The sequence below is a fragment of the Seriola lalandi genome, unplaced genomic scaffold, assembly GCF_002814215.2.
Source record: "Seriola lalandi dorsalis isolate HSWRI2012SDOR001 ecotype SW California unplaced genomic scaffold, Sedor1 jcf7180002054313, whole genome shotgun sequence".
NCBI classification, from domain to species: domain Eukaryota; kingdom Metazoa; phylum Chordata; class Actinopteri; order Carangiformes; family Carangidae; genus Seriola; species Seriola lalandi.
Window position 1 is genome coordinate 347429 of NW_019524866.1, and position 53470 is coordinate 400898.

The 53470-nt window shown below is 41.8% G+C and overlaps 2 protein-coding genes across 3 annotated transcripts in view; one reads left to right on the forward strand and one right to left on the reverse strand.

Annotated features, from left to right (window-relative positions):
• Positions 1-7231, reverse strand: part of stard10 (StAR related lipid transfer domain containing 10) — a 16830-nt gene extending 9599 nt beyond the window's left edge. The window contains exon 1 of one of the 2 annotated variants that reach the window (XM_023406610.2): positions 6390-7231. In XM_023406610.2, the coding sequence (XP_023262378.1) occupies positions 6390-6548 (159 nt within the window). In that variant the 5' untranslated portion in view covers positions 6549-7231. The remainder of the gene's footprint in view (positions 1-6389) is intronic. The other variant, XM_023406609.2, reaches the window with a different exon arrangement.
• A 5895-nt stretch (positions 7232-13126) lies between these two features.
• clpb (ClpB family mitochondrial disaggregase) lies at positions 13127-45794 on the forward strand. Its single transcript, XM_023406640.2, has 16 exons — positions 13127-13776; positions 13989-14040; positions 18035-18121; positions 23928-24031; positions 25555-25683; positions 30232-30329; positions 32814-32928; positions 37650-37727; positions 39942-39997; positions 40320-40364; positions 40835-40996; positions 41138-41294; positions 41700-41773; positions 41921-42040; positions 43147-43251; positions 44120-45794. Exons 1-16 carry the CDS (start codon positions 13320-13322, stop codon positions 44315-44317), a joined length of 2037 nt encoding a protein of 678 aa, XP_023262408.1. The 5' UTR covers positions 13127-13319; the 3' UTR covers positions 44318-45794.
• The last annotated feature ends 7676 nt before the right edge of the window (positions 45795-53470 follow it).

A 53470-nucleotide genomic window follows, 5' to 3' on the forward strand; every position in this document is an offset into this window, starting at 1 on the left:
GTTATCGGCCTCCTTGACTACTAATAATCGGTATCGGTATCGGCCCTGAAAAAACCATATCGGTCGATCTCTAATATGGATTAGCAAAATTGATCACTGTACCCTCCGTAGACAGTTTCCCTTTGTTCATTCAATGCTTCTTCTGATTCATATGCATCTTTATCAAATACTCATTTTGGGCAAAAGGATCATGAAGAGCATTTCCATTATCTCTTTGGAGTTGGAAGTTCCAGCAAAGAGGAAATGACAGATGATGCTGGGGAATAATGACATGCAAAAAGGAAGGAAAGTGGGAGGGTAAAAGTGAGGATTGAGAGCTCACAGAAAATAAAAAAAAATAAAAAAAATATCACAATTTCAGAAAACTTTTCTAGGCAACGACCCAAATTAAGCAGTTAATTGTCTTGGGACCAGATATCATTATATCTCTGAATTGTCCCATTTTGATGCCTCGATCCACTTGTTCAAGAAATGTTATTTTACTACTTCTGAATCCAAAGTGAACATGTATAACAATGTCACGTTGTGCACTATAGCTATGCTCACTTGTTGCTGAGCCACTGCTGTTTAAATCAACTTTATTTATAGAGCCCTTAGACACAGGCACAGGCTCACACGGCATCAAAACAGCCACGCTGTGAAACAAGAAGAAGTTGAAAACATTCAATTGAAATGACATACCCAAACACAGTAAACAAGTTAATGCAGGAAAAATTTTTACATGAAACAGACAGAATAAGAACATGTACAGTAAATGACTGACTGTGGCGCAGGGCATCATTATTATGTGGTCTGACCTCATCATTTATCCTAAAATAGGACATCACTGAGGCTAATTTATGGTTCTGTTCAAGAGGTAGAGTGAGTCATGATTTTGGGGTCAGACGCTGACACATAATACTGAGAGAAATGTGAAAATGTCTGTTTGACTCCAGTTATTATACTCAAAGCTCAGATGGCTAAATAACTTGAGCAGCAGTCAGGCAGAGTGCAAGTAAAGTTCAAAAGATTTGAGGACAGGCAGACAGTAGGTTCATGTTGGCCAAACAAAGCCCTCCTTAACTGGTTGCAACACCGTCACAGAGCTAAAACATATACACAAACACTTTCATGCCCACCGTCACAGCGATGGACAATTTAGAGATTTTCAATTAACCTAGTCTTTGGCCTGTAGAAGCATAGTCCTCAAATAAATCAAAGATGCATAACTGATATATAGCTAAAATTATATGTGATCAACTTAAATGCATTGTTATAGATTAAATGTATGCAACCATTGGCCACTTTATTAAGCACACCTGTACAGTCTAATGCAACCCAATACTACTGTTCTGTCATCAAGTCTGTATAATGTTAATTCAATTGCATGTTTTAGCATTCAGGTCGTAGTTAGTGCTGCTGTTGTGCTGGGCCGAATGACATTCAGAGGTGTTTCTAATATTCTTTCCCATTACGTATTAAAAGCGATCTTATGACCTTAGTAATTAACATATAATTGAATTCACACATTTCTGACAATGTCAACAAAATCTGAACATTATCTTTATAAGTGTAATTATTGTAGTGGGCAGTTGTACTGGATTGCATAACGTTGTACAGGTGTATCCATTAAAGTGGCCACTGTTGTATAAAGTCATTAAAACTAGCTGAATCTTGACCAGCCACAACATGAAAATGCTACTTAGACTTTATTTTACACTATTTATGAACTATTTAATACTATTTACTATTTAATCATTCCTAATGAAATAAAGAATACAAGTAAAGTTTCAAGCACTGTGAGTAAGCAAGGGGAGTCCAAAATCAGTCTGTTAGATTACAGAGACAAGCTCATTAACTGTTGAAAATTGATTAGTGATTATAGAGTTATCTGATAAAGTGCCGCCTAAACTAATGTGATAACACTCTATTAAAGACAATAGTTTAAACCTTAGCCAGAAATTATTTTGTGAGTGCAAGGAGAAATTTTGCAAGGTACAGAACTGGGGTATTGCTGCAGATTGACATTGCAGGAAAATAAAAATGCCTACTGACAGAGAATGCATGAGGATGCCTGCTGGTAGTAGTGAAGGAGACACTGTTGTTACAATGAATTTACAGGCTTGTTTCTGACTGTTCAATATGAACCCCCCCCTATTGGAATCACAAAAACACATACAGTATGATGGGATTTTGAAAATAAACTGTTACTATGTCCAAGTCATTTTTGTTGACCACTAAAGGCTCCCACAAGAGAATAATAACCCAGAACACAAGTGTCAGTAAGGTCTCACATTTGATATCTGTGTGTGTGTGTGTGTGTGTGTGTGTGTGTGTGTGTGTGTGGACAGATTCACAGAAGACTTGCAGTTCAGAAAAGACCATGGAGAATAAAGGATGTGTTGTATCCACAGGCAACTGAAACAGGAGTAGGAGGAAGAAGGAAAAGCAAATGAAAAGGTGAAAGAAGAGAACTGTAGGGAAGAAAAGACGTCCAGCACAGGATGAGGACATACAGGCAGCTAAGTACACGTGTGCATAATTCCATTATGTACTAATTCAGTAAACTCAACAGATGAAGCAAGGAGAGAGGCAGGTGAAAGAGAGTTCAGAAAGATAAAACAGAGACGGAGGGAGACAAACAGGCGGACAAGTAGGTACGCAAACAATAGGTGCGTGTGCTTTTTGTGAAGTCTTTTCTTCCAGCCTGTCCACACTGCGCCCACTGCCCACTCAGAATACCCAATGACCTGTGACCTCTGCACATCCAATCCACACCACCCCCCTTTCATTCTCTCCCTTATTCCATGTCTCAACCACTTTTGTTCTCTCCCTGCCACTCTCATTCCATCCCTACCTCCCTCCAACCTGTCAGCTCTCATCATTTGCTCCTCTGGGTGCTGATGTGTGATTGCTGAAGACAATTATGAAAAAAAAAAAAAAAATAGATGGGTGAGTGTGTGATTCAGAGCCAGGACTCCCTCTGTGTCAACATGGGAGAAGGCAGACCCCGGCAGTCTCCACTATGTGTGTGTGTGTGTGTGTGTGTGTGTGTGTGTGTGTGTGTGTGTGTGTGTGTGTGTGTGTGTGTGTGTATGTGGCAGAGAGGCAAAACGAGCTGGCAGCTATCTGACAGCTTGTCCCAACTATTAAAGTAAACAAACCCACCTACACACAAACACGCACATATACGCAAACACACACACATTGTGCATTGTGTGTGGAGTCGTGCTGACAAATGATATCATGATGATGATGATGGTTCATGTGAGTGATTACAGCTATGATTACACACCATTATTGGTGAATATGGCAGTGGCAATGATTACAATGATAATGAAGCTGATAATAATTACACGGCTAATGATAATGGAGATTGCCAGTCTGTTGTCTCCCTGGATACACACTATGTTTTCCCCTTTACTGCTGTTAATGCTACAGGGAAGCGAGAAAACTGATACAAGAGGAGAGTTTGGGAAAGCAAGTCTCAACTCACATCAATCATTTGACATGCATCAGCAAAGAAGAGCTGTATTTATGGCATCGCTGAATGCCCCAGCCCTTACCCACATATATACACAAACACACACACACACACGCACACAAACACATAAAATTGTGTCTACATTTGCAGAGCGGAGGATTGAGCGTCGAGACTGAAAGAAAACGAGAAATGCAAAATCTAGCTCCTGTAACTGTCATATTTGCATAAAGATAGAGTGCCAGTTACTGTATAGATAGAAGCCCCACCCCATCTCCGAACGTGTGCGTGTGTGTACTTTCTACTTCTCTGTTTGCGGAGCTGCCATGAGGAAAAACACCTGTCGTTTATAAAAAAACATGAATAAGGAGAACCTTACCCTCTGGACACACACACACACACACACACACACACACACACACACACACACACACACACACACACACACACACTACCCTGCTGATGCAGACATGATACACCTCTCCTTGTGCACACACAGGACATACCCTGAGGAATAACACAGCCCCCCCCACACACACACACACACACACACACACACACACACACAAACAAACACAGAAAGAACCTGCCTCACAGGTACAAAGACAGATAGCAGGGGGCTGAGAAAAGACCCTCTGCTGTTGTGCCCCCTGCACATGAAGATAACACCCCTATGCACACAGACACACACCCATGCACGAACGCACGCACACACAACTTTATTTAACAATGTAAACACCTGGTGGCTTGCTCACGCTCCTCAGACCCGGATACGCCAGCAGGACAGCACACACACATTTACAGAGAGGAGAAGGTGTTCAATTTCCATATCTCTATACGAGAGGGAAATGTTTCCCAGAGTAACTGACAGTAATCACATTTTTTCATCAGCTGTGGTCAGATCAGTAAGTAGTGTGAAGGTTGGAAGCGTGGAGGGAACCTTCCTTAAATTGTCCGCTGTGAAGCCAAATCAGTCTTCAAGTGAAATGGACAACACTGCAAGAGGTTTTGAGCCAGTTAAGCACTAAACTGTCAGTCAGACAGGTTCCCAGTCGACACCGGAGGCTAAGTGGAGACTGTAATGCGTACGGGCAAGGTGAACTGCAACTACAGCTGTGATATAACAATATCTTTTTTTTCTCAATTTTCAGAATTTCCCAGGGGCTGTGGGACCCAAGTGGTGCTAGATTTGTTCAAAACTGTAGCGAGATGTAGAGGTCTGGATGAAAATCTTTAACCATTTATTCAAGTACATATTTTTGACTTAAAGATGAGTGAATGTCCTCTATGCAGGCATTTATACATTTTGCATATTAACAGACAACTTCAGCCAGGCAAGGGTGACTAAGATCACCTGAGACAAGAAACTGCAACATGGCTTACAGCATTTAATCATCTTCAAATAATGGATAATCTTAATGACGCTATATAATTAAAAAAGGGAGCTGAAAGTTGTATTAAAGTTTCCCTTTGTATCTGAGCATGTGTGCAAATTCAAACCACTTGTATAATCATCTATTCCTATTAAAGAAATAATAGCATGCTTTCCCACTGGTGTGCTGTGACGAGAGCTTTTTCCTCTGGGCCTCTGTCTCAGAACACTAACAAAGCAATATTAATGACTGTGGTCAAATATAATGTGTTAGATGTTACGCAGCAGTTTTTCCACATCTTAAAGTGGGATCACTGTTCTGATGGAGCATCCACATCACCTCCCAAGACAAACATTCAAACTTACGGCCAACTGCCATGACAGCTATTAACAAAATTTGCTCATCAAGTAGTTTCACTTGGCTGTCACATTATTATCTTACCTAAACTACGATCAGGAACTACTGCATTCCCCCCCACCCCACCCAGCGCACCTATTGTTCTTGAAGTGAACGACTTTCTAATCTAGTACAACTAGATTAGAATCCTTGGCTTGGAGATCATTTTGTCAGTGTTCACAAGCAAACACAAATGGCCAGCACTATAAAAACGGGCCCTAAAAGGTCTTTAAACTGCATATTCAGTCATTAAAGCCAAAGATAGTCAATTTAGAATAAGTTGAAACCAAGTATAGCAGAGCATCCTCCCTGTAATCACTGAATAAAAGACAAATTCATAACTCAATCCATCAATTATTTTTATGGACTTCTGAGCCCTGATCAGTTCTATTGTATATTGTAGTAGCTCCTGTCTCAGGCTGTGCTTTTGAACACCTCTGTGTTAAATGGATGACAAACTGTATGCACATCTAATTCCACAGAAGTTGACATATTTAGCTAAAAACTAGCTAAGGTAAATATGCTTATGGGTGGAGACTTAAATAGTTTCACTGGCAGAGGATGATGTGTCTGTAGATAATTAAACCTGCCTCCTGAGGCTGATTCTTGCTCTCACTTCTCTTTAGCGTGGGGGGGATTTCTTATTGTGTGTATCAGGCCTAAATTCACAACCCTACCACTACACACATTTATAAATAGTTGCGTTAATCTAACACAGGATGTGTGCACTAAACAGGGAATAAAAATAGAAAGTTTCCTCCTGCACTGTTACCATCATATTTACATTTTTTTTCAACCCATTTGTTTATATGCTTACTCAGTGACAACATACAGTATGCTTTGTCATTTGAAATCTGCTGTTAGTGGTTTGGAGAAGCCTCTGCAGCGACAATGGGACCATGCAGCAAAAAGCAGCATGTCAGCAGTTTGAATCATATGGGAATTTAGAAAGAGCACTTAGAGCAGGGTTTTTATTTCTCTCCATTCCCTTTGTGTTTGTGCTGCCCTCACTACTTTCTATTATTCTTATAAATGTTTGTTATAAAACTCCATAGAAATGAATGGAATTTCTGTCTCTCTTGTAATTTAATATATTCTAAGAACTCCCACTATATTTTTGCCTTGACATATTTCATACCTGTAGTGTTAAGAAGTCTCACCTTAATTTTGTGGACGGACTTCCCTTCCTCCAGACCTTGGGTCCACACCGTGATGCCTGCCTTGGTGTGGGTCAGACTCCAGCTGTCCTCGCTCAGGCACTCGGCCTTGAAGCTGGCGAACGCCTGGTCGTCCGGGACGGTCACAGTCTGTCCAGACATAGCTCGTTATCGGGAGAAGGTAGGAGGAGAGAGGGGAGGGTTTAGGAGACTCCTGGTGGGCCCGAAGTAGACACGGTGAGCCGGGAAAGCAAAGGAAAGCCGAGAGCCAGCCCCTCTTGTGCTCCTCTTCAGTAGGAATAACTTCTAACGTCTAATTCAATTTCCTCCTTGCAAGAAGCTTTTGTGGGCTGCACCGCGTCTTGTGATGATCTGTGTGCGTGTGTGTGCGCGCGCGCGTTCAGGGAGGTACAACAACCGCAATCCACCCTGCACAAACTAATCAAACAGATGTGTAAGCACAGCCCCACACAGGTGTGAGCACGCGAAAATAAGGCAGAGAAGTGTCGGAAAAAATGAAAAGAACGAGTGAAATGAGCCTTGTAGTTGATCTCGGTTGGTTGAATAAGTTTCAGCAGGTTCAGCAGTCCTCAGAAACAGCCGCTCACCACACACACCATATGTTTCTGTTTTCGCTTGTCACTCTCTCTCTCTTTCTCCCTCGTTCTTTCTCTCTGTCTGTCTGTCTCTCTCTCTCTTTCTTTCCTACCTATCTTTTCCTCTGTGTCTTTGCCTTTCTCCCTCGGTGGTGGTCTTCTGTGAGATTACAATAATTTGCAGCAGCTCTCCATCGCTGCGTCGCAGCTGTGGCAGGTGGCAGAGGAGATGCGGTGAGAAATAAAAGGAAGAGGAGGAGGAGGAGGAGGTGGAGGGGGAGAGGAGGACAAATCAGGCTGAACAGGCAGGAGACGCAGCGATGGAAACGCCTCCCTTTGCTGCCTTTAGGTGCTCCTCGTAAAGCTCAGAGGTCTGCCTCGGGCACATTTTGTTCGTTTAACTTCCTTTGATTGGAAATCAGATAAGGAGACTTTTAAGGAGTGTTTTTTTTTTTTTTTTTGTTTGTTTTTTTGCTGCTTCTGCTCTATTGTAGAAATCCCACTCAGCTCTAGCTAAATGAAAACTTAAATAAACAGTATCAACACTACTATCCATTCCTATTATAACCTATTTGATATTTCCAAATTAATCTTAGTCAATAAAAAACACTAGAGCTTAATTATATAATTAGAGCATACTATAGCACCTATTACTAGAGCTTTAATATATCATTATTGCAACCTGCACATTAAACCCAAGATACCAGATACAGATAGTAGCTTTAGCATAGTCTATTACAGACTCTTAATATTTTATTTATCAAGTTAATTTGTGTGTGTAAATGTAAATCAAACTTAAAGCTAACTGGCTAACTATAGCCTACTGTATATCACTTAGCCTACTAAAACCAAAATATATGGTTGGTAATTTATGCAGGTTTTTTTTTTTTTTGGATAGTAAATTCTGTTTAGACAAAGAGGTTTCCCCCCCTTCAGAACACTCACTTACTTGCTTTTGACTACATTTTGGGACCCTTAGCTCATGATAAAGAATATAAACCAAGCCTATTTTCAGCCATTGAAGCACAACTTTGGAATTAAAAATCCAGCAACATGCTTATGCCCACATTTGGAACATTTTTGAATATCAAAAATGGCCCACCAGCAATCCAGGAATTGCAGATGAGCTGTAACAGGAAAAGGGGCCAACATTTTCCTTAAGAGTCATTCGTGTAAAACTACTAGTAGTGTGAACATCACAGCAGTGGTGACTTCTATAGTCTCCATGGCCACTTTACACCTTTATGAATGATGGCAAGGTTGTATTCTACAGCTTATGCGGGCTCCTGTATGGATATTACACCGTTTCATTTACCATTTACATTTCCTACACTACTTGAATGCAACCCACACCACCACACCATACAGGAAAACCTTTTAGTTAAGTAGTTAGTTCATGCAGCAGCGGGAGCGCGCCTGGCTCCGTTTGGCTGACGTGTGTAAAGTACTTGGGAGTGTTCTCCTGTCTTTCTGTTATGCTTCCTCATGAACTCTTCACTGCTGAAAAAGTCAGCTAAAACAAGGTATAAGCTCATTACTACTGAGAACAATGAACATTTACATTTCCTATAATGCAATACGTGGCGCTGTGCATCTAATATTCTCTGGCACTGGCTGCCTGTCTCCATATTTTTCACTCAGTCTGTCGTGTCATTTTTTCTTTCATCAGTCTCTTCCTTCATCTTGGAGTGTGTAAGCCCATTACCACCATCTTTCACTTAATTTGATCTGTGGGTGTTCTCACGACATCCAGAGGCCCAAATCATCTTACATTTTCTTCTTAGAATCACGTATGTACACATATTTCTGTAAAGATATAAAACAAGGATAGGCCATTCAAAGTTTTTTCTGTGCTGCAATCTTTCATTTTGTGGTGGCTGACAGGTACAAAGAGCTGACAGGTACAAAAAGCTGTGAACTACCACCTTTATCATCCACTTACTGGTGTAATCTATACCTGGTCTGTGGTTGTTAGCATACACACAACAACCACTACATCACTGTGCATCCATTAAAGAATAACTGTCATTTGGGTATACATCTTTTCTGCAAGCACAGGCTTTAGTCACTTGCTTTGCACAGGACAAATTCAGCCTTTTGGTCATTGAAACTGTCTTTTCAACCATCACTCTAGCCACTGTGGTGCAATGCAACAACTTTGCTTAACAACAACCCCTACAGCAACAGGTTTTCTATTACGGATCTTGACCTTTGACCTTTGGCAAGTGAGAGCAGGAATTTCTTCACTAGAATGAACTTAGCATCACTTTGTCATACTGAAAACATAAAATACCCTCAACGACAGCTGCTCAGTATAGAGCAGTGGTTCTGCGGGGCCACTGCAGGACAGTCACACATGACCAGGAAGAAAGTGAAACTTATGTTGAATGTGACCTCTCTTGCAGCAGACATAGTTGGGTTTTTTTTGTTCTTTTTTTCAAACTGTATGGTGATCATGTCAAACATGAACTTCAAATTCATATCAATTCATAATTATTTTTACACAATTTTACACAACACAGTAGATTATGGGCAAAAAAGGTCCGACATGACATTGCCTGCAGACCACTTCCTGTTGAAATGTGCAGGGGCCTACAGAAAAAAGGGCCGTGTGATGAAAACAGATATAGGTAAATGGAAAGGTTTACTATCACCTAGGCTAAAATCAAAGCAAAAGCAACACTATTTAACCTCGACTTTATGTTAGGCAGACATAAAATCTGGGCTTTGTTTGGCAAAGTGGGAAACTGGGAGGCTCACTGTGTCTCTGTTGGTTTGTAACCCCAATTTAACCCTAATTTCTGTTCAGGAATATATTCCCCAAAAGCAACTGCAAAGCTAATGACTTTAAGGTGAGACCTACCTTAAATCCAACTTCTAAGACACTTAGTCTGTTAAGAGATAACTGATTTAATTTCTTTACTTTTGAGTTTATTGTAATCATTCAGTCAATTTGCTGTTTACAGCATATTGGTATTTTCTGCGTGTCGGCTATAATCAGTTGGCCATTATCTTCATTAGTCCTGTACAGTCACTGCAACAGCCAATTGGTGGTAATAGTAAGAACTGTGTCATAATGCACAATATATACTAAATAAGTGAAAGTTTACAAGGTTCATTTATTTATCATTTGACACAGGGCTGTATAACAAGATTCATTAGTCAGGCTACTGAAGTTATAAAGCTGAAATGACTTTGAGCCACTTGGGGAAAAGGGTTACCTGACTGACCCCATAATCTACAGTAGCTGTGTAGTATACCCCCCAACAGGTTTCATCCATCATGTAAACCTGAAAATGAAAATGTAATTCCGTGACAGCAATGCAATTTTTCACGCATGTATGTGTGCTAGGATTATACTGGACTTTGAATATGAGCAAAGCAGGAGAAGCAGTCAGCAGGTTCCATTTGAAAGTAATCTTTTGCTCGCAGTTAGTCGCAGTAGGTGTGGGTGGTTACAGCCGAGTGCTTATACTTCTACACATGAAAAACAGCATACACACAGGTCAAATTCTATCATATTATCTTGAATAAAGCAAAAACAAAAACAATTCTAAATAAAAAAATCAGTACATCAATACATTCTCACTCTAAATATATAATCATGTGAGAAGAAACCAAGGAGATTATATGTACTACTTAACAACAAATTAAATATGAATTGAGGAAATATAATGAAATGAACTCACTCAACGCAATCAGGAACAAAAGTGAAATGACAGAGGGAAGCAGCTGAACTGAAGTACAAACAGAGAATGAGCTCAGGACACAGAACAAAGAACACTCAAGGCACCTGTGTGAGCTGCCCAGTTAGCACACCTGTTCTCTTGCTGCTCTTCATCCCAGCAAAGTAAAGACAATTAAAATGCAACATATGCAACATAACTAAAAATCATGAGCAGACCCTTTTCATTGTAGATATATTGTCTGGCATGGCAGGAGAAACAGGTGTAATTAATAACATTAACTGCCTCTGCAGTCTGTTTAAGTGAGCCGGTTGCAGGGCTCTGCTGCTGTGCATACTGTATCACCGGAACAGCATACAGGGAGACTTACTAGAACTCAGCCATCGTTAGAGAGAAATTAGTTTCAGCTATGTTTGCCAGTCCATTTTGGTCTCTGAATTGTGCAGCTGACTGTCTCAGGACACAAATACCAGCTGTCATTTAATCGCATTGTTGTTGTGATCAATTGTAATAGTGTGTTTTAAAAATGCTTTGGAAACAGATATGGACCTAAACATATATTGACATGTTTGTGTGGGTACCTTTAGCTGAATGAATGTATTGTCAGGTGTCTGCAATATTAAACCCACTCCAACACCCCATGAGATGGCTGGTAAAGGTGCCACTGGATTTATGATGGCAGAGCATGTTCGTCCTCTATGATTCATGTCTGGTGAGGCACAGTAAACCTGCTGCCAGCACACAACACACCCACTTAATAAATTACAGCTCTATTCCACTGTGGGAGGCCCACTCTTCTATATGTTCTGCTTAGATTGTATTTCAGTCACAACAAAATTACATTTTCAACAGCACTGTGTTTCCTTTATTACACTGTGTCTTTAGTAACCTCATCATATGCAAGTAGGAAGTGTATATGAAAATACCAACCAGTAAAACCATCAGAGAGACTTCTGAACAATCCATCCCCACCATTTATCCCACTAAATGATAGGACATTTCTCTCCCTAACTGATATACCATTGCTTTGAAATATGAATGATTTCTTTCTCCATAATTGTCTGCTGCAGCATAACATTTCAACAGTAAAAGGACCAGCTGATATATTATCATTAGACATATCAAGCTATGTTTCTTGTGCAGGAAGTAATACATTCATGCAACTTTTCCCCACCCACTTTGAGCTACAGTCACAACCCTGCTTTTGTAGGTATGCGTGTGTTTGTGGACAAGTTTTGGTCCTCCTGATACTAAAACTGTAAATCATTTCTAGTTCAATGGGCTTTCCACTGTGACTAATCTTTCTATCCTGCTTTTTCCTTCCTCATGTAGTCACAATAAAGCAGTTCAAGCACAAACAAAAACCACATTAATGGATAAGTGCTCACATTGGGGAGTAGGCAACAAGTGAATGTGAAGGGTGCACAGCTGAGAAGTGGGGCAAAGGTACATGGCTTGTATGGATACAGATGTATGGTTATATATTTTGCATGTGTTATTTTTTCTGGTGAGAAAAAAAAACAACCAATATTGTATTTTACTATTTTGTGTCCCAGTGAGAAACAGAATCTGGGAATGTGAGACAGTCTATTCCAGTTTGATTACAGTATACTGTCTTTATTTACAGCTGTTCCGTCCGTTTCCTGATTAAAAATAAATAAACTCTCTTCAGCTGTTCTCTAAATTATCTCTACAACAGATGACTGGAACTAGTGTCCTCAAATGATGACATTTGCCTGCAATGTCCCTGTCTGATGCAGCCGAGACAGCACCATGCTTTGACGCCATCTGGCGGCCATGGTGGCGCTACCCAAGGCCAAGTGCTTTGACAAAACAACAGCTTGTCTCATCACATTTTTGTCACAGAGATTGCCTTTTAGAGAATAACAGCACTTGTACAAAAGGAGATGTAAACGAAAGCACCAGAAAACTAAAACAACTGTGTCCCGTTATTCAGACACGTTAAATGACGGTTGAGACGGGAAACCAAAGGCCACAGATTAAGTGTAAAGAGACACCCCTTGTTATTTCCCCTAGGGGATAAATAAAGTATCTCATATTTCAACAGCCCAGTAATTGTTTGAATGGGACAGTAACAATACAAATGTTTTATATTAATCAAATTAGAAAATGACACCGCTATCCTGTTCTCGACAAAACTGCTATTTTAGGCAAGAAACTTAAACATTAGCACTTGACAAAAGTAAGCATGCGCAAACAAGGACTAACTTCAAAATGATTTTAACCTCTGTCTTGAAGCCCTTTCAGTAGCTAACTGTACCACTATAAGTGTCAAAAACATGAAAAATTTACTGCCTCGTGAGACAAATTAAACTGCAGTTTACTTGGTTAACCGAACACGGAAGTATGTGAAGGATATATATCTTGTCTAAGAGGCTGACGCAGAAATTTCTAGTAAAACAACATTTCCCAAGATGCACCGCGGATTCTGGTGATATCCACGCTACGATGATGTGAAGCGCTTGTTTTCGTCCCGGAGGTTGTGATCAGCTACCTGTAAACTGAAGCGTAACGGCTGTTATATCGAAATTAACGCAACATCCCCGGACTGTAGAGTAGCTGTTGCCCTCTGGATTCACTGTCAGACTGAGGGTTTCACCCACCGCTTCTTTTTCGGTGAGTTTATCGCCATGTTATCATCTGTTCCCACCAGGCTAATTGCGCGAAGGTCGCGCAGCCTGTCACCGTGCAGTCGTGTGCTCCAGACTAGTGCTAGCGGTGCGGCCTGTCAGGGCATCCGTGAAATACCGACGGAGGCCAACCGCAACCCCATTGTATCCACCTCCCGCGTCTCGAGGAGGGGGATTTTGGCTGAAGAGACCTCTGGTTCCAGTGTCAATCTGTCAGTGCAGTACCACCACCTCGCCCCTAGATGGCTGTCCAACCTGGAGAACCGTCGCAGCTCCTGGGCGGCCCTGGCCAACAGGGGGCGTAACAATAACAAATATTGGGAGGAGAGCGGGCAGAGCGGCGGAGGTGAAGGCCGGGGAACAGGTGGAGGAGCCAGCCGGGCAGGAGTGGCCTCTGCCGGTGTGCTGTCTGCTGCAGCCGTGGCCTTCTGCCTGAAGAGAGACTCTGATTCCAAAGGTAGGCTTAATCAGCTGTCATTGTGTACTGACTTAGAAGCCTGTAGTTCCTTAGTCTGGGGCCAGACACTTTTACACCTTTTCACAAGAAGCATACAAGTTTTGTAGTGGTCAACAGTATATAGTGGGATAAAACAATTTGCTAATGTGTACTTGTACTATGTTTTCCATATTATTCTTGTGTAATGGTTTCTGTATCTCTTTTGTGACAAGGTGATGCTCTTCTGGAGGCAGCAAGGACTAATAACGCTCAAGATGTGACCAGGTACTCGACAGTCATTATGATTAAAAGGTTTCACACTCACCCCACAGAATGTTTTATACTACGTACACATGCTTCAACTACATTTCACAGACATGTATACAACATTTTAGTCCGTGCAGTTTACCAGAAATTAGTATCTTCTACCCCTATCTGTAATGATGGCAGTGGATTATATGAAGAACAAACTTGAATATAAAGACCACTACATGACAAACAAACTACATTCCCAATGGGACAGTGGTCTGATATACATTACATCTGGAAAGTATTCACACCCCTTCACTTTCCCCAAATCCTTATGTTACAGCCTTATTCCAAAATGGATTAAATTCCCCCCCACCTTCTCATCAATCTATACAAAATACCCCATAATGACAAAGCGAAAGGTTTTTTAGAAATTTGCTAATTTATTAATAAAAAACAAATCACATGTACATAAGTATTCACACCCTTTACTCAGTACTTTGTTGAAGCACCCTTGGCAGTAATTACAGCCTCAGGTCTTCTTGGTATGAAGCTACAAGCTTGGCACACCTGTACTTGGGGTATTTCTCCCAGTCGTCTCTGCAGATCCTCTCAAGCTCTGTCAGGTTAGCTTGGGAGCGTCGCTGCACAGCTATTTTCAGGTCTTTCCAGAGATGTTCAAGTCTGGGCTCTGGCCGGGCCACTCAAGGACATTCACAGACTTGTCCCGAAGCCACTCCTTTGTTGTCTTGGCTATGTGCTTAGGGTTGTTGTCCTGTTGGAAGGTAAACCTTCGCCCCAGTCTGAGGTCCTGAGCGCTCTGGAGCAGGTTTTCACCAAGGCCCTCCTCCCCTGATTGCTCAGTTTGTCTGGGCGGCCAGCTCTAGGAAGAGTCCTGGTGGTTCCAAACTTCTTCCATTTACGAACGATGGAGACCACTGTGCTCTTCGGGACCTTCAATGCTGCAGAAATGTTTTTGTACCCTTCTCCAGATCTGTGCCTCGATACAATCCTGTCTCAGCGGTCTCCAGACAATTCCTTTGACTTCATGGCTTGGTTTCTGCTCTGAGATGCACTGTCAACAGTGGGACCTTATATAGACAGGTGTGTGCCTTTCCAAATCATGTCCAATCAATTGAATTTACTACAGGTGGACTCCAATCAAGTTGTAAAAACATCTCAAGGATGATCAGTGGAAACAGAATGCACCTGAGAACACTTTAGAGTGTCATAGCAATGGGAGTGAATACTTCAGTTTTTTATTTTTAATAAATTTGCAAGAATTTCTAAAAAATCTTTTTTGCTTTGTCATTATGGATTATTGTGTGTAGATTGATGAGAAAAAAAGGAATTTAATCCATTTTGGAATAAGGCTGTAACATAACAAGATGTGGGGAAAGTGAAGGGGTGTGAATACTTTCCAGATACATTGTATATATGTATAAATAGTGTCAAGATATTAAGGCAGAATTTGTGTAATAACCTCAAGCTGGACTCCATTTCACTGGATAGTAGAAAGTAGAAGTCACAGCTCATCTGCTGAGGCCATTCAAAACAGTAGGGAACATCTGCAGTTATTTTAAAGCACAGTTATATCACTTGTAGTTGTATTCCCACCAATAACCACTAGGTGGAAGAAGAGGACTGTGTGTGTGTGTGTGTGTGTGTGTGTGTGTGTGTGTGTGTGTGTGTGTGTGTGTGTGTGTGTGTGTCTGAAGAGGAGGTGATTGCAGGATGTTACACTCAGCCTCTTAGAGCTCCATTTCAACACTGTGCCTTCAGATTTTTTTCTCTGACATTGCATCACTTTTATTTTTCTATTCTAATTCACAAATCTATTAATATAAACTCCGAGTACTCCGGCTTCCTCCCACAGTCCAAAGACATGCAAAATGGGGACTAGGCTAATTGGATACTCTAAATTGACCATAGGTGTGGCTGTGAGTGTGAATGGTTGTCTGTCTCTATGTGTTTGCCCTGCAATGGACTGGTGACCTGTCCAGGGTGTACCCCGCCTCTCGCCCGAAAAGATGCTGGGATAGGCTCCAGCCCCCCCGCGACCCTACTAGAGGATAAGCGGTAGAAAATTAATGAATGAATGAATAATATAAACACATGCTCTGAGCTTGATCTTAAACTTAAACATATCCCCTACAAATTTCTTGCACACTCACAGCCATTCAACCAAAACAGGTATGCCACATGAGTAGAGAGGTGTGTGTGTGTGTGTGAGCGCTTTACCAAGCTTGTAGTACTTCTTGGTTACATCTGTCTCATTGAGAATATTGCATTGCCAAACGCGAGGGCAGATTATGGAGACTGACACAGGTATACACACTCTGTCTCGGTCAGAGACATGAAACCAACTCCATAACCTGAACTTTGCTGTGGAAATCTCTTTGTGGTAGCAGAATACTCAAAAACCCATTATGTCCCAAGTAAGTACCTGTGAATACATTGGTACACACACATCACTCTTCATGGTGGCGTGTGGTGAGATTTCCTGTAAGACGTGCCGTTCACCCCCGGGAAGAAATCAGATTATTGTGTACATCTATTTTAATTGTATTAAATGGATGATTTTTATGTGCGCTCTCTGTGTTGTTGGACATTGGTATCCAAATCTATGTATTTGAGTGTGTGCATGCATGTGTTTATCCATGCGTGTCTCCATTTGCAGGCTTGGGTTACCTGTGCCCATGTGGCAGATGGTGCAGGTGAGAGTGCAGCGAGACAGCCAGTCAGCAGGTCACAGATGTGTTAAGTGCTTTGGTTGAGTTCATAGAAGTGGAGTGGAGTCTCAGGGTGTGTCTGCTGAGAGGCAGTCGAGAGATTAGAGGTTCCGTTTTCACACGGGCTTCAAAAAGAGATTATTCTTCAACTGTAACATCAGAACTTTTTTACAGTGTTGAGTCAGCATCACAAGGAGCATATGAGACTCATGTGTTGTCATAAAAGCAGGTTCTTCTCGTATGTGTCTTACTGTTCAGCTGCCAGAATGTCCGATATGCAATATTTTTAGATTTGAAAATGTTGGTTGGAAATAGTCAGTATTCCTCCTTATGTAATGTTGGTAAACCCCTTCTCAAGGCCTGCTTTCAGTTTACTCTGCTGTATTGGTGGTACACAGCATTGCCTCGACAGTATTCAAGTTTAATTTTATTCAAGGTCACATGTGACTGTTACATTGGTCAATCTTAAAAAACAGGGAGAAGCTCTTTCCCTCCTCATGGAGCACAGCCCATCTACAATTCTGTTCATTTCAGTTCAGAGTTCTGACTTCCCACAATGTCCCGTCTTTAACTTAACCGTCTCATAAAATTAAAGTAGTAAGAGTCGCTTAGTTTGACTGGACTGAAACAAGTACTGCGACCTGAAAAGTCTGGATGCAGCTGTTACAGCATGCAGACCCGGCTGTGAAAACAGAGCCAGAGAGCACCAGAGCTGAGTGCAGACCTGACAGAGGCCACTGTGTTGACTGTAAACACACACACTGTCTACCTTCTCAGCACAGGAGACGACAGACGGATCACTTACACTCTCTCTCTCTCTCACGCTAACACACACACACACACACACACACACACACACACACTCTTATAAAGACTGTGCTGCTCCAGTACCTGATGTCATACCCTCAGGGAAAGAACGTAACACACACCTGGCTTACACCACAGACACTAACTGGTCAAGGAGCAAGTGTGTGGCTTCAGATAAAGACATTGTGTGCAGGTTTCATGCTGGTGTGTCTAACAAGGCAGATCTTTGATACAAATACACAAGCAGCTGGCCAGTTATAAATGCATTTTCACGTGCATTCGTTCCCCTTTACGTACAAACAAACATTTATTCTCGTATCATTACACTGTATCTTGGTATGTGTTAAAATGCTAACAAAACACTACTAATACTAGTGTATTTTTACCACTACTATAGAGGCACTTGTTTCAGACCTCTTCTACTAAATGTTGGCATTAATAGTGATGCTAAAATCAAATTATAACCCCTTTCTGTTTCATTTCCCCATCAGACTGCTAAACGAAGGGGTGGACCCAAATCACCGCCACCGTCTCGGTTGGACCGCTCTCATGGTGGCTGCCATGAACCGACAGCACAGGTCTGTGTGTGTGTCTTCATCCAACTAAACCCACTGAACAAAATGTGTGTTTTACAGTTGCGAGACGCCCTCCCTGGTGAGCATATGTTAACAGTAATGTAGCGCTTTGGTATCATGCAGCTGTCTGCATGAGTTAGCTTGTGAGCATATGTCATCCATGTCCCTGCTCTACTTGTTACAGTAGGTCTTCAGAAGTGCAAAGTGCGACTTTCAGACTGGCAGACGGTCTTTACCCGTTCCCCCATCTCTCTGTCCCAGCAAATTAAATTAGCCTCCTGGCCCCCAGAACACACACAACACAGAGAGGGGCCGAGGTTAAGGCTGGGCCAAATCCAATTTACTGGGCTTTTTTTTTTTTTTTTTTTTTTTTTTTTTTTTTTTTTCTAATTTTCTATCAGGACTCTGGTCATTTTTTTTATTTAAGGGCCTCATGAGCCAGTGAGAAGTATAATGTGAAATTTGAATATGGAAATAGCTTAAAAGGAGCTTATTTTAATTAAAAGGTAACAGCTTCGGCTGCTTCAAGTTGGTAAGATAATGTGAATTAATGCCACTAAAATGGAAACAGTGTCTTCTAATGCTTAAATATTTATATAAAGTTGTTAGTGTTGAATCAAGTAATCAATGGTCCAATTAACAGAAACTCGGTCAATAGTTTCAGTCATCTATCAACAAAAACTGTCAGCTGGTTCCAGCTTCTCAAATGTGAGAATCTGCTGCTTTTACATGATTGTAAAATTGCATATCTTCTGTAGACATCACCTCGGGCTCTCGGACATTTTGTTGAACATTGCTCACAATTTTTCTTCCATTTCAGAGACAATGATCAATCATAAAAAGGATTGTAAGGTTGATCGTGAATGAAAATAATTGTCGGTTGCATTCTTTTTTTACTTTGATAATTTCACACAGTATGTCTTTGTATTTACATGACGTGTGCTGAGTGGTTGCTGGTGTTGAACATATTGATGTATGTTATGTCGTGTGTAATGATGTGATGTCTCTGTTTTTGGATACAAATTTGGTTGTATGGGTGTTTTGAATCTGTACGCACTGTGTACACGTGTCACTGCACTCTCTCTCTGTGTGTGTGTGTGTGTGTGTGTGTGTGTGTGTGTGTGTGTGTGTGTGTGTGTGTTATGAGTGCTATAACTCAGCGAGGCAGTGACACCCCTCTATGTTTAATCCCGTCTTCCAACCCCCCAGTGAGCCGTCACTGCTGCAGGGAAGACAGAACATCGGTTCACACACATCACTCACGCATCTCTCTCTCAGACACACACACACACACACACACACACACATACACACACACCCACACCCACACAGTGTGTGAGGATGCATGTGTGAATACACACATAAACACACACACACACAAACAGGGGGATTTTATACCAAATATCTTACAGGCCAACTGTCTATTACTCAGCCACACACAACTTTATTTGCAGCCGTTAAGTGAAAACACAAGGAGCATTAGTCACGAACAAGGTCTACCCTGTAGCTACAATGTCCGTGTAGACCCTATTGTTGAATTATTTCACCCCTCCCTCACTGTGCATATATATATATATATATATATTTTCCTGGACCAGAAGTGATAACTGTGTTTTGCCATTTCAGTGGAAGATGTAGCTGTCCTCTGACTGTTTGTAGGTGTTGTGTCCAACAGGCAGCCTCTCTTGTGTTCAGGGGTCGAGGTGCGGGTGTATGAGAGAATCAGGGGTGGAGTAGAGGGGTAAGAGTTAAGGGTGAGACATCAGGGGGCGTGTGATTGCTTAACTTTGATGTGGAGCTAAATCGGGGAGGCGCAGGGCCTGGCCCACTGTTTGCACTCTTTAACACACAATACCCATCTCCATCTCTCTTTCTCTCCCTCCATCCCTCCATCGCTGCATTCACGTGCACAATGGGCGCTCAGCCGAGTGAAACGCCTGTTGACCGTTCCGACCTGTCGGGCCGAGTGACTCGATGGGAGGGAGGGGGACACAAACGAGGGAAAGCGGAGGGATGGTGGAACGAGAGGACGAGTGGCCCATTGGGAAAGAGAGGGGGAGAAAGAAGTTTAGCAGTGGAGAGAGTGATGTGGAGTGGGATTATGGGTTTGGGATCGGGATTAGCTGGACTACATTTCACATTTGGAGTTTTAGAAAGAAAGAAATGCACTTAATGACCATAAACCCATGATGAACACCTTTTTATATACAGTATATTATGACTTTCAACAGCAACAGTTCAAGTCATGACGTCATGGTTTAAATGGTTTTCCTCAGGACAGCATGGAAAGGTGTAGTAAGACTGCAGTAAGAGCCTGTTACCTGCAGCGCTTCATTGAAACATCACAGTATTCGACTAAAGTGTTTTTCCTTTTGATTTTTTTTTACATATTATACGTATTACTTTCAAGTTCTTTGTTTAAGAAGTAAATCATTGCAGCACATATTTTCTGTATAAGATGAGGATGTGTCTAAAGTAATCACCATCTCATGTAGGACTTCTAAAAGAAAATACTTGGAAGAAGACACAGTTAGATAAAATTACATTTTGACCAATCAGGTTATTTGTCTGAAATAAACAAGTAAGTGCAGTGAGCCTCTCCTCCTGGCACCTACCTGACCCCAGGTGCGCACCAGGTGAGATGAGGTGAAGTGAGGTCCAGCGTCTGGGCCAGGTGGTCAGAGACATGGATGGTCAGTTCAGCTCAGGTGTCTATTATAGCACTGGAGAGACGGAAGTGTCTGTTTCCTGTCTTCCCTCCAGGGCAGGATGGGAAACTAACACCAGTGTCCAGCAGTAACACCAGTCACCTGCTGGCAAACCTTTCGGCCCGAGCTGGAAGGTCAAATCTACCAGCCTTCGCATCACCGCGTTGAATAATGAGCGGCCATTACTACAACATTTTTGGTACAAAAGGAGAGGGAGGCAGCGAGGAGATCATCCTTTTAACTGGAGGTACACGTTCCAAGCATCTCCTCATCTGAAGTGTCCTTGAGCGAGACGCCGACCCCAGCTCAGCGCCGGGAATGGTGGATCCCTGATGAAATAGATAAATAAATAAGGATTTTGTCACAAAGAATTTCACACTAACGTCATTTTAATACAAGTGTAACTGTTTGGTGCTTTGATGAGTGGTGTGTGACTCTGCACCAGAGGAAAAAATGCACATTAATAAAACAAAAATGTAAACAAAGATTGCAAAGCTCTCGGAAATGCAATCAGATTAATTAAGGTTAAGGTTAGGATGTTTCAGTTCAATAAAATGCTGCCTGTATTTCCTGTTACATCTTGTGACGGAGGCACAAGGTTGAGACACTGGACCCAAGACAAAGCCAAAGTAGTTGGAGATGAGGGCATTAAGTCGGCAGCTAGATAATTCCCTCCTTATTTATCTCACGTGAATTTTGAAAGTAAAGTAATAATGATATTGTTTTGGTCATTGTGAGATCGTTTTAGGAAGTCAGTAATTTAAACTTTTGGCTCAGTACTTTTAAAATCACAGTTTAACCTAATTAACCTCTGCATGCCTTCAGTTTGGCCTCAAATTAGTGCTGCAACTCTCCTAAATGTCCCAAATAAAGTTAGCCACTTGATCAGCAGTTGATTAGTAAAACTATAAAGTGTTTTGAAAAGCTCATTAGTTTTAACACTATCCTGTGTAATTAAATCTCCCTCTCTTTCATCTTTTTAGCTGCACTTCCCTCCTTTCATCCACTCCTCCTCCTCTTCCTCTCTGCCGTTTTCCTCTCTTTATCCTTTCTTGTTTACCTTTCTGATGCCATTAACCCTTTTCAGACCATCTCATTTCTTCACACAGTCCTGCCCAGCCTCGTGTGACCAACCATAGTTTGAGTTTGTGTGTGTCTGTATGTGTCTAGGAGGATGCATCGATGTGTTTGTAGAAGTGCTTGCAAGGGTGAGAGGAGAGCCCCCTGTGGGTCACCCCCCCCTGCCGCCTCCAGCCACAGTGATACAGTAACAAAGGGGGACCTCCCGATAGTCCTTTTATTCCCCCTCAGCAAGGTCAGACACAAAGACCTGGTCAGGCTGTTCTCAGCCTCGCTCTCCCACAGGAAAATGCACGTTCTGTAGTAATGACACAAACTCAATCTGGTCAGTTCTTAATAATGTGAAAGGAGCTGAAGGGAAGCATTGTCTCATTTTTTTCATTTTTTCACATTGTTTGAATACTGTGTTGTGATATTTCATCCTCTACTATCATCGCAGACACTGATACCAGAGTCTGTTTTGATTATCTAATGATAGTCACTTTTTAAGCAAAAATGCCAAACATTTGCAGATTCCAGCTTCTGAAATGTGAAGACGATAAAACAGATAAAACAGATAAAACAGCAATTTGAATATGTCACCTTGGGCTCTGGGAAATTACGGTTGGCATTTTCTTCTGATGCACAGTCTAGAGAGAAAGTAATCATAAAAAATAAAAAAAAATGCAGATTAATTTCTAGTGGAAAGAAAAAGGTTGTTTAAATATTCTCTGATTCCCTTTTTAAAAAAGTATTTTTTTCTGTTGCTGTAACAGGTGTTTAATTTCACCCCTCACCTTTAAACTGGCTCAGTGGTGTAATATCTGAGTTGACTTACGAAGCTGCTCCATCATTGAGGTCATATCTCCTGTCATGTCTCATTTTTAAGAGCACAGCCTCTCCAAAAGGGACGCTGCAGCTTGTTACGTGGTCAAGTGTGGTAAAAAAAAAAAAAAAAAAAGGAGTCCACCTCATCCTCTTATGAGTAATCATTTTTGCTCCATTTAAGCCTTTTCAGGCCCCTTCTATAACCATTTAGCTGAAAATGATCCATCACTCCCTCCCAGGCTGCATTACATAGTCACAGGTTTAATGACAGCCAGCAGCGAACTGGCAGGGTTCATGTTTCGGCCATCGCCCCCGTTCTCTCTCCCTGTCGGCAAAGATGAGCTAACTAGCTTTTGTGCGTTTGTGTGCATTCATGTGCATGTCTGCGTCTCAATGTCAAAGCCATTGCTCATGTTCATGGTGGTAAATGTAAAGTGTGTGTGTGTGAGAGTGTGTTCTGTAGACGGAGAGACGGTACCTGGAATGTCCGTTGGGTCACAGTGAGTGGTGTTGCCGAGGTACTTGTGTTTGTTCTATAAGGCAGTACGCTCCAATGAAGGACCTCATTACAAAGACACACTGCAACACACAGACCCCCCCCCCCCCGAACAGCGCCGGAAACAGGCCCGACCCTTGCCCCTTCAGTGTACACATATGTACATGTTACGGAGCAGACGAGTGTGTGGTGAAGGAGAGAAGCAGCCATTGGAGTGTATTCACCATAACGGGACAGACTAGAAACGGAAGTGAATCAGGCCAAAGAGTTGTGGTTGTTTGAGGAATTGGATATTTGCACCTACGTCTGCGTGCGTCGTGTTTGTTTGTTTTTTTAATCACAACCCTTCACCAAAGGGTCTGCGTTACAGTATGTTTGGTGAAAGCAAGTCTCACCCCAGTTCCAATAAAGAACAGATTTGCTTTTATTCTGTCTTTATTGATAGGCATGTATACGCTACAAAATGATGATGAATAACTGAAGAGGAACTTAGTTTAAATTCAGAAACAGGTTTTGGTTGACAGCTTCTGTATTAAAGTTCCACATTCATTTATCCACTGAAACACCTTTATTTGAACGATGACAACAGTGATTAAAGTGTCTCATTCATTGGCTACTAATATATCCCTATAACATATGGGGATGTACCAATGTACCAAATTCTATGTGGGATTATTATATGTAAATAAAAATTGTGTGTGTCTTTTCTGATTTCCAGTGTGGTGAAGGTTCTGGTGGAAGCCGGTGCCGACCCAAACGCCGGAGATCACTTCAACAATGTTTACGACACCTCACGGGAGAAAGGCATCCACTCCCTGGAAGGTAGAAAAAACACACCCAGCAACTGTGTGTGTGTGTGTGTGTGTGTGTGTGTGTGTGTGTGTTTGTGTGTGCGTTCGGTTGCTATATTACACATATGAATCCTAAGTGTTGAACCAGATATTATGAGACATTATCATTTGCATAAAGATTTGCATATATGTACACGATTCATTTCTTCTGTATTATTTGTTTTATATGTTCTGTGACAAGTAGTGTGTGTTTTATTTCTTTTTCTCCTGAGCTGCACACACAGTCACACACAAACACACTGACAGGATGGCACAGGCGCGCACACACACACACACACACACACACACACACACCCCCCGTCTGTGTTGGGTTTCTGCAGACATATTTATATGGGATATGTATATTGCAGACATTTATATGGCTGTCAGGTTTGGGTCCACGTGGGGCTGGCGCAGCGTGGGGAAGCGTTTCCCAGACGCACACTGATGGATGGGCTAGGGGGGCCTGTGCGACGCTTTATTGGGTTAGCTATGATTATCCCGCCCTGTCTCACACACACACACACACACACACACACACACACACAGAGACACCGCAGAGAGAGACTGTCAGAGCGATAGAGAAAAGGAGTGGGATGGATAGAGGGAGGAAGGGAAAGACTGATGAAGCGAGGAAGAACGAAAAGAGAGAAGCAGTGAAAGAAAAAAGGGGATGGGAAGAAGAACTGGAGTGTCGATGCGCAGCGAGAGGTTAAAGATGGAGGAGAAGGAAGAAGATGTGGATGTTTGGAGGGGTGTTAGAGGGAGGGAGCGATTGAAGGAAATGGGTTGGATGATGAGGGAGGGAGAGGAGAGGAAGTCAGGAAATGGATGAGACAAAGTTATTGGGATAGAGAGAGCAGGGAGTGAGGGGGGGGGAGGGTGCGAGTGATGAAAGGAATTGATGGATGCCGAGGAGGAGAGGAAGGAGGCGGAAAAAATAAAATGGGATGATGGAGGAGTGGCACGAGATGAGTGCTCTTATGAAAAAGAGAAGTAAGGAGAGAATGATAGACTATCTCTATTATTAGTAAGGAGCAGCAAAGGAGGCCTTAAAACACAACTTGCATTACTCCGATCGTGTTGGACAGTTGGGCTTAAATCTGTGAAAATGAACAAAGCTGGAAACAGGAAAGACAATTTTGCAGTCTGCAGTGTTATCATTGTCACACTTTGTGGAGCCTCGCTGTTGAGTGAGAATAGATTAAATAAAGTTCTTCTGGAATCAAAGGCTGAAACGTTTCCTTTTAAATTTGTTTGTTACTTTATAATGATCATTTTCTTCAGCTCCAGGGAATATACTGTTTGCCTCTCATTGGACTCGTATTTTTCTTCTTTCCATCTTTGAGAAAGTTGTAATTTTTTTGAAATCCTTTTTGATTCAAAACTTATTAAAAGTAGAAGATTTTTTTTTTTTGTTCATTATTTGTAAAAAAAAAGCCCATGTGCATGTGTTTTTTTCACATCTCTCATCTCTTTCTTGTCTCTCATGTTTTTTTCCCTCCCTCCCTGCAGTCCTGGTGTCCAGAGAGGATGAATTCAGCAGCAGACTCAGCAGCAGGGCTGGTTTCCGCGGCTGCACAGCGCTTCACTACGCCACACTGGCAGATGACCCACACACTGTCCGCATGCTGCTGGAGGCGGGTACGTCACAGCCCACCCACCCTAACACCACAGAGGAGTCCACATCGTTCATACTTTTTGATATCTACACACAGACTGTTAAAAGAAGTTGTACCTGTGCACTTTCTGCATAACAACTCTACAGTTTTACATCATAGTGGCCTGACTTGATTCTCTTAGGTGAAAATCTAAATAGTGAAAATCTGAAGGTAGGATCAGTTTCTTAGCCAGTAAGTATTTTAGACTTTACTGTGGCCCATTTTCATGTTGCTCATTTTGTTTTATTCGGAATTCTGTCAGTCGCTGCTAAACCAGTCTGACACGCCTCCGTTATATTGCCCTTTGGAAGCGAAAAGTCCCAGTGGTTCAACATAATATCTTTAGCTGTTGTTAGTATGAAGTTCAAGCAGTCTGGATTGTTGTCATTCCACAGTTAGTTTACTCATTTATTACCTCTGCCAAGGAGGTATGTTGTCAGTCCCAAACAGTTTGTTTGTTTGTTTCTGGACATGGGTCAATGATCTTGATAGAAAGTTATTCCAAAGAAATAACTTGCCATTTAGTGAGCCCTTTTCATTTTCATTCAAATATTTTAACTGTCGTGTGTAGAAATAAAATTTAAGCCTGAACTGATTTTCTGGCATTTTGAATTTCCGGCGAAACATTTTTTGCTTTTCTTTCAGGATATTTGATCTGGTCCTCTGACTCTAGATCAGAATTTTCTTATTTATTTATTTATTTAGAGTGTTTTCTTCCCCTGAGATAGAAGGATATACACATCCTTATCCTTATCTTTCACATCCTCCTTTTATTGGATAATAATGTTTCTGTTAATTAATGAGAAATTAATTCAAGAATATCATTTATTTATTTTAGGAAGCAAATAATTAATTCAAGGGTAAGAGTTTTACCGCGACACATGCAGGGCTCTTACTTTTACTCTTTGATGTCCCAACTAAATGTTTTTCATTGCTCTCCATAAGCTTTAAGAAGCTTTCCATGTGTCATCATCTTAACGTAATATAAACAGTATTACAAAGCTCATTTGAAATTGATCACTTGTTCATACCCCCTCTCTGTTCACCCCCATTACAGTCGCACCTGTCATTGACTCAGCTCCACACACACACGCACACACATTCATAGACCCAGAGGGCAGAATATCCCCCTCAGTTTCCAGGCGAGCAGCTCTTAAACAAGCTAGGCCTAGTTGAACTGTGACCCCTGCACAGAACATGCCCTTGGGGTAACTCCACAGTCACAGGATGTGTGTGTCTTTGTGAGTGTGTTTGTGTGTGAAAGCATGTGTGTGTTTGTGCACTCAAGCCTCCATTTCATTAAAATATTCATATATTCATGTATGCTTTTATCCTTTTTATATGCGTCTGTTTGTACACGCCTCTTTGAACCTTAACTCGGGTGACATTTGGAGTTGTTGCTTTTTAGGCTGATGGGTTTTTAATCTAAAAACACTCCGTCTTTTGGCTCAAACACCCCAACCACTACCACCATCACTACACAAACACACACAAGCTAGTATTAATGTCTTGTTTATGTTTATGATGGATGGTGCATCCAAAGCTGTGTCTGCCTGTCTCTCCGTCTCACCCCTGCGCCTGTAAGCACTCTGTACGCTTAAACAAATCACCTCGTCTAACTCGATCAAATGTTCTGCAGACGCATTTTTGAATTAAAAAGGTAAGAAATTTCACAAAGCAGAGACATTTGTTTTAGGACAATCAGATTAAAGACGGGGTTGGTCGTTGCTCGCCCGACTGTGCCGTTTCTGGGTTGGCGCCACCATCTCGGCCAATAACAATCATGACATCACGCACTCTCAATCAAAAACACATTGCTGTTCGTGTGTGTGCGTGATTCAGTGTAAATCGGTGCATAATTAAGTCTTTGATTGTAGAGTTTTTAAGGCCTGTTTGATTATTCTTGACAAAGCATGTGTCATTTATACTGTGTTTGTCTTTCATCCATTTCCCCTTTGTAGCCTCCTAGCCATCTTTTTTTCTTTACATCATCACCAAAAATCTTATAACTGCCACAGCTTCAGGACATCTATGTGGATTTGGGTGTGTGCGTCATCTTCCCCTCATGTATGTGCACATCGTGTGTATCCTATACCTTGTTATTTCCCCTGTGTTTGTGTGCGTCCATGTTACTCTGCTAGCCGTGGGTTTGCTCTTTTGGCCTTAGCTGGCCCTCGACTCACATCTCCATCCATCACAGTCTCCAGGCCCACCCTCAGGCTTCTCCTGGCCCCTCAGTCCCTCACCCTACCTGCGGAGGCTCTCTAGCTTCTCTCCGAGCTCCGCATCAGGCCTGTGGCCAGGGGCACTCAGTAATGGACCGCTCCGTAGGTGGTAGGAGGCTAGAGGAGACACACATGCTCAAAGTCGCACACAATACTGATACAAACACACACACACACACAAAGACCAGCAGGGTCTCTCTCCTACCAGCTGCAGTGAAAGAGAGGGAGGAGGAAATAGGAAAGAGGAGGGGACTCCTAATAGGCATAACTAAAGCGCTCCTAATGAAGGGGTCCTATGTATGCGAGAGGGGGGGTGTGTGTGTGTGTGTGTGTGTGTGTGTGTGTGTGTGTGTGTGTGTGTGTGTGTGTGTGTGTGTGCGAGTGTCGTTAGTGTTGATCCTGTTATAAAGTGCTATGGCCCAGAGGGTTGGCCTGATATTAAAGCCCTAAATGATGCTATTTATTATGTCCAGTGTGTGTGTGAGTGTGTGGGTACTTTATTGCTTTCCTCCCTCATGTTTTTGGTGGGCTGGGGGGGGCGGTTAGTGGTGTATTGCTGTTGGGATCGATAGCTTTGTGAGCAGGTCACAAAATTTAGGGGTTTATCAATAATCACCACAGTGATTATTAGTCTCTGTGGTCAATGCACAGAGCAAAAGGAGCAACCGGCACCTGTATTGATTACATACAGTTTTATCTGTAGCTGTGTGTAGCTTACTCACAAAAACTTCAGAGGGACGTGCTGGCTCTTAATGCACAATTCAACAGTTTGTACACATTGTATAGATGTTGCTAATTTACTTTAATGCACCTTTTTCAAGTTTGGTAAAAATATCTACGCCCATCAGGTGAAAGGGTACAGTTGATAGACATGGAGGAGAGTATTGTCATTGATTCATTTTAATCTTCTTGTAACTAAGAGATTTCTGTGGATTTTCCTGTCAACTTACAATTAAAGTGACACATTTGGTGTCGCTCCTGTGCGTTTGCACTGTTGCATTTCCTAAGTGTCAGTAATGTCTTAAATTGCATTAAGGCCTCAGACTAAATGGCCAAAGATTGTTGCACAGTGATTCGTCACAAAACTCTTTTGAACCTCCAGTGGCAGCAGTAAGGTCTGAGGAAATTAGTAACAGAAGTGTTGCAGTGAGTGCATCGCTGGGATGAAGCTCTAAAACAGTTTATGAATTCAGAACATAACGCTCAAGCTTTTGTTTCTTGTATTTCAAATAGAATAGGAGTGGGTATTATTTGAAAATCTCAATACTAGTGCTGAAACAATATTTTTTTCCATATCATACCTTAAGGAATAAAAAACCTGTTTCATTTATTTTAATTTAACCTCTCAAATGTTAAATGTGGTTCAACTGTGTTTATGACTTGTATCAGACACTGTTGCATCACATAATAAGTTAATTTTTAATAATTGAGTACAAATCTAATGGTGCATTCAGTACCAACTTTTACACTTACAAATATTTTAAGATGATACACGTTTGTGCCTTAAAGGCTTTTTGAGCTTTTTCCTTCCTGTTCACATTTGTTAAGGTGCTGGACTCCAAATACCAAATTTGTGAGTGTGACTTTCTTTTTTTTTTTACTTTTAACTGATGTGATGGAAACATCCACTTGTTCATGTGGAGGCATGAGTGCGTTGGTGACTCTGGGTGGAGAACGGTGGCACAGGTCAGGGCAGAAGGCACTGCTAACCATCCTCACTGACAAGCCCACCACTGTCCAGTGCCCTGGCACACTTCACACGTGCTGTGACATTATGTTTCTTCTACATATATACCCCAGCCTTTTTAAAGATAGTCCCTTTAACAAAATCTTTCCTCCATTTGACCCCTCCTGCTGTGTGGAAGTGTGTGTGCTTTTGCGCCTCAGTGGCCCCCAACCTGCAACAACCTGCAGTGTGTATATATTGTATAATAGTCCAGGGTGTTGGTGTGCGGGTGTAGGGGTCAGAGTTTGTGTTATTGGCACGCGTTGCAGATATGAAACCCCCTACAGGGTCATTGCGTGGCCCTCCTGCTTCACTGCAGTTAGCTTCAGTGACCCCTGAACCCATGTGACCTCTCACCCCTAACCTCACCCGCTTGATCGACGTTTTGGCCCTCCTGCTGAGGGAGTTTGTGCATGTTCTTGCAATTCTCAAAACAAAAACCACAAAGAGTTTTTTCTAAGAAAAGAAAAAGAAAAAGATGTTGATGTATTATGAGTTTCAGCTATTTTACATCGCTCCAAACGATTACAGCTTTATGTATTTTTTGAATCTTTATTTGTTTGCGTTCACTTGCATACAGGTGCCAACCCCCTGCAGACCAATGGTTTGGGACACACAGCACGGGCCTATGCTAAGGAGGGAGAAGTGAGCACAGCACTGCAGGAGTGGGAGGGCAAGGTATGACACACTCATCACATTCACGCAGACATCAACACTAACTTTGTTTTTGCTTCCACACAAACTCTGCAGATTGTCCCAGCAATTAAAACCGCATTAGTTTCCATGCGTACAAATATGTTGACTGTGTAGTTGTTTCCTGCTCTAAATGACTCAGCACAGTTCACTCAGCAGACATCTGTGTCATTTACTTGCCCTCATGCGCACAGACACACACTCATCAGGAGGTCTGTGTCAGTCTGGTGACTGAGTGACAGGTGCTATTGAGTATTACAGATGTGAAAGCTGGTAGAGGTTAACTGGGGTTAAAAACCTGCTGAAGAACAAAGCTGGGTTATAGATCAGTATGATATAAAGAACATAAGACTTGATAGAATCTGGAGTTTTTGCTATAATATTGTGACATACAGTAGCTTAAATGTTGTTTTTCTCTGCTCTTAAAGGCTCCTTTAGCGTGAAAATGTCATCATGCACACTTTAATGATAATAAATCTATGGACTTATTAATATGTACAGACAAGTGATAAATTCTCCAAAAAATCTCTCAAAATAAGTGTTTTTTTTAAATTCATGTTTGAAAGTACAAAAAATAATCTCAGAAATATTCTCACATTATTAATATTGATGTGTTGTGCATTATTATGCATTACCATAATGCGTATATATGTAACATGTATATGTTTACCATTGTAGCCCTTTAAAATACACATCAGTTTGGTCAGATAAACTGAACGTCTTCTTCAAATGCACAAAATCCTTGTTTGAACGGGCAAGAGGATATAATTCAGCACTATTTTTACATCTAAGGACGGTAACACCTTCACAAAAACTTTGATATTACAGTCTATGAAGTGTGAAATACTTTCCAGGATGGTTCTGATAAAAATGTGTTGAAATTGGGAAAGTTTGGGTGAGGGCGGTCGTAAGATTTTATTAGTTTTGACTGAACAAACCTGCAGAAACAGCTGACTGAGAGGAGTTACTCCTCATTGCTCAGCTCTTGGTATTTCACAGGTGTGTAGTAGTAGAAGTGGGGTCTGCTGTTTTGTTAAATAAAACTTGAGTTATCCGTAGTTATCTAGCAGCTTGACAGCAGGCTGGAGCTAAGCAAGATGGAGAGAGAGAATAAACAGCCAGCCTCCACTGCAGGGTGAAAACCTGGAGTCTGAGGAGACAAATAGGTGAGGATGAATGAGTCATGGGGTGGCGGCAACAAAGAAAGAGGGAGAGAAACTCAGGGGGAAGGAGGTGAGAGAGAAAGGGGAAAGAAAAGAGAGGTGGAAAGAGATCAAATCAGCAGAAGAGAGGAAATGGGTCTCAGAGAGAGGAAGGCAGAGGATGTGTTAAAGAGGACGACGACAGGAAGCAGATAGCTGCTGGGAAATGGAAAGGAAATTTCAAAACTGATAGGAAGCGAAGGGAGAAATAAAGAGATTTTTAGAGGAAGAAAGATTCAAGTTTCATCCCACAGTTTCATAAAATGTGATGCCTGATATAACAAAACCATTGTTGACAAAATAACCTGGCTTTGCTTACAAAATAATGTCTATCATTCAACAGTGAGTCCACGCAACAAAAATCTGCCTTTGTAAACTGTAAAAACAGCTACACTTTGCAAAATACCTGATGAAAGTCACTTATCTGAAACAGTTAATTCTCATAACATCTGTCTGAATACAGGTTTGCAAAGATCACATTTCCTGTTTGACAGCATTTAGCAATAACAGCATTTACTGCTGAGATAAAGAGTCAAGTAAGTGTTATTTAAGAACCCCAAAATTTCTAATGGGCCTTTAAAGTCTGCACAACATGCAGAAATAACATTAACAGGGAAAAAGAATGAGGGAGTCACAATCCCACAGATGAGAGCTTTGCACAATTGGCTCCACAGCAACAACATATCATCAGTATGGTGAAACTGAACTGACTCAAAACTGGGACTGCACAATTAATTTAAATTATAATCCAAATCGCAATATGGCCAAGTGCAATATCCAAATCGCAGGAGCTGCAATTGTTTTGTTGATAAAGGTCAAATGTGTCACAACATTGTTGCGCATTGTTAGCACCACAAGCGCTGCAAAGATGCCGTGGCCTACAAATCATATTCTCCAGATGTAAGGGAACATGCTTGTTTGGTACAAGCCCCAACAAAAATCACATCATCATCATTTTCATTTTTTTTTTTTTTCAGTGAAAATGAAATGCAAAAATTATCATTCCAACTGAAATCATGACGCGTCGTGATTAATCGCAATATGATTTTTTTTTTGCATGTCGTGCAGCCCTACTCAATACTATTCTAAGAGAGTTGTGAAGGTGGAAAGTGTGGTAAAGAGGAAAAGGTGATGATAAAGAGATAAAGGAATAAGAAGAGACACACCTGCAGACTCTTTGTTCAGACTGCTCTTGATTCATTGACTGTCTCATCTATTTTCTGTATATTGGTCTTCTTTTTTTTTTTTTCGTTTTACCTTTATCTAGTTCCAGGAGGCGCAGGCTCGGCGGGAGGCAGAGGAGAGGAGGAGGTTCCCCCTGGAGAGGAGGCTGAAGGAGCACATCATCGGGCAGGAGGGGGCCATCAATACCGTAGCCTCAGGTAAACACATACGCACAGGTAAACAGGTAGACACACACAAGAGACATACAGTATGTGCAGCTAAACAACCACTCACCACATACAGTATATAATAAGTGTGTACAGTAGTCTTGTCCTCCTCCACACCGCACTGCCTCTCTTTTCCTTTATTCTTATTGCCCCTCTCTTTTTTCAGCATGTTTCTGTTTTGCACTGCCCTCCTCTTCCTCTCTTCTGCTCTCCTCCCTTCCCTCCAGCAGTAGGCGGGTTCAGACAGACCGGCGGAGGCTGTAATTGGTTAATTGTGATGAATGAGCTGTCTGTCAGGCATACACAGGTGCTGTGTGCATATGTGTGTGTTTGTGTGTGACAGCTGAAGAGGCCAGGCTTGGAGCCGCCAGTTAACACGATTACAGAGAGAGGAGACATACTACAGACCCCCCCCACACACTCCTCCCCTCCTCCTCTTTTCTCTCCCTCTTTCTGCCTTGCCCCCTCTGCCTCTTCTCTCTTTTCACTCCTGTTTCTCCTTCCATCTCTATCTCTTTACCCCCTCGATCTCCATCACACCCACTCTTTCTCCTTCACCTTTCTGTCCTTTCCTATCGCACTTTGTGGCCTTCACACACCTCCTGGATCTTTCCATCATCGTTCCTCCACGCTGTGCCCTCCATCTCCTTCCCAGAGTCAAGGATGGACAGCAGAAAGGCAAAGTGATGGAGACAGGAAGAGAAAAACAGATAAGACAGGGGAAAAACAAACAAAAGCGATAGAAGACAAAAAAAGAGACAAGAACACTGATGGGAGGAGATAGCAGAGAAGTGGCTGAGAACCAGAAAGCTGGGAGCATTGACAGAAAGACAAAGAGAGCGAGTGTAATGCATGGAGAAGAGGAGGGAGGATGAGTTAGAGCACAATAACACAGCAGACAGTAAAGAGCTGATATTACACCAGGCATCCATGGAGGCCATGTATTGATCCGTGTGTGTGTGTGTGTGTGTGTGTGTGTGTGTGTGTGTAGCAGTGAAGAAAGAGGATGTGTGTTATTTTTATGATCTTGGACATTTTCTATTTAGATTTGTATAAATAATCAACACACTCCCAAAGCTAGAAGCAGATATTATAATCTGTAATGTGTATTTGTAATGTGCAAATACTGCAGTGTTTATAACCAACAGGAGAACAACTTGGATTTTTTTTTTTTTTTTTTGCTGAAGACCTTTGTAAAATGCTTAATCAAAAAAAATACACCGAACTACAAATGTAAACATAAAAACCACAAAGTTCTCCATAAACCAAAACACATTGATGCATATTGGAGCAGCAGTTACAAGTGCCACTGTACAGAGGGGAAGAAGTGGAGTCCAAGGAGGAAGAGAGAATCATGGGACCTGTAGTCTTTGGCAGGGTGATGAATGATTGTTGTTATCATGGCAAATTGTCCTGAAAGCCATAGAAGACATCGCCACGGTGATAAAGGAACAGCTTATTGATCCTTCAGAAGTATTACAGTGAATATATCACACACACACACACACACACACACACACACACACACACACACACACACACACACACACACACACACACACACACACGAGAGGGAATGAGAGAGCGTGTGGGATACCCAAAGAGGCAGACAGAGGATCCATCTGCAAAGATGCTCACAAAAACACCCCCCGTGTAAGGTACAGTTGTACTCGTGTTGTGTGCTGCTCTGTCAGTTTTTTACTATTTTTTTTTTCCCCCAAAGGTGAGCCAAGCAGGAATCAGCCACACTCTGGCAGTCGGAGAGAGGAAGCAGATATTTAGAGATGAGGAGATGGACCAGGAAAGAGAGGAAGAGATATAGTGTAGATAAGGAGACCGCAAATGAGAAAACGATGTAGAGATAAAGAGAGAGAGTCCTACATAGGACCAGACAAGCCATATACAACAACATATTTATATTCTTACAATAGTTTTGGTTCTTACAATGGTAAAGTGTTTCATTATTATTTCCATTATGGATTAATGTGTGACTTGTTTTTGTTATTAATCCCTTTGGCTGTAAAATGCCTGTAACAGGGATGTCCTGGTGGTTGAGCGATTAAGATATACACTATGTGACTGAGACGTTTCCGGTTCGATTCCAGCCAGAAACGTCAGTCTCATGTCATCTCTTCTCTCTTCCTATGTGCACGCCATAACATTTTTTTTTTTTTTTTTTTACAAATGCCCATTACAGTTTCCCAGAGTCTACTTTACGTCTTTGTTTGTTTTGTTTTTTTGTGTGACCAGCAAGTCTGAAACCCAACGATATTCACTTCACACTGATCTGAAACCTGAGAAAAAAAGCAAATCTTCACATTAGAGAAGCAGAATAGCAAATATTTGACTTTTTTCCTTGATAAATTAAAAGATGATCGTATTCAAGTTTTATCTCTCCACTCATTGATTAATCAACTAATTGTTAGTTGCAAAAAAACATTTGGCAGAGGGATAGATGAACTGATCGTTGTTAGTAAAATTCTGCAGACTGGAATGTGAGGAAAGAAAAAATTTGATATTTTTATATTTACATTCAGTGTGTTGTCATGTCTTCTGTTTCTGCCTGAACTCATGATGAACAGCTGGCCTGCTGCAAAACACATACACACACACAAGGTACAAACACACTAACTGGACACACACACACACACTCGCTCACAAACACAGGAAGGAGGTTAGATTGATCCAGGTTTAGCTCTCAGGGCTAAGAGTTATTGAAGAGAATCATCCCTCTGTAATCATGTTAGATCCAACCAGACCTGCCCAATGCACACTGCTCTCTGTGTGTGTGTGTGTGTGTGTGTGTGTGTGTGTGTGTGTGTGTGTGTGTGTGTGTGTGTGTCAGTGTTTGTGCGTCCGTGCCTGCATGTGTAAGAAACAGAGAGAGAGAGAGAGAGAGAGAGAGAGACCGAGCTTTCATTTGTTTTGTGTCCCCTTCCTTTCCTTGTTGTTGTCAGGGTCCTCTGAGAAATGTCAATGTGCCCTTCTGTCAAAGTCGCTCTCAATCAGCTAAAACACACAGAAGGTTACGCTGTCATTCACACAGTCATTGATAAAGCAGACGGAGCTTTGGAGCCCCTCTTGTCACTATTCATCTCTGTGGCCATCTCTGACACACTCGTTTGTTTCTCTGCCTCGTTCTCTGTCTCCTTATCTCCATCACTCCTCTCGCTTTCCCCTCTACATCCTTGCTTCTCTTTCCTCCCCTTATCTTTGTTCCTCCCTCTCTACCATGTCATCTCTCCATCTCTCTCCCTCCCTCATTCTGCCTCTCCTCCTGCCGAGCTTCTGCTCCTTATGTTTATCAGCTATTAGTAGCTTGTTTAACACTCAGATCTCATGTGCGTCGGTTAGTGATTTAGCTCCATTGCATGACACACAGCTTCTTAGGCACGGCAGCTTACAGTGAGTGAGCTGGAAGAGGCTCACCGTCTTGGCAGAAGATGCTTTGACAGGACTCATAGCTGTTGTTTGACGCACAGAATTAAATCTGTAAGTTTTGGTTCCTCCGTCTTCTCCTTAGCAGCTTGGCCACAGCGTTCTCCTGCCACTTATCTGGCTGCACGCGATAACCTGCCAAGAAATTGACACCTCTGAGACAGATTGTTTAAGCTTGTTAGCTTGAATCGTACTGCTAACTGTAAGATATTTATGCTACAACCTTGTGGGCCCTTATGAACTTTTGGCTTGATGTGTAAAGGCAATGAAGAATACATGGCATGAAAACTAGTCAAGAAATGAATTGGGTCGAATGGGTCAAGGCTTTAACAAGGTTGTGTTCTCACGTGTCAGATTCAAATGGAAGGAGTTTCAAGATGTAAAAGCCCTAAAGAACCTGACCTGTGTTTCTACCTGCTTAAATATACAGTTCAGATGTAAAATTGTCAAGTAGAAGCCACAGACAGACCTAGTGTAGAAAGGAGGGCCAGGTTCAGGTTGCATGAATGTAATATTTTGTGGCTCCATCAGGCTAGAAAAAAAACCCACAAAGACACATACAGCCAGCAGATTCAAACCCAGGACCATTTTGCTCAAGGCTGCAGTGCTGACCACTCAGCTGCTGTTCCACTGACTTGATCCTGTTGGCAAAACTCTGTTCATCTATGCTTCTGGTTTTGGCCTCAGTCTCTCAACAGGTTCAGATTTGGATGAGTTTTGTGCTGGTGTCTGCTTCTTCGTTGTGTGGCCGAAACCACGGCCAAATACACTCTTTACTCTCCTGCGATCCACCTCATCATCTTGTCTTTGTGTATATGTGTGTGAGTGTGGTTGCTGGGGTGATGGCAGGGTTGGGTAGGCACTCCTCTTTAAGCAAGCGTGTGTGTCTGTGTGTGTGTGTGAGGCTGCGATCCATGCTAAACTGATTTCGCCATGGCCGCGCCAGGGAGGCTAACACAATTACTGCTGGCTAATGGCCCCACTGACTGTGTGGGGGGGGGGGCTTTCTGGAGGTCTCTCATCTCGCTCTCTTGCTCTGTTTTCTCTCTTCTTCCTCCTTTTTTTTTCCACCAAATGTCTCTGACCTTTTTCTCATCCCTGCTCTCTCTCTCTTTTATCATAGTTTCTGGGATACCCGCCGCCCTCGGGTCAACTTGGTTCAGTTGGGTGAAACTTAGATTACTTAGTGGAAAAGCAAAGTCAACAAATGCAAATGACTGAAATAATAGCCTGCCTTTCTTTTCTTTCTCTCTCCCTGTCTCTGTGGTCTTTAGCCATCAGGAGGAAGGAGAATGGTTGGTACGATGAAGAGCATCCTCTCGTATTCCTCTTCCTCGGTTCATCAGGAATCGGTAAATCACTCTCATCGTCCACACCCTACACTTCCTCTCTGTTTTGATCCCATGAAGCGATGGGGGAAGAAAAAAAAAACCTCTTCAGTTTCCTAAAAGTAGCTGCCAAAATAAACACCACTTGAGTAAGTCAAGTTTTTGAAGTCCACTGAATGCATTAACAAACAAATTAAATGACAAAGAACACACAAGGCAACAAAAGCACGTCTCACATTGTAGATTTGAAAACTACACAGTATACAGTGAATGAGTTTGTCCTCAAGGTGTCATCATTAATGATGTGAAGGTAAAATAATAATAATTTAAACCATCATTTTGACTTTCTCAGCCTATTGCTTCATTCAAAGATAAAAGGAAGAGCTGTATTTGATTAAATCAAGACAAATAACTCAGGCACTTATAAGAAGCTTTGTTGAAAACAGTGTCTGCTTAATGGACCTACTGTGTTATTCTCACAACAGTTTAACAGGTTGGCTAGCATTAATGTGTACAAGCTAGCTGGCTAAGATAGCAAACTTATTAGCTAAGGTAAGTCATGAGTTCATAGCCACACTACAGATCGACCCCTTTGGTGCACACTGAAATATCTCAACAGCTATTGGATGAATTGCCATGAAATAGGGTTAAGCAAATGTACAGACATTCCTGGTCCCCAGAGGATGATAACCACTGACTTTGACAAGCCCCTGACTCTTCCTCTGGTGCCACCATTAGGCCAAATCTTTGTATAGAATAAAATTTCTATTTATTCAATGGCTGCATGCAGTTTCCACATATCATCAACAGTTATTATGAACAGTTACTCTAAATGTATTGGATGTCGCAACTTCACAGCTTGGAAGTGTCACAGAAATTCAGTCCTCTCCACAAAGTCTCAGTCGTCTCAGTTTTTCAATTATTTTCCTTCAAGAAAGGAAAGAAAGAAAGAAAGTTTATCAATCAGTCAAGGTGCCACTGGGAAAACAGGTTCACCAGAACAGGTCCACACCCATTTCAATCACTGGTAACATTGCAGAACATCTTCATTGGTATTAACAGTGATGTCACTTCATGTCAAGTCAAACCAAACAGATTTCTACAAGCAGATCCTTGTGGATAATAGTTAAGACATGGGATGTGTTTGTATGATATGGAAGATTAATATCAGACCCAGTTAAGGCATTTTAATTGATCAGTGTTGGCTTAATAAAACACCCATTTACAATCCTTTGTTGATTGCAGCCCATTGAACTCTGTGTACACCAGCTGTCAAAAACAGCTGATTGCACTTTGAAACACTGGAACCTCTTCCTAACATACAGTACTGAACAGCAACACTAACTAAACAACAGCCAGGATTTTGATTTAATATCATCTTGGGATGGTGGGTCTAAATCCTGTCTGGCCTTTCTGCTACTACAGATCCACACTGACACTCTATATCTATGGATATTATACAAAACACTATGCAAAACATTTTAAGAAACCAGCAAAGTAAAGCTGTGATACAGGGTGTGTTTTTAATCAGCTTTTTAGATTAAATCTGTATCATCAGATATTCACTATTAAAGGACAAAGGTTTACTGGGATGTCTGTAGTTTACAGAAAAGGTTAAATGTTCACAAGCAGCAGCAAGAAGAGTGATAGAGTGATGGCAATAGGGAGACAGAGGAATATTATGGGCCAGATAGATGGCTAAAAAAGAGGGAGATGGTTAAATGACAGGCCAGAGAGATAGATGAAGGAGAGACGGTGTTCATATTCTCTGTTGCCTTCAGCGACAAACAGTGGCCATGAGACATCAATATTAAACACAGCAACAAGACACAAGCACAGACACACACATGCACACACAATCATCATACCCATATGCATACCAGACATAGGACATCAATATCATATATGAGCATTTATATGCAGAATATTTTAGTGACAAACATAATGTGTGCTGTTCTGGAGAGCTGGAGATGATTGAAAGCTTTGTAGGGGGAGGCACTGGGATTTAGGCCAGCACTTAGAGAAAGAGAGAGATCGTCTTTCTGTCTGAAATGAGTAAGACTTCCTGAAATCTCTGCATACTGATGGACTCCAAAAAGGCAGGGACTGTTTTTTGGGGTTTTTCAATTTTTTTTTGGGGGGGGGGTTATTTTTTTATGAAAAACAAAATAATTAAATGGGAGTGGGGGTTACTGAATAATTTAATCATGTCTCTATTTTGTCTGTGTGGTGTCACAGGAAAGACAGAGTTGGCCAAACAGGTGGCCCGCTACATGCACAAGGACATTAAAAAGGTATGTGATGTAGCATCGCACGTGTGTGTGTGTGTGTGTGTGTGTGTGTGTGTGTGTGTGTGTGTGTGTGCGCGCGCGCACACACTCACTCACTCACAGGTATTTTACCATTCAATCAATGGGTGGGAAGCAGGTCTTCTCATAGATATAAAACACATATAAGACATTTAATTTAGTCGGTCCTCCCGCCTTGAAGAAATGACGGAGATTCAATTTGTGTTGGTTCCCATGGTAACTGTACAGTCAACAGAGGGCAACAGAAAAATACACACTGATACAGCACTCACAGCATTGAGAGGGTTAATCCATCGTGTGATTGCAGGGTTTCATCCGTATGGACATGTCGGAGTTCCAGGAAAAACATGAGGTGAGATACTTTCTTTCTGTTACAGATATAATACTGTGAAGTTGTCAGGCAGCCAAAGTGTTTGAATCACACACAATTTGTTGAATATTTTGCTCTAACAGAGGTTCATTCATTTCAGACCAGCGCATATCTGTTACTGTTGCATCACTGCTGCAGATTCATGGCAGTGACGCATTGGGTTAATTCTGTTTATGTTCTCATAATGGATGCATAAACCAAAGTTAATGTTGTTTTTGCCCTATTTTTTTTGTAAAGCTTTGGTGATGAATACATTCAATCTGAATGAAGAGTTACATTATGTTGCGGCATTCAAGAACCACATCTGATCCTTTTCACCTCAGGATTCAGTGTTCACTTTTAGTGTATTTCTGCGTAGTTTGCAGCAACAGAAATCATAGGTGAAGTGTATTCCTGTAAAATATGTGCTACATTGTTGAACTTATTTTGATCCATTGTGCTCCCTCTCCCAGGTGGCAAAGTTCATCGGCTCTCCGCCGGGGTACGTGGGACATGAGGAAGGAGGTCAGCTGACCAAGCTGTTGAGGGCATGTCCCAACGCCGTTGTCCTGTTTGATGAAGTAGACAAGGCCCATCCTGATGTGCTCACTATCATGCTGCAGCTCTTTGATGAGGTGTGTGTACAAACACAGGGAGGCAGATATAGATAATTATACCTTTGTGTTCCATTCATCCCGTTTTTGTTTGATGAAACAAGATGCAAATGTAACTTTAATGACGTAATCTCTCTCTCATACCTGCTGTTCCTCTCTCAGGGTCGTCTCACAGACGGTAAGGGGAAGACCATCGAATGTAAAGATGCTCTCTTCATCATGACATCCAATGTTGCAAGCGATGAAATCGCCCAGCATGCACTGCAGCTCCGCCAGGAAGCTGAGGTGGTGAGCCGCAGAAAGCTGGCTGACAACCTCGGTGAGAGAGAAACACAAATACAGACTTAAAAATTATAGCACAAATACAATGATGTACAACCTTAGTCTTTATTTTCTGAGACATCACACTGACTTGCATTTGGTACATATATCATAATATACAGCTGCAGCAAAATTAATTTACTAGTTCCCACATTGGGAACCCATTCAAATCTGTTCTGACACGTTGCTTTCCATTTTCATCTGTCGCTATAGTTAAAATGGGCCTGATGATTGGATGTGTATGAAGTATGTTTAAATATTTTTGTTTGTCTAAATTTATAGTCAGCATTACAAATTGGCACTACACTGTAAAGACATATGTAGCCATCACATAAGCAAAGGTCAGGTGAATAAAATCAGAAGTGAAATGAATGTTAATACAGTGCTTTTTTTTCCCCCTCAGAGGATGTACAGAAAAGTGATGACATCAAAATCTCCCGACAGTTTAAAGAATCTGTGATTCGACCAATCCTGAAGGTATTACAATTACATAAACACAGATAAAACGCATATTTTGGTGTAATTACAGACATATGTTTTTTCTCTTTTCTTTTCCACACCATTTAACTGTAGTTGGCCTGAGAGGCTGTATTTGTCATTGTTAATTGTTTTGTTCCTGCCCAGGCTCATTTCCGGAGGGACGAGTTTCTGGGTCGGATCAATGAAATAGTTTACTTCTTGCCATTCTGTCACTCAGAGCTGCTACAGCTGGTCAGCAAAGAGCTCAACTTCTGGGCCAAGAAAGTATGTACCACAGTGTGCCGGAAAATTACATGACATCACAACATGCACTTTATGACTGAGAAAAGTGAGAAACAAATGGGAAAGTAGAAAGTCTTAATTGTTCGCACTACCACTACTCTTTTGCAACATTTTATCATGAAACAAGCGCCTAACCTCGCTTTATGTACAGATCTAAACACTGTATCCACATTACTATTTTATACCCTTTGATAGTAGAGACTGACAAATAATAGCCAACACTACAACAGGTCTACAAAGAGGAGGAGAGCTTAAGCCTCCGTGTGTGTGTGGGTGTCCTCCAGCGGGACACACCCTCTTCGTCCAGCAGCCGCTGAGCTGTGCAGGAACACACCCAGATCAATATTATGTGCCACTGCTACTCACTATAATGTGATTACAGTGTTTAACATGTGGAGCCTTCATCAATATTTAATTATTAATATTACAGCTGGTGTCCTGACAGTATACATGGGCCCTGCAGGCGACTGATAGGGACCTGACTCATGACTCTCGCTGAGTCCACTGAGTCTTTTGAATGCTGCTGTATGTGGTGTGTGTGTGTGTATGTGTGCTCATGGCTGTTGTCTTTAATTTTTTAAGTGTGCATGTCTTGTAATAACTTGCCTCTGTATGTATGTGGCAGCGGTGCTTACAGCAGAGATCTCGTTGTTATAGAATCCTCTCGAGCATTTTGTTTGTCACTCACTTATATTAAATAAATTAAATGTTTATTGTTCTCATTATTGCCTTACAACAGTATTTATAATGTTGGAATATTAGTGTTTATGTCTCTCGAGTAAAACATGGCATCTCATTTATTGAATGGAGCGTTAACATCCGTAGCTAAATGAGCAGCTCTGATCACTACTATTGACTAGTGTTTGATTAAAACGCATTAAGGGCCTGTTGATTAGCGCTGGCAGACATGTTGCTTGACAGTATCTCCTCTCTGCTGCTACATTTGTCTCTTTCGCTCCATCTCATTACTCTTTATCTTTCTCCGCCACCATCCTCTCTTTCTGATTTGACTGTTTATGATAACCATGTCATCCGGATTTCTCACCCTCATCCCTTTTTCTTCTCTTTCTCTCCCTTTTTTTCATTAGGCTAAGCAGCGGCATGACATCACTCTTCAGTGGGATCGCCCGGTGCTGGACCTTTTGGCGGGAGGGTATAATATGCATTATGGAGCGCGCTCCATCAAACACGAGGTATGCACATACTGTAACACAGACTGCTGCACCAGGGTGTCTGAAAATACTTACAAGGTTTGACTTTATATCATCTGTTCTCAAGGCCTTTAAAGATATATACTTGTTTTCATTGTTTCATCTTCTATTTTTAACAGCTTTTAGGCAGCTGTTTGATTGAGGAATCTTTGACAAAGCACCTACACACAGGCTTGAAACAGCTGGAAACAGCTTTGAAAATGTTCATGAAGACAATTAAAACTGTTAAGTTTACTGTTTAATGAAATGTCTGCCTTCATTTTAACTTCAAAATAAAGGATAATTAAAGTGGGTTTGTTTAACACCTGTATGATCATGAGTGTGATTACGCTACATTACCTTATTCCTAGATCCCACCAATAACATTGATGAGGAAAATATATAACTGATAGTAGTGATGGCCAAACTAAATAAAAAGACATTTGTTTAGTGTAAGAAAATCATGTGCCTATTGGACATTCTTGTGCAGAAAAAACATCAGTGTGATATCTTGTGTGTTGCTTTTTCACTCAGAGAAGTAAATATTTGGTCTGTGATACATAATTGATCATGGAACAGCCTCAAATCAGCAGAGAACAATGTCCAGTATCAGCATATCTTGCTTCAGGGGCCAGGCACTACAGGTGTAAAAAGCTACTAAACTAAAATAGAAATTAACGCAAATAACAATTATTCAGAGTGCAGGTACTAGGAAAACTATGGCAACTAATCTGAGACTATAGGTTCAACAACTGAGACATCACAGGAGAATATAATATAATAATATTGAATATAATTTTAATACAATTTTATTAAAACACTTATGAATCCAAACTCTGCCTTACCTCTTACCTCGTCACTGATCCCTCAGGTTGAGCGGCGGGTTGTCAACCAGTTAGCTGCAGCGTACGAGCAGGAGCTGCTGCCAAAAGGCTGCACCCTGCGTCTGTCTGTCCAATCAGAAGGCCAGGAGGAGCAGAGCTCACTCAGTCTGCGCCTTGAGGTGGTAGGAGAGGACAGCTCGCCAAGAACGCTGGATATTCGTCCACCACTCAGCCCTGAACACTAATGAAGAAAAGACAACACAACACAAGAACACAAAGGATCTATACAGATATGTATGCACACATGCACACACAGTATCATCGTCTTCTTCATCATCATCATTCATTGTCAGGAGGATGGATGGTCCCTGATGGACGTTACCAATAAAAGTACCTCTGATAAACACATCACTGCCTCTCTGTTTCAGTACACACATGCAGTAATTTCATGCCAACGTGTCCACAACATGCAGTACAGTACCTGCCAACAATGTACTGTTATCATTTAACAGCTTATCTTACAACAGCGCTTCATAGCAGTTGGAGCTGATATTAAGAGCTGTGCAGAGACTCATTAGATATAAAAATGACGCACAGACTAGCGTAAGTAGCTGTGTTGCAGGTCATTGTAGCAGCACAGGTTTCAGTGTCCCTGTGCATTTTCACAAACACTACAGACCATCTTCGTCCTTCAACATGTTGACACTCTGACCAACAAGTATGAAGCAGTCATTACTACATTATAACAGGAGTACTCAGAAATTATTACTACATTCTTGCATGAGTACTCATGTCACTCCACACCCATCTTTAAACTCAGCCATCTACACACAGACATAAACACCTGCCAAAGTACTCAATAACACTGTCATGCCTGGTAATCAAACATGTCATTAGTGGATTGAAGCCATTGTGCTGACTGAAATATGAGCTTTGCTGCATTATGTTGGTAGAAGCCAACTGTTGAACCACTCAGCTGTTACATAGTGAAAAGTTTATGTCCACCTGATTGAATAAAATAATATATAATATTTATTAAAGCTTTTATGTGTAAGTTAAGTTAATGGCAGTGGACAGTGGTATATCTGATCTGATGATAAATGCTGATTAATGCATGGATGCAGAGATGAAGAATGGAGAACGGGTACTGATCAGAAAATTTTAACTAGTAGTAATACTACTGCTATACCAACTGATTTAATTCAAAGATGACAAAGCCAACTTCTCAGTTTGCTGTGAAGGAAAAGAAAGCATGAATGACCAAAGATAGTTTGCCTCAGATTGTTGCCTGTGTCTTCACTTTAATGCACATTACAACTGTGGAGAAACCCTCACCAGCAGAGCTACACTGATAAATATATGTAGAAACAACCTGCTCATTCATTTCATTTTATAATGAACGTGTTAGTGGAGAAATCCCCAGCAAAAATGTGAAGCAGTCAGTTTGAATTATGGATAATATAACTGTCTGGTGAATCGTTTCTGTTGATGCATGTTAATGTAAAGAAGCCTCGTCTGTCACGACAGCGTGCTCTGGTGCTGTACAGTGTGTGTCTGTGTGACATTAAGAGAAATTTAGAGTCATAAAGAATTAATAATCAAAGTGTTGTATCATAAATGTTCGAACAGCGTGTTTACAAGGCGCCAAATGTAATCGAGCAACATTTCTCATTCTTGTATCCCAACCGCCATGTAAATAAAATCATCACAACAAAAAGGGAATTCCTGTTTTTTGTGTTCTGTTTGTCTTGAACTGACACTCTTGATGGATGGATGGAGTGTGTGTGTGTGTGTGTGTGTGTGTGTGTGTGTGTGTGTGTGTGTGTGTGTGTGTGTGTGTGTGTTACAGAGAGAGAGAGACCAGTGCCTGGGTGGGAATTCTGCAACAATAACGCTTGTCCACCTTGTGAAACAACATGACAGAGGAATTTGCTTGGAATCCTGCTCTGTGTGGGGGTCTGTGTTGGATACAGGGAGCACATGCAGCATGGTAAATGCCACAGAAATGTAGAAAGCATGTCACACTCACACAACATGCAGGAATGTCTTCCCTATAGGAAGGAATTAGCATGCAGGAAAAAGACGCATTCACTCTTACTGTGCTCCGCCTGGACCTCCCAACAACACAAACACTCCGTTTCATTCTCTGTTGTCTCCTGTCAGGAGGAAGGTTCTCTGCAGTGTTTATAAATCATTCCCTGCGGCAGTATTTTTATAACACTGCAGTAATCTTCGGGCTGAAACAATCACGTCAATTAATTGATTAGTTGGCAAACAAAAAAATTGACAAATATTTTGATAATTGTTGTAAATTTTCAAGAAATAAGTGCCAAATATTTGCTTGGTGGTTTGTTGTGGTTTCAGCTTCTTTATATATATACTTCATTTTGTGCTCTTCCGCAATCGTAGCTGCCACCTACTCATGACTCTGAGCAGGTGGCAGCTACGCTTACTCTGCGGTTGTATATATTGTAGTTTGCATTGTAAACAAATCGTCAAGTCGTCAAGTGTCATCTGCATGTTGTGAAGCTGATGGGGGCTAAACTCGCCCACAGAGAAAGTAGCAGCAACGTGGGACTCTTGAAGTGGCTGCATCTGGACAGTAGATCAGGTTTTGCTTGATACCTCAAGGCTTTTCCCATCTCTATAACCCTCAAACACATCTACACTTTATGGTTTTAGGAAGTCAAGCTGGCGTGCGTGTGTGCGTGCGTGTGCATGTGTGTGTATCCATTTACCCTCCCCGAGGAGGAAGACAAGAATAAGAGGAGGAGGAGAAAGAGAAGAGGCTCTTAGTCTGTCCGTCAGGCTATTTCTGACTGCTGCCATTTCTCTGATTAGATTATGGAGAAACAGAAACCTGGCCCTCCATCGTCCTAACCTCCCTCTCCCTCTATCTCGCTACATTTTGCTCACTCACTCACTCACCCACCCCATCCTCCCTCTCTCTCCTCCACCTTTTTCTCTCAGCCCTTCCTCCTTCTTCCTCTTCTGTCTGTCTGTCTGTCCGTCCATCTGCCTCCATCCCTATCTGCCCTGATGGCTCTCTCCCACCTTCTGCTGATGATACAAGTGGAGACAAGAGAGCAAGGAAAACAGAGAAGTGGGCAAGAGTGTATAAGGTCAAACATGAGAGGAAGGAGCACATGGAAGAACAGAAAAAAAAGAGACTGAATACACACACATTTGGCTAGCATAAAAACATCTGTATTAAAGTAAAGACCAGTATTTTTTACGATAGTCTTACCATGGATTTTTTCTCTTGAAGGAGCTGTCTTGTGGACTCAAACCAAGACCCAAGCTGCAGTGGTTGTGCATGTAGACAAATGACAAATTTTTCATTTAGAAAATATATTTTCCTCATTTCTGTTAGAATATATGCCTGTTCCAAGCCATCAAGTTGCCATGAAGCTCAATAAATACAGCAGACACTGCAGTTTGATTGTACTGTACTGAACAGACCCAAACACCAACCAGTACTCCTGTCCTCAGCTGAAGCTACCTCGCAAGACTCTCTGTGTCAGTTGAATTATGGTAAATAAATAAAACCTACTTTGTTTTTTTAGGAATATGCACTACACTAGCACAATACCAACTAAAAGGATTTGCAACACAAGGCCCCAAGATGAAGTTATAATGCACAACCTGCATGCCCTGTTGCACTTTAGAGTTACAAATTCTGCAAACAAACTGTAATGAACCAAATTACAAAAAAAAACATCAGGGGCACTCTGATGGCAGTTTGGTCTGAATGAGGATCATTGGTGCATGTCATTCCCCATCTCCCTCCACACATTCTCATCTCTATACTTTCTGCTATCCTGAAAAACCATAACATGCATAGAAAATATTTTTTTAAATGACAAAACCATTTGACATGCAGCTCTCCTGGGGGTCTGGGCTGAAGTTGCATACACTGACAGAGCTGAGTTATGTGTGGGATCAGGCTCAGGCTCTACTGGTACTGAATACTAATCTCTGTTGTAGACGTTTGGGTGTGTTTGATTTCAGTGCAGTTGCAGTGCAGTGGTGGGCAGCCCAGGCGGCAGCAGCTTGGAGAGGTGCAGCAGCCAGGTGGAGGTGGTGAATGATGAACGACTACTAGAGGCTCTCCCATTATCATATCTGTCCCTGCTCTTAACGGGGGATTTTCATCCGTGTCCCTCTGCACTACTCTCACCGCCCCCCGCCCCCCCTTCCCTCATTGTGCTCCCCCAGGAAAGCGATCGATTTCACCTCCATTACCTCAGTCCACTCAGCTCAGTGTAAAGATGCTCCTCATTCATGCAGCTGTACAGCAGCACAGTTATCACAGCCTACACACAGCTTTTATTTTGGGTTTATGTGTTTGTTAAAATGAGACTCTTGACCCTTTGTGTTAACGCCTGGAGTTATGGTGGCTTTGTTGTGGTTCGGATGATGGGGGACGGGGGTGGGAGTGGGGGGGTTGGACCGGCGGACGGCCACACCGGATGCCGTCCGGTTACCGCAAGGCAATCACGTGACAGTCCCCTGGGAGAATTAGCATAAAAGACGAATAAAGGACCCCACCAAAAACACACCAGTCTGTCCTCCTTTCTTTTAAAGAAAAGGAACAAATCCATTCCGCCTAATTCGAACCTTGCTCAGGGACAGCTCGCGTGGCAGATTGCAGCCTAATTAGTTTAGAGGGAATTTAATTCAATTAACTTTCCACAGCTCCGCGCGCCCCGCCGCTGGGCTGCTTTCAGAGCGCGGGGCCAGAGCTCCAGATCTAATTAGCGTGTTTGGAGAAGCTCTCCTGCGCGCGGCCATCCCTCGCTGCTCCAGCTGTGGTGTGTGTGCGCGCGCGTGTGCGTGTGTGTGTGTTTGTGTGTGTACACTGTGGTCTCCCGGGACCTGGTTTTTATCCTAAAAAGCTTCTTTTTTAAGTAACATGCCGTTATCCATTAGGATAATACAGGTCTGGTGCCGCAGTAGAGAGATGTATACGCAGCATGTGAATACCCGCAGCTGCTCTGCGTCATGTTCTGGCTGATGAGTGCGTGTTGAACTGATGTTAGAGTGGACTTCAATTAGTTTGAGTGTAATTTGATGGGTTAAAATGAATGACCACATTTTCAGGAAAAACTTCAGCCTGATGAGCCTCTGTGCTGCACTTGTTATTTTGTCTCCTTTGATTCTTACATTTAGTTTTGTTACATTTTTTTAAATGATTTATGGATTTCTCGACAACACTCTTTCTACTGGGTTTTTATAGGTCCCAGGGGTGATAATATTTTGGGGAACTGTGCACATGTTCAACATTTTGCCTCAATTTTTGATGGTGATGGGACTTTATAAAGCACAAAAAGAGCAATATTATATCAGGTCTTTTCCCTCAATATTCTGATGGTTTTGGGGATGTTCATCTTTGTGCAGGTTTTTTCTGTGCTACTAAAACAGGCCTAAATACAACTCTTAAGTATTATAAAAAGCTTTAGCCTGAATTACAGCTATGAAAAGGAAACTTAAGTAGGCTACTTAAAATATATTGTGCCAGTTGAATATTTTCCTCCTGCGGAGCTGAACATCAGGCTCAGTCAGGATCCAGTCTGATTTTGATCATGTGTATCATCACTACCTGACTGAAGTCACACATGCACTACAACACACCGGGTGCTGTTGCTCCTCTCTCTAACCCGGTTAAATGCGCGCCGTCGTCTCGAGCCGGAGCGTCACGGTACATTCCGGTAATTGGGGATTGAAATGCGGGGACGGACGCACCGACGGGACCCCCCGGCCCAGAGCCCACCACCCCCTCCCCCCTGCACCGTCTCTCATCCATCACCGGGCAAATCAAATGCACACCGCCAGCCTCTGCTGCTGCTGCAAAGACGCGGGCCGATGTTAACGGCAGGATCTTTGATTTCTGATTTTATTTTATGTGCAATCGAATCCACCTCCGAGGGAAGAGCTTCTTAAGAGGGGCGATGACACGACACATTTCAATGACACTCCAGGTAGAGAGCTGTATGTGATCACACTCTGACCTGCAGTCAGCAGAGTTGAGGATGAAGTTGCGGCAAATGAAAAAGAAGAATGGGTCCTAATAGTACGATTAAATTATAAGGACAGTAGTCTTTACAAATGTCAAAACAGGGACTGACTGTGATTAATATTAACTATTGATGGGAGATATATATTACATCTAACGACCACGGTAAATTATGGTCTGATGCTAAAACCGGAAATGTTATAACGATGCAGGGAAGACCTAATGAGATCTGTGTGTGTGTGTGTGTGTGTGTGTCAGTAAGACAGAGAGGGAGAGATAATTCAATCAGCCACTGCGCATTTTACGCACAAATAAAATACGCAAAATGGCAATTAAATAATGTTGCTATCCATATCTTGAATGGTCATAGATATAATTTTGATATTTAATTTGACCCATTAATTTATAGACTTCTGTTAATAAATAAAATATAACGGTCATATAATCAGAAATAATTAACAGTATAATATAAATTAAACTGGATTTATATTTATTAGAAACAAGTTCATTTTACTTGATTACAAGCATCTTAAAACACAAATGTGGGTATTTTGTTAAAATTACTGCAACCATAATGAAGCATTATCACATTTAGTACGATGCTATTTCAAAATGAATCAAGCACTGGAAGGTTAAATCATTATAAATGTTACAGTCTAACTACAGTCTCATCAGAGGCTCAACATTAGGCCTATGCCTGTTTTGTCTGCGCTGTATTGCGGCAGCTACAGAAACATCAGCAGCTAAAATCAGTTTGGCGTCATGTGTGCATGGCCGGACCAGTGGCACTGACTCCAGTTAACTCTTAATGGTTGTAACAGTGTGATCTCGGCATGTATTTGTGCATTTAACCGCGTGTTTTACAAAGGTCGACACAGAAGAGGTTACTATCCAGACCCGAGAATCGATAGCTGCCCGAGTCTGAAGCTTGAAAACGGCTTTCGGCACATGGGACATGTTTTTGTTTGAGCTTTCATGATGGATGGAGCTGGCAGGCTCCCTCTCTGACTGACAGCTTCAGACCACCACCGCGTGTCACGGGACAGATACCGGACTGGGCCTCCCGCGTGGCTATTCTTCAGACCAGTGTAGCCGCTGCCCTATGCTTTACTCATCCCTTATCCCCTGTCTCTATCCATACACCTCTCCATCAAGACCATTCAGCCATCCATCACAGAGCCCAGTCTTTTGCAGCCAAATCCCCCGCACCACCATCCTGACAAGTTATTCTACTGCTTGCTTCATTAAGGCCAACCTGTGTCTTAGAGGTGGAGGAGCATCAGAAACAGTTACACTGGAAGGAGATATGTGGGCAGAGAGGGAACAAGTTTGAGGAAATTAATTAGGAGTTCTCCACAGATTATGACTATGTATATTTGAAACAAAAGGCGGGATATTGAACAGGATCTAAATATAAGGTCCATACAGTTTGTTGGAATAATGCACTACATTTGCGTAGTCCCTCAGCCAAAACGTTTAGTTATATGGTTAAAGTCTGTTAATAGAAAGTATGTTTACTAATTCATTAAGGGCCAGGGTCATGACTGAAGTTCAACCAGAGGCCTAAATTCATTAATCAGGGGAACCATAACGACAAAAGACATGACTTTTATTTTACAATAGCCAACACTGATTTTATAGTCTTCTTAATTATTCTTCACGGGATAGGCCTATATACAGTAGGCTAGTTATGTTTCCTTCATTACTGCCATACCCTGTATGGCATTACTGCCTTTAATCGCTCAACTCTTACAGTTTCGTCGCCTGCCATTAAAGCCTAATGATTTATTATTGGATGCTGTTGCTGGAGCTTTTTGATCAATGACACAAAACGATCACTGAAAAGGTGTATTGGTCCTTTAATTTTAACTCAATCATAACTCTCACTAGAAACGGACAGCACAAGATTTTCCCTGATAACCCAGTCTTCCATGGGCCCATAATCCCCTATAGTCGGGGTCCCTCTCTCAGGGGCCCTCAGGAGCCTCTAGGGGACCATTGTGTCCCCCTCTGTTGACTCAGACGTCATGAATGCCAAAGCTCTGTTTCCGTCAAATCGCCCCATGAATGTAAAAGTCCAAAGTTAAAGCCTCCGCAGAGGAGGAGTCTCCCCCTGCGCTGGAGCACTATAGGGCGGATTAGTGGCCTCGAAGAGACCGGTCCCCTCTTTGAAGGGATTAAAGTTTAAATGCTTAAAAGCGGGAGAGCTAGGGTCGCTCCTGGATGCGCTTTTCGGCAGGAAGAACTGGCCTGGAGAGTTTAACTTTGAAACAGTTTAAGTTTCTTGGTAAACTCACCTCTGAACCCTCCAGACGGGACGAGGACACACAACAGACGGCACGGCCTGGAAGCCAAAAATCACGAGGCTTATAAAATGTATATTTATTTTTAAATGAGCTTAAAGAATATAACACGGTCACGATCACACAGAACTTAATGGTATTTTTATATTTACCTTATTGTGTTGCAGTAACACTCATAGGAGTGTGTTTTGGAATAGGGTACCTTTTTGTGCCATATTTTACTACTACTGCTTCTTTTACTACACTACAAGCTACATGTGTTCACGTCTAAAAAATGTTTCACTCCTGAAACGACATTTTTGGTGTAAGTCCATGTGGGCTGGGCACTTGTGTGAACATGACACAACAAGTAACAGTGGGCACAGAGTCTGCTTACAGTATTTTATGCCATGTAGCATTTATAAAGCCTAATGTGCATGGGGATTTAAAGCATAGAAAGAGTGATGTACACTTGCATAGACCTATAATGCAGGCTATATAATAACACTTCACTAAAGGGAGCTGAGTACTTGTCATCATTTCAGGGGAGGCAAGTGCAACAGAATCACAAAATAGTTGTATTAACATGCGGAAGGATGTTTCTAATTTGGAGCATAACATTTGGGTAAATATTTTGCATTAATAAGTTGTTATTATTAGACCTAGGACATATATAAAATATGTAGTAATAATAATAATAATTATAATAATAATAATATAAATACAGTAAAAACAAGAGTTACAGCAAGTTCTATTAAAGTTACAACTAAAACTATTAAGAGCTGGAGTCTTAATCAGATAATAATTGACAATTAACAATAATGTGCACTAATGTATGCGGTTAATTATATTGTATTTTATTATGCTCAATAAGGTTATATATTTACATTCAGGCGGAAGACTGCGACTAAGTTTTGTGTTTGAGTTAAATTAAGTCCCTTGCATCACCGGATCCGACAAAAAGACCAACAGAAATGTTCAACCAGACCTGGATAAAATAAACCAACATCAGCACAAGATGAACAACTGTATCAACGGGAGTACCGCGTGCCGCCCCGCCTCAGACATCCACCAACTCTCACTAACCACACAATAAACAC

Bases quoted from the DNA above. Each gene is read 5' to 3' on its own strand.
- clpb (XM_023406640.2), top strand. From the start codon at position 13,320: ATGTTATCATCTGTTCCCACCAGGCTAATTGCGCGAAGGTCGCGCAGC. The intron at 39,998-40,319 runs GTATGTGATGTA...GTGTGATTGCAG, and splicing joins TGCACAAGGACATTAAAAAG to GGTTTCATCCGTATGGACAT. The intron at 40,365-40,834 runs GTGAGATACTTT...TCCCTCTCCCAG, and splicing joins AGTTCCAGGAAAAACATGAG to GTGGCAAAGTTCATCGGCTC.